The 67,261-nt window shown below is 41.0% G+C and overlaps 1 protein-coding gene across 1 annotated transcript; it reads left to right on the top strand.

Annotated features, from left to right (window-relative positions):
• The first annotated feature begins 43,967 nt into the window (after window positions 1-43,967).
• On the top strand, window positions 43,968-44,360 carry LOC139461641 (germ cell nuclear acidic protein-like). Its single transcript, XM_071243107.1, has one exon. The coding sequence runs from the start codon at window positions 43,968-43,970 to the stop codon at window positions 44,358-44,360; it is 393 nt and encodes a 130-aa protein (XP_071099208.1).
• Window positions 44,361-67,261: the final 22,901 nt, after the last annotated feature.

The raw sequence follows: 67,261 nt of genomic DNA, 5'->3' as shown, positions 1-67,261 counted from the left end.
ATTTCTTGCATCTAAAAATATAGCCAAGACACAGTTAAATGTTTTTAGTCATACTGTATAATTCTGCACGTCCCGATGTGCTTTCAATTGCATCTGAAATATGTATAATACATGGGGAAATATATGTGAACCATTACGCAACGAATTGACAATTGTTTTAGGTATGGCCGTTTGCGCTAAGACGGAACCCGGTCGCAAAATGGCCACGAGAGGGGCACGAGTCGCTATTCAGCTTGTCCCGGAATAACACGAGTTGGTCACGAATGGTCCCACCGGTGGCACCCATCACAAACGGATGCAGAGGCAAGTCACCTTACAAAACACGGAAACACATGATACAAGTCAAAATAGGGAATTGCATCAGACTCATATTCGCCACTGATGCGTTCCTTTTGGAAATGTCAACCACATGTCTACCATAAAACTGTTGGACAGCTTTTCTGAGGTCTTTAGTGTTGTAACCATGATCAAACAAGGTCTGAGCAAGAGTCGTAAGCCGCTCTTTGAAAGACACATGTGTTATATTTAAGACATAAAATTTGTGTAAGGGACGGTGGTACTGGGGGTTACATGAAAACAAAATGCACAATGATCAACAAGATCAGTTGAAGCAATAAAGTATTATGACGCTCTTTGAAATCTTGGTTGAAAGAGCATGCTCGATTGTACCCCCACAGTTGTGACATGTAGCACCAAGGGCTGGAGATGCTGGAGTATTGCGCAAGATGACGTTTGGAAAGTTGAAGTCATCCCTCTTGTCATACAGTCCTATGGAGAGTGTTTTGTCACTCTAAATCTTTGTGCATTGATCTAAATGTGAAACAGATGAGACGGTCTCACTGGTCTTTCTTTCCAGTTCAGGTGGGTAAATCAGTGGAAGGGAATTGGCTATTTGATGGTTATTGAACGATATCAGATCATCGATATAAACTTCTCGGCCAAATTATATTGTTTTGGCTTTGCCAATCCGAGGAGAAATTCTGATTAATATGCATAAAGAAACAGATCAGCAAGAAGGGGGCATAATTCTTGCCCTTGGGGATGCTGACTTCTTGCCGAAATGTCTTACCACCAAATTTTACAAAGATGCTATCAATGAGGAAGACAAACATTACACATATTGTTTTCTCAGTAAACGTCAGATGGCGTTTGAAAGGAGCACTGTCTTCATTTTCAGATACTGCAGTAATCTAGACTTGCCAAACATTATAGACTTGCATGGGCGGTATTGGATATATTTGTTTCAGGGTCTGTATGACAGACTACTATACATATGGTCACCAGGCTTTATAACAAAAGCCCCATGGATCAAGGAATGAAGTTTTTTCCTAAAGTTTGCCATGTGGGATAGTGGTGTACAAAGTTGAAAAATCAATGTTTTGACAGAATTGAACAAAGTTCTTTGTTGAAATTGTAAAAGGTCAAAATCCATTGAGTTTTTGAGAATCAACATATTATTAATTTCACTGGTCTTAAATACGTTCTGTGAATATAAAGAAAGTTCTTCCTTGATTGCATTAAGGCTTATGGTTGATCGTTGAACAAAGGGATTTGGTGGTGCATTTGCTGGACCGAGCAATATATCTCTGTTTGTACGGATTGTTATGGAGCTCTGGAATCCAGTACAAAAGTGGAATAGACATGTCTTCAGGTTTTAGAGTCAAGTCAAATGTTGATAGTACCGATGCATGGTTTGGGAAGATTTCTTGGAAATTTGCTATTTGTTTCCAGGTTAATGGGTACTTAGGTAATGGTGTGCCATATTACGACTCATTATCATTGAAATATTACTTGGCAAAAACATGCATTACAAATAGTTAAAAAATAGAACCAACATCACATGTTTTAATCCGTCATTATTCAAACAGTTTTTCACTAAACAGTAATAATTTGAATGTATTTTGATTGTATATTGAATGTTAGCGTTATAAATAATATTACATTCTTGTCACATATTAAAAACGTCCAAGCATTTAATGAAACACTTAGTCATTTCCTCATATGACTGGAAGTTTTGTTCAAATATGAAATGCCTATTTCATTCATATGTTTTGTAAAATGAATAGGCAGTTCACGTAATATCTGAAAAACATATTAACCTCAACTGCGGCAGGCGACGGAAGATAAGCTGTGAAATAAGGCGACTGACTGTATGCGCTAGAATGACGTCTACGGTGGTAGCGAATGATGGGCTATAGGCTGTCAGACTGAGGAGGAAATCTTTAATTGCGGTTCGCTCAGCATCAGTTGGGGGCGACACGAAAACAACAAAAATGTAGAGTTTCATCGTGCTGTGAAAGAATTGGTGGACGTTTTTCGTATTTAATTGTAATGGAATTTGGACGCGAAGACGTGGGCATGATTGAGAGGTTATTTTATTAAATTATTTAGGATTATAAATCGATTAGAATTGGCCCAAAGCAACCTTTGTAGTAGGAGGTTTGTATGTTTGTTGTTTGACGCCGCACTCAGCAATATTCAAGCAACATGACGGCGGTCTGTAAATAATCAAGTCTGGACCAGACAATCCAGTGATTTACACCATGAGCATCGATCTACACAATTGGGATACGATGATAGTTGATAGCGTGTCATCGTGCCCCGACTGTGTCGTTCGTTGCTCATTATATCAATCACCGACCCAGATTTGAATATTTATACACTATTCAATGCAACCAACGCATTAATTGTTTCGTGGGTGTTCATGATTTCACTAACGATTTAACATGTTTTACACTATTCAAGTAGTATATTTTACACTATTCAAGGTGGCGGCGGTGTGGTAGCCTTGTGATTAAAGCGTTTGCTCGTCACGCCGAAGACGTGGGTTCGATTCCCGACATAGGTACAATGTGTGAAGCCTATTTCTGGTGTCACCCGCCGTGATATTGCTGGAATATTGCTAAAAGCGGCGTAAAACCGTACTGATCCGGGTTAGAACTGATGTTCAGCAATTCATACTTGTCGTAAGAGGTCAGGCTTGGTGACTTGATTGGTGCAAGTAATCGTATCCTAACTGCACAGATTAATGCTCATGATTGTACAGATGATTACAGAGTATGGTTGACAAGTATATGTACCGGATAAGAAGCAGTGTTTATACAGCTGAGTAGGTTTAAGATGCAGTTACACTGCTGGAGTGGAGAAGCCTGTTATGTACACAGAAGGGTAAAACATATTGGCCGGTGAAGCCTGTTATATAAACAAAAGGGAGAAGCCAGTAATATAAACAACAAAATGATTATGACTGATTTGATGTTGATGGCTTCTTGTAGTTTTCTGATCTTGAAGTCTTTGAGGTTGGTGGTGAGGGCTTTGACTTTGTCCCACTGGACATTGTGGCTTGGGCTGTCACGAATATAGTCTGATAGTGCTGATTTAGAGTCATTTTTTGGAAACTTAACTTTGATGTTCTAATTCGGTCTTGAGGGGCCTAGATGTTTCGCCAATACAAGCTTGTCCACAATTGCACAGGGTGTGGTACACTGTCTTGATGGTTCTAGTTTGTTGCTGGATGGTGTTTTTCCCGTGGCTTTAATTGTTTTCTGAATGCTGTGACTTCTATTGAAAACTACATCAATGTTGGCCTGTTTCTTTAAGAGTCTCAGTGTGGATGTTGTGACTAACTGTTCCAAAGTAGGGGAGGTTGATCACAAAGGGTACCGATTGTTGACGGGGAGATTTCTAAGTTTTCTTGGTGATGTTCTGTATTGTCTGTTGTACTAGGTGTTCGGGGTAGTGGTTGTACTGTGTGAACACTTTTTTGAGGTGGCTACGTTCAGTGGTAAGATGTTGCTTCGAAGAACAGATGTTGTGAGCTCGTCTTGTTAGAGTTGGGATGAATCTTTTCTTGACTTGAGGTGGATGGTTGGAGGCATAGTGAAGATATTGATCTATATGGGTTGGTTTCCGGTAAACAGTGGTCTGGAGTTTGTTGTTGTGATCTTTCTGTACAAGTACATCAAGGAAGGGTAGTTGACAATTGGCTTCTTCGTCCATGGTGAACTGCATTCGTGGGTTTTGGGGGGAGTTCAGGTGGTCCAGTGGGGTTCTGGGGTCATTAGTAGGTGTCATCTACTTTGCGGAACCCGCAGAGAGGGATTATGGGGGATGTTTCTAGGGATTTTTCTTCTAGGTGGGTCATAAATATCTCGGTGATCAAGGGTGATAGAGGGGATCCCATGGGGAGGCCATGGGTTTGCTGATACATGTTATCTCTGCGGGTGAAGTATGTAGAGCTGATACAGGAGTGTATGAATTTTGATGTTTGGGGGGTGGGGTGGGGGTGGGGGTGGAGTGTGAGTTTTCTATGGATTTCAATCAGTCATAATCCTTTTGTTGTATATATTACTCGCTTCACTCATTTGTTTATATTACATACATACAGTATTGAATACATTTCTTTTCTTGTTGGTAAGTTCTGCACTGCTTGTGTGTATGTTCCTCCAAAAGAGTCATGGATACGGTTGTTGCATTCACTGACTAACTTCACTCAGACACACAACTCATTACAAATACAACAGTGTAACTGCATCTTAAACCTACTCAGCTGTATAAACACTGCCTCCTATCCGGTACATATACTTGTCGACCATACTCTGTATATCACTTGATTGATAGCGGTGTTAGAACCTACACCGAAACGTCGCTCCTAATTGTAATAAAGAAGTTGTTCATCCATACATCTTGTGTGTATGTGTGTTAGTATATTTGGATTGAGGTGTGTTTGAATGGATATAGGTATGGATGTGTGTTAGTATATTTGGATTGAGATGTGTTTGAACGGATTAGGTATGGATGGACCTGTGTATGTATAATACGGATTGATTTATGTTTGATGGATATAGGTATGTATGTAGGTTGGTATGTTAGTATGTATGCTGGTTATACATGTAGGTGAGTATACACGATTGATGAATTAAGTTGTGTGTATATGGACGCATATGTGTATAGATGTATGACATGTATGAGATTGCCGTGAGTGTTTTGTATGAGATTGCTGCGAGTGTTCTGAATGAGATTGTTGTGAGTGTTCTGTGTGAAATTGTTGTGCGTGTTCTGAATGAGATTGCTGTGAGTATTCTGTATGAGACTGCTGTGAGTGTCCTGTATGAGATTGCTGTGAGCGTCCTGTATGCTTACCTGTTTGTATGCTTACCTGTTTGAATGCTTTGAGCGGGATTTTAATGCGGATGTGTGTGTGGGTGTATCGGTGTGGGTGTGGGTGTGGGTGTGGGTGTGGGTGTGGGTGTAGTAATATACAAAGTTGCAACTAATGTTTCCTTTCTTTTTTTTATATATTTTAAATGTACCATCATGTAATTAGTGTCTCGTAGGCCAACTGGCCGGGTGCTGTTTTTTTAATGAAATGTTTATATGTCCATACATTTAGTACTGCAGCATGTGACACTTTAATAAAATAATTTCCTTCTTCTTCTTATCCCTACTTACTGACCAACGTTCAAACTGCAATCTCATTTAATTACAAACGGTATCACAATTGTTATATCAGTCTCGCGCCCTGTGTTACTGACGGGTAAGTCTTAGATTGAACGGTTGGTTTGCATTTAGTGCGTTGTTTTTACACGTAGTACAATTGATGGACCTCCGCGCGGAGCGTTAATTAACGCTGGAAGCAATTAATTATCAATGGATTCATCCCTAACAGATGACGCCAATAATGGGGTAGTGATCCAAGTCAAATGATCACCTCTCCTTGTGATGCCACGAGATACGTTAAGCCAACAGAGTCAAAAGAAAAACATTCCACCTTTTCAACTATAATTCGTATATCTGACACGTGAACTGACATAATAAGTGAGAATGGTTCTGCGCCGGTTTTAGCACTTTTGCAGCAATGTCAGGACTGGGACACAAGAAATGGGCTTCATCCATTGTACCCACGTGGGGAGGCGAAACTGCGAACGCTTTGATCACAAGACTCCGCATGATGAATAAGTTATAATATGGTTATTGTAGAAGAAATAAATATGCATATCATTAATAAATTCGGAGCTGTATTCTTCATCCCTAAACCTGTTCATTAATACATGTACAGTTAGTTATCTTAAAGCCAAATTACCAAAAAGGGCGGAGCTCGTGATGTTGCGAGAACATGGGAGGAAATGACAGGACAAGATGAATCAATTCTATTACCGAACATTATTCTAATATTTCAAGTTCTCTGTCGCGTCGAGTGCCCCGGGACAGTCGCGGCAATGTATGACGCCCCCTGTGGCGGGAGGAGGGACTGTAGGGGATTAACCACCTTCTATCGCGGAGGAGACGTCTTGGGGCTATGAGGTCAAACAATGATGTTATTTCACGATCATGAAGGAGGAGAGGACGACGTGCCCGGTATTAAACACCTTGCTCAGCAGAACAGTGTCGTAATACATGAGGTGTAATAATATAATGTGTTGCTTGTTTTGTTTCATTCGTCATCTATACGTTGTGATATCAATTGTACACCTTTATTGTCTTAAGTGTCTGGTACCACAGGCGAGAGAAAGAGATAAAGCTACTCATTCAAATTCATTAAAGGTGGCTAATTAGGGGATATTATCCTTGCGTCGTCTGGAGGAAGAACGTGAAGTGAAATGGGGTTTTACGTCTAAGATTATTGCACTTATATTGAGACGTGTGAAAGATATTTATTTCACTTTTCATTAATTAATTATTAATTATTGAGTATGCAATGACTAATGAAAACTATTGCCGTATTATTACATAATGATACAATATAAAATTCTAAATTAAATATAAATGCCAGTGCCTCAAGGATCCTCACAGTCTTATCTTACAACAAAACTGACAGAAACCAAGAGGTGAGGTGAAATTGGGATTAACGTCGCGTCCAAGATTATTGCACTTACATAGCGACGTACATGGACGTGTGTGTGTATGGCTGCTTGTACTAGTCCGGACTGATGTCGATTTATAGTGCTAGCACACTGAGATACCATGCCGCAGATTAACATGGATACCTCACTCGGACACAGTATACTGACTCCGAGTGGACCAGTCCTTGTTTTAGCCCCTTAGTGCCTTAGACATGGTAACAACAAGTACCGTCTTTTGGTATGACGCGGCTGGGGAACGAACCCCGGACCTTCTGCTCTCCGGGCGGACACGCTACCAATAGACCACGGAGGCGGTCTTAGATGAAGAAATGTAATAGACTAACAAGATCTTCTATTGGTCAAAACCAAAAAAAGTTTTGCCACTTCTGTACCTCGACTTAACAAGTGATTGAACGTTTACGTTTTTTTCATTGCATGTACATTATATATGAAACAACTTTAATGAGACCGGATGAGGAAACCTGGTTTGAGGATATATGTAATGGTAAAAAATATTGTCAACGGCAATACGTTGAAAACTTATATAAGCTATTTAAACAGAATCGACACATTGACCTACAACAGTTAGCAGAAACAACTACGTTATTGGTGATACGTAAGATAATGTTATACTTTCGACGTCAACGATACTGAAAAGTTTGGCTCTGAAATCAAGAGTGAATGAGTATTGTTTTAGCAATATTCCAGCAATATCGCGGCGGATGAAATCAAGAGGTCTTTCAGAGGAGATGCATCAGACCGTGGCACAGCTGTTTGGAAATCATCAACAGTAGCATTTATGATACACCATGTTTTCTTGGTTCTGGTTCGAGGTTCTGTTCACACTTTACAGATCGTAGACAACGAATGTGGAGAGTGGTACTATCGGACAGCAGTACAAGAGCACGATAGGTACGATGGGGGCAGCACCATTGTCTGGCCTATAATCACATACGAAAACAGGACGGATCTGAGTGAGTGAGTGAGTTGAGTTTAATGCTGCTTTTAACAGTATTCCATATATATCGCGGCGTGTCAGCTTAATGTGGGAGGAAAGCCCGAAGTGATGCAGGTCTCAGACATTTACCACTTCGGTGAAACCGACGAGCACGGGTATGGTGCTGACAAACCTAGAAACATAATCTGGGCGAACCGGGTTTCGAACCCACAATCATAGGCTTCTGGCGTGCCCAAGGGACGCGACTCTGCACAGCGAATCGCGGCGCCTTAGACGACTGGGCCACCCGTGGCCCCGGACGGACGGATCTGAAGGTCGAGCAAGGGAATGACCGGTCAACGTTATGTGGACGTCCTGTAGTCATCCCAATTGCCCAGCGTGTGGCCAGAACCCGGACTTTCAGGTTGACAACGCACGCTCTCACAGAGCTGGTGTTGCAGTCGACTGCCTGAGACTGCAAGGTCACACCTTTGCCCTGGCCAGCCAATTGTCCAGACATTTCACCGATTGAACACTATTATAAAGGATGTTCTGGGACGAAGGGTTCACAACCGACATCAGCGTTCCCAGAACTTTTGCAACAGCGTGGGCAGGTCTTACAGGAAGAATGGCTAAGGATATTGACTTTACTATGGAGATAGAATTCCATAACGTCATTTCTTTACATATAATTTCTGAATAATATTTTTGGTTCCCTGAAATATTGTTTCCAGTATATATACAAAGAAACATTTTACGAACACCATTTTTGTGTGTTTAAACGTTGAATCTGCGCACCCAATACCATGTACCATACGTACCCCATTGCTGTGTCCCAATACCCTCTAAATAGACCCCGAATTCCGCGTACGACAAGGTATTGGTCGCCTCAACAATTTTTACTCTTTTAGCCAACGGGTGGCTGCCAAAAATGTGGTCTCATCAGTTCGAAATCTGGTGTGCATGGATAGCTTCCTTAACTACGAACGTAATTAAACATGGAGACATTTCTAAGCATCGAAAGTTTAAAATTAAACTATAATACTACTATCCTCATGTTGACATTTGCCACATCAGTTTGTCCCCCCCCCCCCGGAAATAGGAGAATATTGTGCCCTGTTGAAATGGCTGTTCAGCCTGTGCCAATTCGTTTAGGGTGATTTGTTTTATCCTGAGATAAGACATTGTATATGTTGCGATTACTATTTCCACGATTTGTACATGATATTGACGCCAGCTTCCCATGATTTGACCCCAAGTTCAAGGCCGTTGTGACTTCCGGTTTGGAACTTCCGGTGTCCATTTCTGACAGGCAGATGCTTTACGGTTTCAGTGACAAGTGGCAGGTTGGTCAGCATGCAAACAAGAGAACAACCTTCGACCGATATTAATTATGGTCGGCTATCATGTCACTGTAGATAGCAAAGAAGGAAAATAAATAATAGTGGTCTGTGGCCACCTGTCCACTTATTAAGGAAGACAGGAGCCCAGGCAAGCCTAGTAAACGAGTTCACTCAATAATGAACGTTATTCCCGGCCATGGTGCACATGCCATGTAAGGGAAGGTTATACTGGAAAACATGTGTTTATATCACATCGGTAAATGTTGTGTTTGTTCCCTGATGTTAAAGGTGAGCTTCACTATGTGTGTGAATGTCCATGTCCATCTTCCCGAGGCAAGATAGTTAACTGACTTTAAAAACTTTTATAGTCAGTTAACTCACTTGCCTCGGGAAGATGGTCCATGTCTTGCCACAGCTTCAGTTTATCCATGAACTATTCTCGAATGTCTCCAACAGAGTTTCCATTGGGCGCCAAAGGCAAAAACAGCGGTGACAAACCAATATGAATGGACCAACGAAAAGGGGCAAGTACCCCCCCCCCCCCCCCCCCCCCAGAAAAAAAAATATATACAGCGGTAGCACCGCCACTCACACAATTTTCATTCATAAGAAAAGCAAATTCTGCTGCCTCACGCCGCACGGCAATAGCCCTTCCATGCGACGTCGGCCTGTAAAGCAAACCAGTCTAGACTAGATAACCTAACATTACACGTGGCCTAAACACGCCCAGATGGACATTCCTTTGTGCACAAACTTACAGAATTATCCGTCATGAAACGTTTGGCCTACTCGTCAAACATAATGATTATGTCATGGGCGTTCAGGTCATGTCAGCTGACTTGACGAGTATGGTGATCACGTGTTATACTTCATGATTGACCACTGTTCGACCACTTTTTGCTGCATGACTGACATTCTGTAAATAAAGCGACAAAACCCTTTCCATATCCAATAGAAATCTTTGCATAAAGCAGAGTCGACTGTACAATTCCGACTATATCATGAGCATGTGTTTATGAATCACTAACAAATAGAAATGACCCCAAGTGTTCGCGAAAAGGTGAGCGTATCCTGCCCCAACGATGACACCCGTCACAAACACATGCAAAGGCAAGTCAATTGTTTACGTGAAAAACAATCACGAAAATATATGGTACATGTCAAAATAGGGAATTGCATCATTTTTGCCACTGACGCGTCAAATTTGGAAATGTCCTCCACATTTTTCAACTTTTTGAAAGCTTTACTGAGGCCTTGAATGTTGTAACCCTGATCAAATAACTTCTGAGCAAGAGTCGTATGGCGCTCTTTGAAATTATGGTAGAAAAGCATGCTCGATTGGGTCTCAAAAGTTGTGTAATGTTGTGTAGTTTAATATGTGGGTATGAGGTATTGCTATAAGGTGTCCGTTTACACATTACACATTATACAAAACCAGAGACTGGTGTGGCATAAGAAGTATTTCTGCCAGTGAGCTTGTCGCAAATAATACACCATGATAATATTGACTGTGCATATGATGTTGGCGAGAACAACACCAAGAACAACAACAACAACAACAACAACAACAACAACCAACAACTCACTCACTCAATCACAAGCATGGGATACTGGGGACCTATCCGACTTCGTATGTTTTAAAATGATAGGGCGAACGATTGCATGGACGGGCGAATGAATGAATGTAAGAGCCAACGAACGAACGGATAAAGAAATGGTATGTCAGTGAATCTTACAAGTTACAAATATGTTTAGTCTCTGAAAATCAAGGGTCCCTGGGCTCCTTTTTATTATATTATATTAAGATGATTTAACATGTTGAACGTTTTTTTCTGTAAACTATTTCATTTCAGAGACTAGATGTTAGTATTGCCAGCACACCTTTCTTCTCGGAAATGCTTTCTAGTTTTGCACTGTCTGTAATAGACCTGACCAGTCACAGTACTTCTCTGTGTTGGAAAAGGTACGTTATCCGTGTTATCAAATCGCTAAGTTTGATTCTTACTTGTAAACGTTCTCCGACATGAAAGGGATGATTATTTTATTTTTTTCGAAAACCATATAATACAGAATGTGTTTTCAATTATAACTAAAATAATTAAAATATATACTTCACAATGCTAAGGCGTAAATCGGCACATGTCATTTCCAATTCATGAATGAAGTAAAGACTCATAGGCCCCCAAAAGAAGAAGAAATATATGTATGCATGAAAGAAAGAGCGAGAGGACTCATGAAGAATAGGTAGAACAGGTCTTCAGCAACCCATGCTTGCCGTAAAGGGCGAATATGCTTGTGGTAAGAGGCGACTAACGGGATCGAGTAGTCAGGCTCGCTGACTTGGTTGATGCATGTCATCGTATACCAATGGCGTTAATCGGTGCTCATGATGTCAATCACTGGATGGTGTGGTCCAGACTCGATTATTTACAGACCGCCTTCATATAGGTGGAATATTGCTGGATGCGGCGTTAAACAACAAACAAACAAGAGCGAGCGAACGAACGAATGACTAGAGGCTCATGTTTGAATGGCGAACGAACGACCGAACTAACGAACGAATGATGCATGCAAGGTTCAATAAATTATTTGAACTATAGTTCACATGAAGCATATCTCTACAGCACCGACTTCTGGATCAGGCTATATATGAACTCTGAGCGACGATAAGCTTTCAGTTAATTTACTGTTAAAGGTAATTTATAACAACGATGAGTGTAGTGAATTATATAACCTACTTAGGTTTATAGAACAGCTGACCGATATATCCCAATCACTGATATTATGAACCTGTCCAAGGACACAGGAGGCCAACTTGTTTACATCGCCGTCATTTGCTCTTCCGAATTACATCCCTTACTCGTGCCAGGATCCGGTTTAAGCATCATACCCGCGCTCGTGGGTTTGACAAAAGCGGTAAACGTCAACGACGTACACAGCAATACAATATATTCACCGACGCACACTCAACGAACACTACCTTCATGCTGAAATATTTATTGTCCAGTTTCAAATGAGTTGGCGAGATCTACATCGAAACAGAAACATATACAGCAAACTATACAGGAAACAAACTTAGCACTACTTACTAAGTATATATGTATAAATTTCCAAATATAATGACCACTTTTAAAAATCGTGTCCTGCATTAATGTTGTGACGAAATAGATGTTTTTATTTGAAATACTCATGTTAAAACACTTAAACCAAAATCGAGTTTCCAATGACGTGTTTTGCAAGGGGCCCATGGCAATGGTTACTTGACTATCCATTTCCCCCTTTTTTCATGTAGACCCTAGAAAATAAATGAAAAAAATAATCCTACTCAAGTCTAGAATGATTTGGCAAGTATAGATTACCTCGGCTCTGAGCATTGTTTTGGGCTTGTATTCTGTTTTTTTTTAAGATATATGTGTTTTTTGTATATAAGATAACTTTATTTCTGGGACTAAATGTTAGTCTATGTTATATACTGTGCCCTGTCTTGCTGGTTATTGGTGCAGTGGTAAGACAAGGTTATGTGCTGTTTCTTCGTGTCTTGTCTGAAATTCAGCATTGTTTCGGGCTCCTGAAAGTTATTTTTTGTTTTGTTGATATATTTTTAAAAATAAAATAACTTTCTTTCTGGGACTAAATGTGAGCTCATATTGCATCATGTGGTATGACTTAGTACTTGTGAGCATCTGGCGAGCCATACAGTGTTCTTTTACAAACCGTTCAGCTGACACAGATGGTATATTAGACATTTGTCAAAATGAGTCCAATATCATAAGAAGATATTCCCAAAAGGTACATGTAAGATTGGGACATATGAAAATGAAAAGTGGGTGGAGTTTAAAACAAGTTCAAAGTGTGTGTGTGTGTGTGTGTGTATGTGTGTGTGTGTGTGTGTGTGTGTGTGTGTGTGTGTGTGTGTGTGTGTGTGTGTGTGTGTGTGTGTGGTGTGTGTGTGTGTGTGTGTGTGTGTGTGTGTGTGTGTGAAGATATATACACTCGATATTCCATCTCATTTTTTACGTTACTCAGCAGTGATTTACAATCATTCGTACCAGAAAGGGGCCCGGTACCCATTGTATTTCACTGTATGCAAGTAGCGCTGTCCCATCAACATGATCGATGCCCTTCTAAAGAAATATAATCGCTATTATTGTCCTTAGAAGTGTTTTTCACATAAAAGACATACCATAAGTTCTTCCCACCCCGACCCGCCTGAGAGTCCAATACACCTGCGCGTCACGTGCACACTACATTTTCACTGATGGATGTGTTTGTGGCAAGTATGTTGTTAGAACTGCTATTATGGTTTATTTTGTTTGTTTGTTGTTTAACGCCTCACCCAGCAACATTCCAGCCATGTGACGACGATCTGCAAATAATCGAATCTGGACCAGACAATCAAGTGATTGACATCATGAGCACCGATCCATGCAATTGGGATACGATGACTTGCATCAACCAAGTCAGCGAGCCTTACCATCCGATCCCGTTAGTCGCCTTTAACGACAAGCATAGTCGCCTCTTACGGCAATCCTGGGTTGCTGAAGATCTATTCTCTACCTGGATCTTCACGGGTCTGTTTTGTTAAAGGCTGTATCGGATGGTCTAGTGTACAGAGTGTCTGTCCGGAGAGCGGAAGGTCCGGTTCCTATCCCCGGTCGCGTCATACCGGAAGACGTTTACATATTGTATTTCTTGTTACCCTGCCTGGTGCGCGGCATTAATGGGACAAAACATGGACTGGTCGACGAGTCAATCTACTGTTTCTGAGTGGGGTATCCATGTTAAACTGCGGGGTTCAAGCCAACACTAAATGCGTATTTGGAGCAGGTTTGATTCTTATCTATCCGATATATTGGTAGCAAGGCAGTACACAATAGTTGGCCTTTGTTACGAATGGCGGAGAATATATACAACACAAAACAAGTTAAAGAACACCTGCATGTGTAGAAGATACGACAGTCGCAGGGCTAATTTCGCTTTGTGCAAGTGGTACTGTTATCAATCTAACGTCCGCATATACTTACCAGAGCACCAGATAACTTTTTGAGCAATTGAGTTTTTACTCTTGGGTTTCTATTTTAATTGGGTTATCACATTTTTCATTGGGTAACAATATTTTGTCACTCATCAATCCATCACTCTATTGGGTTTCTCCCAACATAAGTGAACATTTTAAGATTTAAAAAAATGAAATAATGTTTTAGATGTGTATTACGGTTCTAAATATATATAGGCTTGACTCAGGAATTAAATTAGCTCATAATTGTGTTTCGGAAATCAGCTCCGTTGTACGCATGCTGAAAAAAAACTTCACTGGGTATTTAAGCGAGCTGTTTTTATACATTTGAGTTTTTCGTTATGCATGGGTTTTTGTACGCAAGATAATTGAAAGTAATAGGGTTTTGAATATTTTTGGGGAGTATTTTACGCAAATAAGCAGCTTATCTGTAGCCCTGCTTACCATCGTGGGGAATGCAAATAATTAATTTGCCACATTTGCATAAACTTTACTTTAGCAAGGCTCAAGGCTTATTAAGTACTCAAGTGCCCTTAGAAATGGAACCGCTATGTTGGGGGAGACGCACTCTTCGGGTCACTTACCTCACACCATAGCCATAACATGGTCACACCGTTTCAACTGAGAGGCATCTTCTCAAACTGAAAATTACGTATCTTCGTAATTGCTGTGTGAACATGGGGTAATTTCAAGGTTTAGCTTAGTCGCTGTACATTGAGTAGCGTTTGAGCGGACTGGTCTATATGACTCTTTAAACAAAGGTTTCACTATAACAATGGCCACTCAACTTGCTACATTTCCAGCAATATGCTGGAGCAGAACGCACAAACTCACATATCAAATGAAGCCGAACAATAGAGCATGGAGTTCTTAAAATATGAATTTACCACTTATTATGGGAGGGCGTGGTTTGATTAACGTGGAGTTTTTTCATGATAGAATTGTATTAAGCACTTTTGTACACATTTATCTGTCTGTTATATGTCTCATGAAGCATGTCAAGAATCATGATGAAAACAAGGCATTCCACGGTTTTCTGAAACGAGCCAAGGATGTGGGACATAATCTCAATGTAATTGTTGATTTTGTTGATGGTTCTGTACTGCTGGGCGGTACGGTGATGAGTGTCAACCAAGCTAAGTGCGATATCAAATAAAGGTTCGGTACGACCTCTGAACGACCACTGCATCGAGTGTATGTGCAGTGTATTCAGGGGTGCTGCAACCCTGCAGAGTCTTTCGCTTGGAGAAAGTCGGCTGGATTGAAAAGTGAAACAGAAGGCATTCTGTTTGCTGCGCAGGACCAGTCACTTCCCGCTCGAAACCGCCAATGTGTAATGTTGCATCCTTTTGCGTCCTTTTATTACCGTCATCGCCATGCTTGTGGTTTTGACACAGAGGTCAATCCATGCTACGACCCAGAATATGTGGAGGGCGTCATGGAAAATGATGAATACAAAATTCTTTTGGATAGGACCGTATACAGCCTCAGATCTACCCAGGCCAACTAACCTGATCATGTCCTTTTTGATAAATCCAATGAAATCATTTATATCATTGAATTTTCTGTCCCCTTTGACATTAATGTGATTGACAAGATTCAGGAGAAACATGGCAAATATTCGGACCTCGCTTTCGAAATGTCACGCTTGCATCCCAAGTTGTCCGACTCCCCATTATTCTCGGTGTCTTCGATTTTTTTCTGCCAGGCATACAGCCCTTCTGACAATCTGGGTAATGCAGCAGGCTGCAGGGAAGTCTTCAATTCTTCGAACAGTTCTTGCTGGGTTTGACTAGGCAGCGCTTCCTGGTAGAAGTCCCATTCGCTGTCTGGGCTTCGTGTGGAGGGGGCAAGGGCCCTGAGCTGATGATGCGCCTAACCAGCCTGACTGTGCCAGGATCACCCAAAACTGCATTTATTTATTTTAATCTGTACATGATGATGATGATGATGACGACGACGACGACAACAACAACAACAATGATGATACCAGGTGTTGGCGAACAGGTGAGGGTGTCCTGCGCCATCGGTTGGCACCCGTCACTCCACAAAGCCATACAATGGTACTCTGATTAATTTTAAGACATACTCGATGGCCCCGACACTTAATCTGAATTAATATCTGACGAGGTGTCATTACTCGGCGGATTGTGAAAGACCCCAAGAGTTCGAAGCTGGAGTCAGAGGTCATAGGAATATGGAATATTTATTCCTCATTTGTGGTTAAATTAAGGGAAATATTAACCGTGTCCCATTAATCGAACATACTACTCGGATAAAATAAAGAACGCTAAATCACTATCGACTGAATCAGTGTCTAAATGCCTCGAAACGTTCTGATGAAATCCCTTATAACCCTGTTGTTTTAAGTTTATCAAGTATACTGAAGGAAAAATCACTGTATACAAGTGCTTCAAATATCTTCCGAATTTCTCAGATTTTATTTACTCTTTAATTGTTGGACTGAAGTCGGTACATGAGTGCACTAATTTTGAACGTGGCGATGAACCCCATTTCACCACCTTACCCCTGATGAAAGTGATGTTAAAAGTCCTTTAATTTCTAACGCCGCTGATTAAAGTAAATCAAGTACACTGGAAGAAAAATCACTGTGAACATGTGTTTCAAATGTTTTCCAAATTTCGTAGATTTATTTTTAGTCTTGGACAGAAAATCGTTACATGAGTGGAATAAGTTTGAACGTGACATAAAACTCCATTTCACTTTACCCCACTTTGCCTCTGATGAAAGTGGTTTTAAAAGCCCTTTCTAACGCCGTTGTTTAAAGTGTATCAAACAAAATTGAGGAAAATTCAGTGTGCACGTTTAGTTTTTCATATATTTTTGTATCAGTGGACTAAAGTCGTTATATATATGCAATTATCTCGAACGCAACGTTAAGCCCCATTTCACCTCACCTTACCTGGTTTGACTGAAGACTTGTGTTTTATAAAGTTCCTGTGTCTTAAATGTCCCTTAAGCAGCGTACAACAGTTTTAGGGCATGACCTTATTTTGTAATCTCAGTCAAACAACAGAAGGTGTGTGTTATAGACAACAATAAAAGTATTGATCAAATTGTAAACTATGTAATCTATTACACTACTGCCTAAAAGTTCATTCCCCTAACACGCGTTGAGAACGCGTGTAACACGCATGTGACACGGGTGCTCAACGGGTTGCACACGGGGTGAGCACCCGTTGCACACGGGTGTGCAACGGGTGTGCATCGCGTGTGCAACCCGTTGCACACGCGTGTACCACGCGTGTAACACGGGACCGGGTTCCAGTTGAAGTTGACAAAATTATCAAATGAATAGTGAGATAAAACAAAACAGTGAGATGTGAAATTTGAGTTAATGAGCGGCCATTGAGCTGTGTTCACCAGACCGTAAATACAAGGTCGGCCCGTCTTAATTAGTGTTCGGTTGTTAGACTTTTATGGCATGAACCATTCCACTAGGGTCCCGTCATTGTGGCTAGCCGACAGTAGAACAGTAGTGAATTTAGATGCGAGTTTATTGCTAGGGGAACCACCGCGTTGACACGATTGTCGCGGGTTGGTAAATGTTCGCCATTACTAAAATGATGGTTTGTGGATTACGAACATATTCATTTGCCCACACGGGTCATTTCATTTGATTGCAAATATAACGTTTTTCGTTCGGCAAATTTATGCTTTAGACAGTACAATTATGATATAGCCGTCACCACTACTAATGTCTCATTATTTCACGTAGGAATATGTCCTATTTCCCCACACCCCACTTTCTGTTTTGTATTTTGAAAGAATAAATAAAAGAAGGTTTTGTGTGGGACACTTTTATACTAATTATAAGAGGATGTTGTAAATGAATATGAACAGCCATGCTGTCTGACTGTTGATAGAATTTGAGATCTTCACAATCACCGGGTGTGACCATGTAGACATAATCTCGTTAGGGTTTGTGATTTTTACATTTGCCCAATGTCAAAACTGACCTCCCTGAATATGTTTTATAGGTTTGACAGCAACTATGCTTGTGGATTTCAGAGATAGACATGATTTGTTAGCTAGATGTTATTACAATAAGCGAAAATGTCTTAAAAGTCCACAGTTTGCTTAATAGTACAAAAAGTGTGTTATAGATCTATCAACGTTTTCTTTTATTGAACATAATATTTGCACTATATTGCTGTTAGCTGTAAATAATCTAGCCTCCCCATGTACGTAACTTACATATATTTATGTATGACCAGAACAACAAATAAAGTTCTGGTAGATAAGTACCTCGGAGATTTAACGTGCGCTTTCCGACTTAAGCCTATCTCGCACACGGGGAAGCACTTATACTATTAGGGTAAAAAAACGTAATGATTAAATGCACCCCCGCCCCCCCCCCCCCCAAAAAAAAAATAAATAAATATAAGTTTGCAGCCTATTCCATTAAAGTTAAGGGGGTTGGGGTTTGGCTGGGTGGGAGTGGGTGATAAAAGAATATTCAATAATATGGTAAAGGTAAAGTTTGGGCGGGGGGTGGGGGTGGGGGGGGGGGGGACAAGCGTGGGAAGGCACGGCGTCGGCTGGCGAGCATGTGTGGCTAGAAGTCTAACGGCGGTATCCTTCTAGTAGTCTTAGTAGTCTCTTGGTCAGCTTCTCATCCTGGGGGTTGGGATTCTGGTAGAGACTCTTGACAAGGAGGGCGGCGGTATTGGCGACGAAGTGGTTTGAGGTCGGTACGCCACTACTCTGGAAGAAGTGGTTCAAGTCTGTGTAGTTTGTGATGTCGTACTCGATGTCCTGTCCCCCCTTCTTGTGCACCATGACGAGAGGGACTCCTTGTTTGACGTAGAGATGTTCCTTTGGGGTGTTGATCTGGTGAACCTTGAGATCCGGCCGGGCCTTGTAGTGGTTGATCGGAATGTCTGACTTTTCCACTAGTAATTAAAGTTCTTTGGTATGACCTCTTTTATCCCTGCTGACGTTATCCTAATGTTCAATTTCAGTCTGCCTCACCAAGCGTAAGCATTGTACATGTTCTGATAAACCACACTGATGCAATTAAGCAAATGAATATTTGCTGTGGGCAAATATCTATTTTCTATATATATATTTGTGGATATGAAGCATTCTAGTTAATTGTGGATACACTGGGCAGACAGAATTGTGTTTATTTCCAGGCCATCCTGATCGTCGTTTACTACTATAAGGTGTATGTTTTGAGGCAAGATCAAAGGCGCACAGCATTTGTTAGATAACAGACGGGGGGGTCCGTTTCGCTTTAAACAACCACCCCACCCTGTCTGTAGGAGTTATATAATCGGTGCGCAAATAACTGTGTCAAGTCCACTGCCGGGCTGATGCGGTGTCAGTGTCAGCGATGAACATGAATGCTCAAATTATAGACCTGTAGCACTCACAAGTTGCTCAGCCAAAATATTTGAAAAGTGTATATTCAATTCTCTGATAACAGCAAATATAACCTTAGAAATAGATTCAACATACCAACAATCAAATGTAGAACACAGACCTATGCTTAATAATAATTTCTTCTGGATATGATCAACCTGCGGAACCCTCTATCCGATAAAGTAACTAATGCTCTCTCATTAAAAGAAATCAAATCATTAATTAATCGTTCTGATGCAATTACTAATAAAAATTTTGACTTCAAATATTTTCATAGATAATTCCAAATTGTCCACTGTCGCCTTAGGCTCGGATGCAGTGACTTAAACGCTGATAAGTTTAGACGACATGTATCAGACATACCAGACTGCACTCGTGGATATCACCTTGAAGATGCAATTCACTTTTTCTATAACTGTTAAAAAATACGATAATATCAGAAACACTGTGTATTTCTACACACATGGGTATGGTCTAAAAATGATATTACGTGGCAGTAGTTAATCAGTTCTACAAACATGACTCTTCTTAAATCAGTTCACGACATCATTGTCAAAAGCAAAAGGTTTGAGTAGCTTAATGTTATGCATATAGTAAAGGAAAACTGCATTACCTTATTTCACAGACACCATTTGCTTCAGTGTATTGGCTTCGTGTATTTCATTTGTGCATTTTGTATGTTTATGTTCATCACTCTCTTATATATATCCAGCTGTTGTTAAGTTGTTACCTGGAGAGGTATTACATAAGCAAGTTTTGCTTGTTTACCGATCCAGATTTCTTTTGAAATAAAAATACGTTTAAGGCAACACGGCTAACCCTAAAACACATGATTGTAAACTATTCAAAAAGGGGCACTAATCTCTGGCTTCTTCTCGGGTGTCGGACTCAAACTCAAACTCATTTATTCTTAGAATAACATGACATACAATTATCTACAATTTTTATTATGTACAATTTAACAAAAATAATAAAAATAGGATACGTGGATACTAATACAATTTACCAATTTTATTGTACCCATTGTTAAGGAATTTAGATAGGCCTTTTAGATTTCTTACACTGTTAGTGGTCATAATTTTCTTAAATGTTTGGAAACTTAAGATATTGCTTATTTAAGATGTGCATATCGCCATTGGTGAAAACTTCACATTGAAATAAATAATGCAATTCATCTCCCACAGCGATAGATTCACAGAGTGGACACTGGCTGTCTTCCCTGGGAATGTTCAGGCACCGACCTGTTTCAACTGGTAATCATTGGTTAGAAAGTTATGACTTTAATTTTGAGAGCAGTAGATATTTCGCAAATGAAGGTTGATTCTTCGGGTAATACGACCTTTGGATTGCCGCTTGGGCTTTCTAGCTGCCGTGAGTCAATTTGCTCGTTAACGCAACCGAGCGTGACAAGAGACTGGGCTACCAGTCTGCAAGGACAGCTAAATAAGCTTAACCATTTTTGAAAACTGATTGGTTACCCATGATCTATGAAGATTTCAACAAAGGGCGCATGGTAATTAATTTCTTCAGCCTAAACAAACAGACAAATAACGGCGAAAGCTCATCGGGTGTCGTTATTTTGAAATACCCCTGATGGTTACAGTTTAATAATAAAAAAGTATCCATGAGTGAAAGCATTTGCGGATTTCGGATTGCGTGGATGATATAATTACTACTCCCTTGTTGTCATCTACATTTTCTGGTATAACCCTACACTTGTGTATTTGTCGTAATTCACTTGCTGCTCAGTTAATGAATTTATAACATGTATACTTAGTTGTAGCACCACTCAGATTATAAAGGTTCAAATTTGGTCTTTCTTGTACCTGGGGTAATTATTCAATCTAAATCAAGGTTTGAAGTGAGGTGGAATGTGAGTTATGTGATATGCACGCGGCAGCCCAGCAAGAGATGTATGGTCAATTGCTTTACTTTTTTTGTAAATCAACTGATCATTCCCAGACATCAAAGGATCAACAGGAAATACGTTGATTGATTAATTACTGTTATCTTGCAGAGTGGATATGTCAAAAGTAAGTGTTTACATGTGAAGGTAGGTTTACTAAACCTAGGCAATACACTCATATCATGGCGTGAAGTACAGATGTAAAAACAACATACTTTGTTCAAAGGGTAACCGATAATACACTGACTGGTTGTTCATTGTTATCTAACTCAATGTATGTTTTAAAGAACCGTGGACATTATAAAAATAGTTGTCACGTGAGCTTTCTCAGCTAACTTGGCACCTATGTGAAACAATTGAAACAAACTAGGTGATCAGTTAAGAAACAAACACGGGTTATAATATTCGATACATTTAAATAACGTTTAAAAACGATATATTTAAATATTTTAATATATTTCATATATATTCCAAATATTGTTTCCAAATAATTATTATTAAAGTATTTGATTCTCACATAGACATTTGACATCGAATAAGTATTTTTGTACAGCTGCAGATGCAATGGATATTGTTCCTTTATGTTGATATTCCCGGATACATTATAACTTTGTTAGGTTGTAATAATGATATTTGCATTTTGTTTTCATTCATTCGCTGCAGCTTTGAACAGAATCATTCTTGTTCCTTTCCGTTTGGTTGGGAAGTTTTTCGATGCGCGATAGACGTTGTTTTCGCAAGTGTTTTCTTTTGTAAGCGTGTATATGTTACAGTCAATGTGTAAAATATGATTCACTCAGGCAATTTATTAAATATCTAAATATTTCAGTCATTTTACAAATTGACTGAATAGTCCATTCATATATTTAACCGACTGACTAAAAATGATAAAGACGAGCAAAAAGAGCTTATACATATCACAATATATTAATTATGCTAAGAAAAGAAGCCAAACAATACAGAACTGTACTTGGTGATGATATTAAACATAAACAAATATTTGGAATTCGTTATCATATTAATAAAGATGGACATATTTTTCAGTTAATTTGTAAAATGAACTGAATATTTAGGCGTTTAATAAATTTCCTTAGTGAAATCTGTTTACATTTTGAATGTAAACATATACACACGGTAAAATAAGCAATGTTCAGATGAAATATTTACTTTGTGTTGCAAGTAAAAATAGTGTACACAAAGATCGCACAATTACCATGCAAGTGACTTACAAAAACTGCATCACTATTACCGATGCTCCCCACAAATATACCTACATTTCCAAAACTGTATTTCATTTTTGTTGATCAATGTGACCATACGTCCTTCTACTTTCAATAAAAATGCGCTTACGAATGGCGAGCACAGGTCGCGAACAAGTCTAGATTTCTGCTCTATCATCCGGGTGCTCACTGGGAAAATACAGTAATGCACAGGTAACAACTACTCCCGCGGAATTGCTTTAGAACAGTGCTCTTTTGTACGTTGAAATACTATATATTGTGAATGCCAAAATGATGTATCAAGGATCAAGTAGAAGATACATTGACCGCAGCGCTGGGAGTTTATTCAACAGGCCCGTGAAAATAACACTGCTGTATCTTATTATTTATTTTAGATGACGCAGTCAAAGCTCACTTCTCCTGGCGGCCATTATCGAACGGCCAGCTAAAACACAACCCCGCGCTTACGTCTACAGGTCTCTTCCTGTAGTACGGTAATTAGTATTCTCTCCCTCAAGTGTATCCTCAATTATATAACCCACCCTCATTAATTACCTGCTTCTCTTTTCCAGCCTCACGGCTATGGAGCTGAGATAAAGAGTCCAAGTTATCATAAAGTAATTAGGGTCCAATAAAAACAATGCGCCGCCAAACCTCATACATATTATCACTGAAAGTCGTACTACAGACGGTTAATGTCAAATCACAATAAAATCATTTCAATTGCAATAACATGTTCCAGGACCATGTATTCTCTTAACACAATCGGATTTAGAAGCAATGGTCGTATAAAACAAGACAGATCTATTTAAACACAACAGTATTCATGTTATTCCCCCAAAATCATATAAAAGAAAGGAGACATTAGCAAATTCATGTGTATTATCATTTTTCGTCAGGAGAACAATTTTTTCTCTCCTTGTTACCACCTCCAGGTTCAGCTTAAGACGGGTCCTCCTTTGGTCAAAAGTTTGTTCCCCCTCTAATGAGTGTGTCACGCGTTGCACACGAGTGGCGGACGGGGTGCACACCCGTGTGCAACGCGTTGCACACGGGTATCACACGCGTGACCAACCCGATGCACACTGGTTGCGTAACGCGTTGCCCATGCGTGTAAGGGGAATGAACTTCTAGGCAGTAGTGTACTTCAAAATTGCTTTTAATATTCTGTTATCAATACATTTGAATGAGAACAGTTATCTCAATAAATAAATAGGTTACCTTAATTGTCGAGTTTTGGATGTGTCGACGATGTTGTTTCGGAATTGTCGATGATGTTTTTTCGGATGTCGCCAGGTGAATAGCAGTCCGCGTCATAAACAATATCCCTCTTCACAAATAATTCACTCGCTTGTTGGTTGTTGAGAACTTATTAAACTAAACATGTGTTGTTCACGTAATTCACCATGTTAATCACGTAATTCACGACCAACTTGCATTTCAAGCCTCGCCAATCTTCAACTGTAGGTATGAAATACTACTACCCCTATCAATAAAGATATACATGCTATAGGAGGAAGTGCTTTGAACTCGAAAGACAATATTTTTATGACTGGCATTAGAGAAAATATCATATTTTTGAAAACAGTATTCATATATTCATAAACAAAGAAGATCCTATGAAGTTGTGGTCAGTTATAATATAAACGTGATGTTACCGCATGCTGTTGGATTATTGTGGTTTCCTGTGTTCCTTGTGGTTTTCAGTTTATCGTACAACATGAATAAGTCTGTGGTTACCCCCCGTGGCGACCTTCGTCGCCAGCAGTCAGGGAATTAGGTTGTGTCGGGCGTTTCCGGATAACGAGCACTGACGTAAAGGATTTCCTGTGAAACTTTAGGAAGTAACAAATGTAATAGTACATATACGATATAAGAATGTTCTTATTGATGATATATAAACAATTGATGTTATGCGATAGTCAGAACGTTTAATTTTAATTTCCGTGCTGGGTGTTATCTGAAGGTTCCTCTTGAATATATATTTATGACATATTTTTTAAACATAACAGTTGATGTTTCCAGGAATAGCAACCCGTTACCATGGTCACATTTTAAAGACGAAAAGTTTAACAAATTTAAAAAAGAAGTATAACAACTTCACTCTAAGGGTCTTTACAAAAGGCATGTTAAGTCAATATTAAGTCATAAGTATAGTCATTGCTTTATTTATATTTAGTCTGACTTCCGAGTTCATTACATACAGTTTAAGCCAAAATGGATAGAATTATCATTCAACCGCCCGCATGTTATCATGTTATTGTAACTTGATAATGCCCTCATCTTGCTTGACGACGGGCCATTATCACGCCCGTTTTTAGGTGACCTCATAGGGAGTCATCTTTTGACGTCATCTGGTTTGTTCTATGATGTTTCCATGTTTGTACATGTTTGGCAGTGACATTCGTTGTGTGTTGATTGCATTACATATATCAAAACCGATATTGTTGTTTAGTTGTATTTGATAACCAACTCTATCCATTTTAGCTATAATAACGGTAACGCTATTTTCAGGGCATTATCATGTTCAGAAGCCATATCTCTTTTCAATGGAAGGCCTCGAACTTTTGCAAATGACAATGCCCTGAAAAATACCCTTATATTGAGTGAGTGAGTTGGGTTTAACGCCGCTTTCCACAGTATTTCAGTTATATCAAGTGATGCAGGTCTCAGACGTTTACCACTTCGGTGAAACCCACGAGCAGGGGTATGGTGCTGACAAACCTAGAAACATAATCGGGGTGAACCGGGATTCGAACCCACAATCATAGGTTTCTGGCGTGTCCAGGGGACGCAACTCTGCACAGCGAATCGCGGCGCCTTAGACGACTGGGCCACCCGTGCCCCCTAGATAACAAAGAAGGTCAGCAAACAGGAATTACTTTTAATGAGCTTCGTAAATCTATGCAATGCCTACCTTCTCGATAATTATTTTGCAGAACCCTTCCAAAACGTTTAGATAGAGGTTTCTGCGAAGAAGTGCTGCGGATTTGTCCCTATGACGTACATGGGACGTTTTGCTCAGGCATTGGATTCATACACGGTTCGTAAAGATACTTTTGTGGAAAAAATTAAGTCTTAAAAATATATTATGTTCAAATTTGATCAAGAGGTTTTTACCCTCGTTAAAAAGACTCGGATAATAATGTTCCTTATGAAAAATAATACATAAGCACACTCGGGTAATAAGTCCTGTGTATATCACAACCAATAACCAATTGTCACTATTAGACTGTTTTACGTGATACCCGCACAGTTATTGTATGGTATGGTTTAAGTCCACGGGACTTTATGGCCCCGACAGAATCTTATTCTATTATATCGTGTTTAGCTTGTCTCGAACTATTTTTACCTCGACTTAAATTCGATACAACCGGGACCTTAGGTTAACGGCGGCTCGGTAGCTGTATAACTTTCATTACCAGCGGATTTGACGTGAGTGAGTGAGTGTGCGAGCGAGAATGTTCAGAATGTATAACGACCTCTGGAAACGTGCTTTGAACAATCATCTAGTTATATACATATGTAATTGGCTGTAGTTTCTGCTTACTTGTTTAAGTTAATGTGACACATTATCTACACCCATGCTTGCCGTAAGAGGCGACTAACGGGATCGGGTGGTCAGGCTCGCTGACTTGTTTGATGCATGTCATTGTTCCCAATTACGTGGATTGATGCTCATGATATCAATCACTGGATTGTCTGGTTCAGGCTCGATGAAATACCGTCATATAGCTGGAATATTGCTGAGTGCGGCTTTAAACAACCAACAAACAAAACCATTATCTACATTTAATTATATTGAAATGGAGACTTCTCCAGTCTAGGTTTACACTGTTCAGCCATTTGTCTGCCGGCATCCAGGAACCATGGGTCTCGTAAATTGAGAAACGAACTCGGGTCTCGGCTTGACACGCTCACAACTGAGCCAACCCACATTCCTGTAAGTGATCATTGGAAACAGTTCTGAGGCAACGAATATCATTTATCAAGAATGCCATTGAATTGTGATTTATATGCACACACAACTATGTGGCATTCTGATTATTAGAGAACGAATCATGAGTAAGTGAGTATTGTTTTACGCCGCTTTTAGCAATATTCCAGCAATATCACGGAGGGGGAAAGCAGAGTGATTGAGTGAGTTTGGTTTTACGCCCCTTTTAGCAATATTCCAGCAATTTCACGGCAGGGGACACCAGAAATGGGCTTCACACATTGTACCCATGTCGGAAATCGAACCCGGATCTTCGGCGTGACGAGCGAACGCTTTAACCACTAGGCTACCCGCCTGCCCCGGGTAAAGCAGAAATGGGCTTCACACAATGTACCCATGTCGGGAATCGAACCCGGATCTTCGGCGTGACGAGCGAACCCTCAACCACTAGGCTACCCGACCGCCCCTCGACGAATGAAAAACATGAACTAGTGTTCAGAGCGATATATTTAGAGGACATGTTTACCCTTTTCGCGAACACTTGGTGTCATCACTGATTTTCAGCGACCCATTCATGTTATTTTGGCGTTTACGTCTAATGGAATTTGTTTCGGCAGATAATCGAGACTGGTTATTTTCTGGCGTTGACGTTTGATGGTCAACAACGCAAAAGTAATACAGGAGTAATACTTTAAAAGTCATCGTGCTCAGACGGTACCTGATTGAACATCTCTGCAGTTACACAATTTGCAATGTAAGATAATAATGACTTTGACAAATGTTTGACAACGTTCGTGACCACTCGTGCGTTTCCGTGACGAGCCGAATGCATCCATATTCGGTTACGGAAAGGGGCGTGTGGTCACGAGTGACGCGTATATACACACGAGCCAACAAGACTAAAACTTTTATCGGTTAATTATCAGATGTGATCATACGTTTTGTACGCCAAACCTACGTGGCCTAATTCCCTACGTAATATATGTTTTATTCTTTTAGCCAGGGGCTGTATACCCTTGCTGACCTTGTCCGGGTCAATGACCACAAGTTGTCGGACCACGAACGTGTCATGGCTTCGTGTTTAGCAAGTTCAGTGACTACATGTCATATGATATTCTGATATTCTGTATACGTCACAACGTTGACAAGCGCTCATACAAACATAACATGAGGTTGAATAATGGCCCTTTTTGTCCAACTGGTATTATATAGAGAACCTCACCCGAGTGTCTTTTGATATCAAATATGTCAACACAAGTTGATATATTTGATACCAAAAGACACGAGGGTGAGATTTTATTTATCATCCAACATCATTCTTCCAACTTTTTCAGTTTGTAGCTAGTAATAAGCAGTGTCTTAAGTGTAAAAACTACTGCTTACAGCTTCAGTAGCAGAGCCATTAGTGATGTCATTTGATTGTGACGTCATGGTAACAATGTGATGCAATTTCATTGCAGCGATAGATAGTGTAGATATCGCTTGATCTCACCCAAGCCCGGAGAGCGGAAGGTCCGGGGTTCGATCCCCGGCCGCGTCATACCAAAAGACGTTAAAAGATGGTACTTGTTGTTACCCTGTCTGGCGCTTGGCATTAAGGGGCTAAAACAAGGACTGGTCGGCTCGGAGTCAGTATACTGTGTCTGAGTGGGGTATTCATGTTAAACTGCGGCATGGTATCTCAGTGGGCTAGCAGTATAAATCGGCATCAGTCCGGACTAGTACAAGCAGCCACACACACCCATGCATGCACGACGCTATATAAGTGCTATAATCTTGGACGCGACGTTAAACCCCATTTCACCTCACCAATAAAACTGACAAATTCTGAAATATTGTTATGCAATTTTTCAAGTGATTGACAACTTGTATATTTTTAATAATACACGTTTACCGTTTTTGACACATAACATTATAACATTATTTTATAACGCATAAGAGGGGACATTTGTCAAGGACCTGGAGAAATATTTGCTGCGATTCGAACCAACGACCAGCAGATCTTGCTTCAGAGACAAATACGACACAAAACACCACTAATCTAACGTAGGGTTGGATTTAATCCAATGGGATGGGCTACCATTGCATGTCAGTATGTGTCAGTGCATAAAGCTGTAGCAGAGTAGACCCCACCCCACCCTCAATTCGACCACCCCAACCCTCAACCCCCCTTACGCTTTTCTCAAAATCCTTGATCCGCCTTCACTCTCACAACGCCAGAGGGATCTGTCAAACCACACGATCGTGCACGTGATCTCGAAGGTCTATAAACATAAATTACTCCTCTCAGCGTGTGGCACCATATTGCAAGTTGCGTCCGCTGAGGACATAGTAAGTGCACTGAAGTGTTTCTTTATGTATTTGATAGTCGTCTTAGTGGCTCTTTCATCCTTTTATTATAGCATCCCCTTTTTCGATTTATTGCGCGTAATCTTTGACCTATCCTTGACCTTTTCTTGGCCTGTCCTTGAACGAGCGACAACATTAGAGAGGCGGGGTGTATAACAATGTCATACGTCACTGTTTCTGCAGTATGTTCCGGGTGTGTGGTGTGGGGGTGGAGCAGAATAGGTGTACCCCGTGCTGGTTGGACGTCTCGGTCAAAGTGGAGATCTACTGACCACTATGGACACAGGTGGCCCAGTCGTCTAAGATGTCCCAATTCAGAGCAGAGTTACGCCCCTTAGGCGTGCCAGGGACTTGTGATCGTGGGTTTTAATCCCAGATTCGCCCTCATTATGTCGGTTTGTGACGTGAAGAAGGGGGGAATGGGGTTTTACGTCGCGTTCAAGATTATTGCACTTATATAAGGGTGGGCATGTGTGTGTGTGCGTGTGTCTGTCTCTGTATATATATGTGTGTGTGCTTGTACAAGTATGGATTAATACCGGATTTAAAGGACCATCCCTCTGAGATTGACCGAGCCAACCGTTCCTTGTCCGACCAGTCCTCGTATTATCCCCTGAATACCAAACTCCAGGCAGGGTAACAACAAGTACCATCTTTTAACTCATTTTAGTATGACGCGGCCCGGGGATCGAACCAATGACCTTCCACTCTCCGGACAGATGTTCTATCCACTACACCACTGAGTCGATCTCTTGGTTTGTCAAGTGACAGACTGACCATATAAGATTCTTGGGCATGGCGTTTTGTTTGAGACCTTTTTGTCAGTCAGTCTGGACCAGATAATTCAGTGATTGATATAATGAGCATGGCTCAACGCAATCCGGGACTATCGTAGGTAAAAAGGCAAGGACGATCATATATCCAAATCATCCCAGACTCAGGGAGAGGTTTTCTGAACGACCACTGCATCGAGTTCATGTGCAGTGTGTAGAGAAAATCAGCAACCCTGCAGAGTCCTTTGATTGGATGAAGTCGGCTGGCCTGAAAGGTGAAACAGAAGGCTTTCTGTTTGATCCCCATGGCCTGTCACTTCCAACACATTCTCAGTGAATGCCCAGCTTTGGCACAATAACAGTATCTTAAACGACATGGTGGAGTGGCTCGATCATTTTATTACCGTTATCGCCATGCTTGTGGTTTTGACACAGAGGTCCACCCATAGTACGACCCAGAATATGTGGAGGGCGTCATGGAAGATGATAGAAACAAAATTCTTTGTAATAGGTCCGTATACAGCCTCAGATGCATCCAGGCCAACAAACCTGATCTTGTCTTTTTTTATAAATCCAATGAAATCATTAATAGTATTGAATTTCTTGTCCCTTTTGACAAGATTCAGGAAAAACATGTCAGATATGCATACCTCACTTTCGAAATGTCACGCCTGCATCCCAAGTACGAAGTTGTCCGACTCCTCATTGTTATGGGTGCCTTAAGTTTGGTACCTCCCAATCTGTTGACTGGCATTGGGAGAGAACCCAGGTTTCCTACCAGGAATACAGCCCTTCTGACAATCTTGGTAATGCAGAAGGCTGCAGTGTTGGGGAGTCTTCACATTCTCGGTGGATTTGACTAGACAGCGCTTCCATTCGCTGTCTGGGCTGCGTGTAGAAGGGGCAAGGGTCCTGAGCTGATGATGAGCCTAACCAGCCTGACTGTGTCAGGATCACCAAAACCCTCTTTGCTGCATTTTTCAAATTTTAATCTATACATCATTATCATCATCATCCTACTACTACTACTACTACTACTATACTACTACTACAACTACTACTACTACTAAACCTCTACTACTACTACTACTACTACTACTACTACTACTACTACTACTACTAATTAAAATAATATTATACAAAATACAAATAATATATAATATTATAACTAATATATATATGTGTATATGTGACCAGTTGGAAATATGAACTCACCGACTGTGCGGAGGAGGATGTCTTTAAGTTTTAGCTTCACATGTTGGAAAGTGTTATCAAGGCGTGACGAAGGTTCTGGTAAGTAATGTCTCCAGATACTTCATTTCAACAGCTGTGTGTCATAATCTTGTAAATCCTTACATACGAACATATATTACATATGAAGTCCGCAATATATTTTGACTACCATTAATCACAAAACACGACTCCAAGTTGACAGGTCTTTTCTCACAAAAAGATAATAAATCCTGCAGAACGCCGAGCAATGTAAAATGTACAGTTATACGGTATAAACCACGAATAAATCGAGTGACCTTCCTTAAAATAAACCCATTATGGGCTTGTTATGTTGTAACAAAAGAACACATGGCCATCATATGAATATTTCATCAGAATTATGGCAAGTTTGCTTTGAAATGTCACGTATGTATTTTAACACTATGCTGCAGAAATATCTTTACACTATGTTTATGAAAAATATCGTAGACCTCGGTTGTAATCTAGCGCTAATTATTATGCAGGTAAACTGTTTCTCGGACATTTATTGCTCAATTTCCTGTGCCATTTGTAACATAATCTGTGATCCATGCTTGACAACTGACGATGCCTAAAACAATGTGTGCCCAGTTGTATTGTTGGTGTGCTTGGTGGGGGAAAGGGTTACTCTTCATCAATTGGGTTTCAAGAAAATAACCTGAAAAATCTAACCGTCTCATCACTTTGGAGAGAAATAGGCCCGAGTAACAAATAATGTTTTATGCCGCCCAACATATAAACCACATTGGCTGATGTATTCAGTAAAACATTTTCCGCATGAAATACGGTAACAATATGCGTCAACTTTGGGACGATTGACTCACGTTAAGATGGGGACCTGTTCCACAAAGTTAAAATCTGTCAATAATTATCATTTAATCTACGTATATATTACTCTGTCATTTGCCAAACCCATGCATTTCCGCCGTCAGGATATTCCTTTAATAATATATATAAGCGATATTTAACCATACTCATTCACTCACCTGAAATGACCGGTGAAGATTCGGGGTAGAATAGGTCTTCAGCAACCGTGCTTGCCGTAAACGGCGGCTATGCTTGTCGTAAAAGGCGACTAACGGGATCGTTGACGAATACTGGATGGGCTCATGATGAAACCCCAGAAGAACTAGAATTTGTATTTTACTGAGGAACCGTTATCCCAAATATAACATGTGTTGCATCTGAGCCTTCACTAATAAACTTGGCCCAGTAGCTCCCCTGGATAATACAGAAATAATGGCAACCATGTTTAAAGTGAAATTCCGTGCATGTCTTAGAGACACCATTGCTGGGATCATTCCTACACAGGTTTAACTTTAAATGCCTTGAAGTTCCCAGATGTCGAAACTGCAGTAACACAGAAAACGGGTGTGTATGAAGGTAAAAGGTCGAAGCTTTAAAAAAAATATCAAAATATGCCACGAATCGTATCATATGTTATACCGCAAACCATCTAATTGCTGTTTATCAAATTTCATAATGAAATGCAGAAATAGCACATTGTAGAGAGATCTGTTATAATTCATTCAGCTCCGTGCGCCTTTAGGTTTCAGATGATGGACAACAGGACGACGGACAGGTGCTTTCAGCCAGGTGAGCTAAAATCTGATATAAAGCAATGCTTGAATGAATGTCACTAATTCAAACTTGGTATCACGATCCGCTTAATATGAGGTCAACTGTTTTAATCTGCTCAATGCATCGAAGCAGTACCGATTTGCTCAAGACCCGTGAAGATCCGGGTAAAATAGGTCTTCAGCATCCCATGCTTGCCGTAAATGGCGACTATGCTTGTGGTAAGTCGCGACGGATCGGGTGGTCAGGCTCGCTGACTTTGTTGATGCATAAGATCGTATCCCAATTGCGTGGATCGATGCTCATGTTATCACTCACTAGATTATCTGGTCCATTATTTACAGACCGTCGTCATATAATTGGAATATGGCTGAGTGCGGCGTTAAACAACAAACAAACAAATTAAACATAAAAATAGCAATACTTGATAAAAACATTAATACCCGTAGGTTAGCATAATGTACGTTTTATTCTGAACATGTGATATTTACATTACGAAAACACAATTATGATGACAATGCACTTTGTTGCGGGGTGGGGTGTTACTGGAGTCTTGCAGTAGAATCAGTGTTAGAACAGACGTTTCATTTTTTCAAAGGCTTAATTCTGATTTGTGTCAAACATTTCCGTTAGTAATTGTCATTATTCGTCGTCCATCCACCGAAAAGTTCCTGTTGACATGTCATCCTCTTTTTGCTTTATGTCGTTAATAAACAGCCAGCTGGCTTTTCGCTAATCTGACTGACGTCATCAAGAAACACCGAGTGACCTTTGCCCTGTCATCCTACTTGGCGTCCCCGTCATCAGGTGCGAGGTAACGTCGGGACGTCATTGCGAGAGTCTTAAAAAATAATGGTGACATGTTTATACATTTGTACTGGAGCATTTACATTAATTATCATATTTATGTTTTATAACCGAAGAAACGGAGAGCTTGGATTGCCTTTGTGTGGAGTGGCGTTAAAACAATCACCTGTCGATATCTATAGTGAGTTACATCTCGATATCTGTAGTGCGTTACATCTCGATATCTGTAGTGAGTGAGTACCATCTCGATATCTGTAGTGAGTGAGTTACATCTCGATATCTATAGTGAGTGAGTTACATCTCTATATCTGTAGTGAGTAAGTTACATCTCTATATCTGTAGTGAGTAAGTTACATCTCGATATCTGTAGTGAGTGAGTAACATCTCGATATCTGTAGTGAGTGAGTAACATCTCGATATCTGTAGTGAGTGAGTTACATCTCGATATCTGTAGTGAGTGAGTTACATCTCGATATCTGTAGTGAGTGAGTTACATCTCGATATCTGTAGTGAGTGAGTTACATCGGGATATCTGTAGTGAGTGAGTTTCATCGGGATATCTGTAGTGAGTGAGTTTCATCGGGATATCTGTAGTGAGTGAGTTACATCTCGATATCTGTAGTGAGTGAGTTACCTCTTGATATCTGTAGTGAGTGAGTTACCTCTCGATATCTGTAGTGAGTGAGTTACATCTTGATATCTGTAGTGAGTGAGTTACCTCTCGATATCTGTAGTGAGTGAGTTACCTCTTGATATCTGTAGTGAGTGAGTTACATCTCGATATCTGTAGTGAGTGAGTTACATCTCGATATCTGTAGTGAGTAAGTTACATCGGGATATCTGTAGTGAGTGAGTTACCTCTCGATATCTGTAGTGAGTGAGTTACATTTCGATATCTGTAGTGAGTAAGTTACATCGGGATATCTGTAGTGAGTGAGTTACATCGGGATATCTGAAGTGAGTGAGTTACATCGGGATATCTGTAGTGAGTGAGTAACATCGGGATATCTGTAGTGAGTGAGTTACATTTCGATATCTGTAGTGAGTGAGTTACCTCTCGATATCTGTAGTGAGTGAGTTACCTCTCGATATCTGTAGTGAGTGAGTTACATTTCGATATCTGTAGTGAGTGAGTTACCTCTCGATATCTGTAGTGAGTGAGTTACATCGGGATATCTGTAGTGAGTGAGTTACATCTCGATATCTGTAGTGAGTGAGTTACATCTCGATATCTGTAGTGAGTGAGTTACATCTCGATATTTGTAGTGAGTGAGTTACATCTCGATATCTGTAGTGAGTGAGTTACATCTCGATATCTGTAGTGAGTGAGTTACATCTCGATATCTGTAGTGAGTGAGTTACATCTCGATATCTGTAGTGAGTGAGTTACATCTCGATATCTGTAGTGAGTGAGTTACATCTCGATATCTGTAGTGAGTGAGTTACATCTCGATATCTGTAGTGAGTGAGTAACATCTCGATATCTGTAGTGAGTGAGTTACATCTCGATATATGAAGTGAGTGAGTTACATCTCGATATCTGTAGTGAGTGAGTTACATCGGGATATCTGAAGTGAGTGAGTTACATCGGGATATCTGTAGTGAGTGAGTTACATTTCGATATCTGAACTGTGTAATTTACATCTCGATATCTGAAGTGAATGAGTTACATCGCGATATTCGAAGTGAGTCAGTGATACATCGATATCTATAGTGGGTGAGTGATATCTCTTTTTCTGGAGTGAGTGAGTGAATGACATCTCGATATTCTGATTTGGATAATGGGTGAGTGACATCACGAGGTCTGGAGTGAATGAGGTTTAACAATATTCTACAAACTAAACTCCAGCGGATATCGAGAATAAACTTTTTAAACTCCTACCAAATTTGAGGAATTTTGTCCCCACCTTTTATGCCGGGATACAATTTGGATTTTGTTCTACAAAAAATGTCCTTTGGTTTTACCAAAGGTTGTCACGATATGGCTGAAATATTGCCGATGTGACGTAAAGCATGAACTCACTCACCTTTTACAAAAAGAATAAATTGGGAAAACATTTGCGCGTTTACAAGCAGTACCGAAAACATATCCCGTCTCTGAACAAAACTCCCATTTCCCCGCATCGCCCAGAGTATTAAATAGTGGGTCCCTTATTGTCCAGTTAATAACAGTAATACTTCATCACAGATGAGCCTTGTTGGTTGTCTTTGTTTTGAAATGAGGCTACTTGACCTGACATGGGCGAGAGTGTACTGCCCCTGACAGGCCATTACCACGTGACAAACGTGGATACATCCCCACTCGTGTTGAGTTGTTTGTTGTTTGTTGTTTAACGCCGCACTCAGCAATATTCCAGCTATATGACGGCGGTCTGTAAATAATCGAGTCTGGACCAGACACTCCAGTCATTGACATCATGAGCATCGATCCACGCAATTGGGATCGCTGACATGCATCAACCAAGTCAGTGAGCCTGACCACCCGATCCCGTAAGTTGCCTCTTACGACAAGCATAGTCGCCTTTAGGCAAACATGGGTTGCTGAAGACCTATTCTACCCTGGATTTTCACGGGTTTCATCATCAGAAACATAGAAAAATAGATGGTGTATTCACAAACTTAGCATGACATAATGAAAATATATATTGTGAATAAAATCGATCATATCATAAAAAACTAATGGAATCGTTGACTTTTACACTATATTTTGGACTGCAACAATTCATTGGCTGAAGACCTATTCTACTCCGGATCTTCACGGGCCCACGGACAGCATTCACAGCGAGACCACGTCGTAGCCTTTAACCATAAAACGACCTGACTTCCCGTTGTACTAAGAAAGCAGAATTCCTAATTCATTCCCTCCGGATTAGAATTGGTCCCCAGCAACCTTGACTTTACGTACGAAGCACCCTAAAGGATCGGACGGTCAGGCTCGGTGACTTGGGTGATTGCATATAATCACATCCAGCGGCGTGGGTCGTTACTCGTAATATCAACCACTGATTAGTCTGGTCCAAACTCGATTATTTACCGATCACCGTCATATAGCTGGAATATTGCTGAGGGAGTGAGTGAGTGAGTGGCCGGTCCGTCGGGCGAGCGACCAATGTAGTTCTGCGCCGGTTTCAGAAATATTCCAGCAACATCACGGCTGAGGACACATAAAATAAGCTTCACACGTTCAACCGATGCGGGAGATCAAACTCGGGTTGGCGTGACGACAGGGTGATCCAACCACAAGACAACCCCGCCGCCACACCCTACACTTGAAATGCGGACCCAAGTCATAACCCGACTCGTTTTATTATTATTTCGTTTTACGAAGCTTTTGACAAATATTTGGCCATTCATAAAATTAAAAACATGTCAGTTGTATTTTAATTTGAATATTTTGTCCTGGTTCCAAAAGCTGTCTGATTCTTAAACCCTCGTGTCTTGCCGAATGGTTACGGAAAGACGCGAGAGGTGACGAAGAGTGTCGTGCAACTTTTCTGTGAAATATATTTCCTCGCCTACACGGATGAAGTTTCCGACAATTTAATTTCCCTATCACGAGGTCCACATCAACAATGTGTCTTACCTCCTGTCTGACAGAGAAAAGGAACGAGCACTGGAAATCCGGGCGGATCAATCAAACTAGAAATATTGTTTTCTTTAACGAGAACACCCTGGGGCAGTCAGAGAACTACACCCAGGTCACGTGACATAACCAGCATGTATACCACTCGATCAACCGGCCTTGGGAATATGTTAATGAAACAAAGATTTATTGGTCGTTCGCCATCTCTGACGTGTAGAGTCTTTTCTTCTTAGAGGATCAACATCAACTCATCTGACCTGGGCGTGCTTTTTTCCGAATGTTAATTTGTGACTGTTGGTAATAGTCCAATTATTATTGGAAGATATAATCAGTAGTATCCTCCCTTTGTGCTACCGCCTCCGTGGTCTAGTGGATAGAGCGTTCGCCCGGAGAGCGGAAGGTCGGCGGTTCGATCCCCGGCCGCGGCATATCAAAAGAAGTTAAAAGATGGTACTTATTGTTACCCAGCCTGGTGTTTGACATTAAGGGGATAAAGCTAGGACTGGTCGCATTATAATCTGTTCAAGTGCGACTTGTTATCTCAGTCATTATCAACCGTCATTAGTCCGGACATGTACATGTAAAAGCAAACGCACACACACACACACACACACACACACGCACGCACACACACTGCACCTCGCTCTGTAATTGCAATAATCTTAAACGCGACGTAAAGCCCGCGACGTTATCATTGTACAAGGGATTTTGGATCATTTTCTTATATACTGAAACATTATAGAAACGCAACACTAACAAGCTTGGAAAGTAATACGATGGGAATCGAACGTATGAACAAACAACTATTGAGTACTGGGAGCAAATGATAAACAAATAACCTTAATCCATCTGGTATATCAACAAAATAAATACGTTAATTTGATGTCATGTACATCCAGTTTTACTGAGTGAGTGAATTGGGTTTAACGCTGCTTTTAACAGTATTCCAGTTATATCACGGCGTGTCAGCTTAATGTGGGAGGAAAGCCCGAAGTGATGCAGGTCTCAGACGTTTACCACTTCGGTGAAACCCACGAGCACGGGTATGGTGCCGACAAACCTAGAAACATAATCGGGGCGAACCGGGATTCGAACCCACAATCATAGGTTTCATGGGGACGCAACTCTGCACAGCGAATCGCGGCGCCTAAGACGACTGGGCCCCCTGTGCTTCCCCGGATATATACTACTATTCATAAAAACGTTCTCACAATCGCGACCGATGACAATATCGTCATCCAATGACCAGATTGTCTCCGACTGTTCAGAGAAGGGTGTCAGGCATGTCACAACACTTGATGAACGACTTCCACTAACCCAGTGCCTATAACCTGGGGCTATACGCCCTAGCAAGGTGTTGGTCTGTGTGCCCAGCCAATCTCCATGACAGTAGCCTATGACTACTATTCATTATGCCCAAGTCGTCTTAAGAGTCAGATTAAAATGACACGTATATTTGAATGATCATGTGTGTTTATCATATATGTCACTTGTAGATACATACAGTAAACTGCTGTTATAACGAACTTAAAGGGACTGCTAATTTTAGTTCGTTATAACCGTAGTTCGTTATATACATATATACAGCATAACTACAGCAAATAGTCGGGACCAAAAAAGTAAGTTCGTTATATCCGTCAGTTCGTTATAAGCGTGTTCGTTATAACCGTAGTTTACTGTATTTAAACTTTTGCCTCGTAAGTCCGGAAACTCCTTCTGTCGGACGATATTTTTGGGAAGGCAATCTAGAAATAAAGTGATTTTCTCCAGACCAAGATTCGTTAATCCGGAAATTCGAGAGATCGCACGATTTCAGCTGAATAAGAACAAAAACTTGCGTAGTTCATATCGTTTATGAAACATGTTTGCGTAGTCCCTGTCACACTCACTGAATTTTTTTAATTTCTTTTGAAATCGAACTTCAGTTTTAACTTTATGGTGTTTAAGTACTTGCAAGATCATATTTTCACTTGTTTTACGGATGTACTCACTATTTTCTTAAAGATACGCCCTTCCGTATTCTTCGTATTGTATACTCCCCAGGGAGCTGAGAATTGAATTCGAGAGCAGGCTGATTCATTGGCCGGGGTCATAATGATGTAGCTCCACGAGAACTCACTTCGTTAATTGAATATGGATATATTCCATGGAATATGGACATATTGTTATAATTATTTGAACCACTTTGGGACGTTTTAACTTTAACATGTAATCACAGACACATTTTGATAAGATAAGTAGGTGTAATATCAACAAGTATATACACTTTTAGATACTAGGCCCCTTGGTTTAGACATACATATATAATATAATTTATTTCATACAATCTTTCTCTATTAAAACACTGACGTAAGTATATAACTTGCCTTTGGCATTTGCGGGCGGACTTGACAAGCTTGTTATTTATTGTTTGTAATAAAACATATTATCGTGTAACATGACGAAACATCGCGTGACATCATTTGTAGTGTAAATGCCATACAGTAAAAAACTATGTTCGGCTAAGCATTGTTAAATAAACCGGATTAATTCAATAGGGATGAACACGAACTATAGGAATGTTCGTGACCACTCGTGTCGTTCCGGGAGAAGCCGAATGGCCTTCTTGCAGGTGACGGAAAGGGACGAGCAAGGACTTATGCCTCGGAATACTCTGAGTTATTTCCCTTTTCATCTGTACAGACGTGCCCAGCTGCGACAGCCAGGAAGGCGTGGATTATGGATTAACGGGTTTTATGCGCAAGAATGCGGGTTGACAAACACATATCAGCAAGCTGGCAGATGACTGGGCTGAATGAATCACTCATTCTTCCGAGACTAGGGATGGTAGGTGGCTGGAAAAGAGTACCGGATTTTCGTGACTCAATTGGAGGTATATCTATAAGCCAGGTCTCAAACGGACGCCAGGTCCTAAAGAGACTCGGGCCACAATCACAAAACCACGAAACATTGCTGACCAAAACACAAGAATTGCATACCGAAGCTCCACCCGGCGGATCTACATATAGCGTCTCCATTAAAACATGTTTATTGCATCTTACACGTAGTCTGTTGTTAAGGTGTTCCTTGAATGTGAGTGAGTGAGTGAGTTGGGTTTAACGCAGCTTTTAACAGTATTCCAGTTATATCACGGCGTGTCAGCTTAATGTGGGAGAAAAGCCCGAAGTGATGCAAGTCTCAGACGTTTTCCACTTCGGTGAAACCCACGAGCACAGGTATGGTGCTGACAAACCTAGAAACATAATCGGGGTGAACGGGGATTCGAACCCACAATCATAGGTTTCTGGCGTGTCCAGGGGACGCATCTCTTCACAGCGAACCGCGGCGCCTTAGACGACTAGGCCACCCGTGCCCCCTTTCGTTGAATGGAAACCCCGAACCCAAAGGGCCGCAAAAATACTGATGTGCATACACTACGTTTATCAAAAGTGTACAATCTAGAGCTAAACTTCAAATTCAATTTGGCACTTAATGTGTCATGTGAGCTGAATATATCCGTACAAACAGTTTCAAGCTTAAACGGATATTCCACTCCAAGACTAACTCACCATCTTTTCTTAAGTAATAAAAAATACACATGATTCTAATTTAAGAGAAAAAAAGTGACTAAATATGTCAATGTGACGCTCTTCGGTCATTCCTTGGAGGCGGCCACGTTTTGGTCTCGCGAGGCAACGTTAAATCGCGAGATTTTAATGTAAAGGACACACAACCGAAAGCGCTTAAATGACGTCACGAGTCCATCCAGGGAATAGGAAATTGTGACGATATACACACACATATGGAAGATGTCTTAATGAATAATAATGTTTTTAGTGTGGTTGCTTTTCATATACTTAATGTTATTTTTCAGTGGAATATCCCTTTAAGCCACCCTCACTGCGTGTGACAGGTTTCTAAAGCTGATTGACACATATGTCGATCTTTGGACCCATAAAACTACTGGACCCCCTGCATTCACGGTTGAAGGTGATGTCAGAGACGGAAAAGCTTGTTGAGCCTCATCTTCCCGAGGCAAGGGCGTTAACTGTTAATAAAAGTCTAGTTTCCAACCTTGCCGAAATAGACTGGAATTTCCAGGCTCGATCGTAGCGCTACCAGTGGCTATTATGTGTTATGTCCCGTCTTTGTCCCTGCTATTGACCAATCAGATTCCATCTCTCATATGACATGCATCTGCTTTAAACAATATGGCGGCGCCAAGCCAAAAAGATCTGGTGGATGATCAAGATCTATACTGTAATAAAACGGATCCCCGCGGTGTGCATCAACTCACTTGAGCACCCTGATTAAAAACATGAAATCATATGCAAAATAGCTGTCGATGCCCAGTTGACAGTACACATGCTTTTCAAATCCTGCAGTCGACCGAAATCTGCACGTTGAAATCTACGTTGTTTACGAACCGGATGTCTATTTCTTTACGCTATTTTGATTGGCCTACGAATAGACTCCTTGGTCCAGCCAAACTGTAACTCTGATATTCCAGCCTTGTTCGCCAAGGGTGAAAACTAGAATTTTAGAGATGGTTGGACATTGACACGAGAGAGTTTTACCAGTCATTAGACCCGTGTGTGTTCCGGGGCAGAACGTATCACCAGGCTCATTGGACAGGTCCGATTGGATGGCATGGTGCCGACAGGGTGGAGGATCGTTATGTGCTGTCGACCACTGGTTTTGCAGGTGCAAATGTGCAGATGCAGATGCTGGCCGCTTTGATCTTTTTGAGTTTGGCGTAAACGACATTCAGTCACTCACGGCGTGAATGATTGTCTGGTCCAGACTCGATTATTTACTGACCGCCGTCACATAGCTGAGTGAGGCGCGAAATGTAGGTTGATTCAAGGCACGAGGCGAGGCGAGGCGAGGCAAGGCGAGGCGAGGCGATCACGGTTATTGCACAATATCATGACGATGTGTGTGTGTGTGTGTGTGTGTGTGTGTGTGTGTGTGTGTGTGTGTGTGTGTGTGTGTGTGTGTGTGTCTGTGTGTGTGTGTCTGTGTGTGTCTACTTGTACATGTCGGGACTGATTTCCGTTGTATAGAGCTAATCCACTGATATACCATGCGGCAGTTAAACATGGATACCCCACTCAGACCCAGTAAACTGACTCCGGGAAAGATGCTCTGTCCACTACACCTCTGAGGCTTCCGTATACAGAAAGGATACCACTGATCATATGTTACAATAACTGGACTATAATCTACAGTCAAGGCTTTCTTCAATAACTTACCGCCTTCGTGGTCTGGTGGTAGAACGTCCACTCGTCATACCAAAAGACGTTAAAAGATCGTACTTGTTGTTACCCTGCCTTGCGCTCGGCATTAAGGGGCCTAAGACAAGGACAGGTCGGCTTGGAGTATGGGGTATTCATGTTAAACTGTGATATGGTATCTCACTATGAAATCATCATTAGTCCGGACTAGTACAAGCAACCACACACTCACGTACGTCGATATAAAAGTGCAATAATTTTGGACGCGACGTTAAACCCCATTTCGCCTCACCTAACCTTCTTCTATAATTAGAATATTGGCTGAAATGAGAAATTGACATGGTCCACACCTGCTACCCAGCAGTGCCCGAAAGATATTTACATTCGCATGTGTGAAATATTTCTTTTTCACATTACTAATTCAAGTTCAAAATCATTTCATTGCAGTCTCATTAAAACAGATCCTTTACTCTGATACGAGACCTTAGCGAGATCTGAGGACACCTTTAGAGACAGTCGCGTCAGGCGAACTTCTCCTAAGTCTCACCAGTACAGGATACATATGTTTTATAGTGTCATGTGACCTAGACTTCTTGTTATCTGCTAGCGCTTGCAGATTTCATATTAAAATGAAACAGGGGGCACGGGTGGCCCAGTCGTCTAAGGCGCCGCGATTCGCTGTGCAGAGTTGCGTCCCTTGGTCACGCCAGAAACCTATGATTGTGGGTTCGAATCCCGGTTCGCCCCGATTATGTTTCTAGGTTTGTCAGCACCATACCCGTGCTCGTGGGTTTCACCGAAGTGGTAAACGTCTGAGACCTGCATCACTTCGGGCTTTCCTCCCACATTAAGCTGACACGCCGTGATATAACTGGAATACTGTTAAAAGCGGCGTTAAACCCAACTCACTCACTCACTAAAATGAAACATATTTTTTTCCGTTTTATTAATCAAAACAACCGTCACATGTATTTTTAGAGCATTCTTCAACCACATTCCATGTGGACTTGACGCACTGTATTTTGTGTTATAAGAAACAGACCAGAAGCACATACTTGTTCATCAACCGCCACGTTTAATCATGTAACTCACACCTCGTGTTTAAGTGATGTATTGAAGCCACGAAATAACAAAATGAAATAAGATTTATCTGATTAAGAGCAATGGTTTTGTTGATTTAATAAAATGAAAAGCTTCTGTTTTCCAATTGTTACATTGTGATTTCATTTACCCCCCCCCCCCCCCCAACACCCACACACACATACAAAAGTAAAATAATAATAATAATAATAAAATAGTACGAATTAAATGGGCAATTGATTCCATAGGCGTGTTAAATATTTGACCTTTATTGAACGATATCAGATCATCGATATTCCTGAAGCTTAAATTTAACTTCTAAGCCAAATTCCCTTGTCTTGATTTGGGTAATTCGGGAAGAAATTCTGAATCGCATGCATAAAGAAACTGATCAGAAGGTGGAGAGCACAACTGGTACCCATGGGGATGTCGTGGTTGGGTGTGTATGGGTATTGGTCTGCGTGGATGTGAGGGTGAGGGTGAGGGTGATAGTGGCGGTAAGGCTGAGGTTGAGGTTGAGGTTGAGGTTGAGGTTGAGAGTGAGAGTAAGGGTGAGAGTGAGGTTGAGGGTGAGAGTGAGGGTGAGATGGAGATTGAGGGTGAGATTGAGGGTGAGACTGAGCGTGAGGGTGAGGTGAGATGGAGAGTGAGGTTGAGGGTGAGGGTGAGTGTAAGGGTGAGGGTGAGTGTGAGATGGAGAGTGAGGGTGAGTGTGAGACCGAGCGTGAGGGTGAGGTGAGATGGAGAGTGAGGTTGAGGGTGAGTGTAAGGGTGAGGGTGAGGGTGAGATGGAGAGTGAGGTTGAGGTTGAGGGTAAGGGTGAGGGTGAGGGTGAGATGGAGAGTGAGGTTGAGGGTGAGGGTAAGGGTGAGGGTGAGATGGAGAGTGAGGTTGAGGTTGAGGGTAAGGGTGAGGGTGAGGGTGAGATGGAGAGTGAGGTTGAGGGTGAGGGTAAGGGTGAGATGGAGAGTGAGGTTGAGGTTGAGGGTGATTGTAAGGGTGAGGGTGAGTGTGAGGGTGAGATGGAGAGTGAGGGTGAGGGTGAGTGTAAGGGTGAGTGTGAGTGTGAGACTGAGGGTGAGGGTGAGAGTGAGGGTGAGGGTGAGGGTGAGGGTGACGGTACGGTTGACTGAGTGTGAGTGAGTTGGGTTTAACGCCGCTTTTAACAGTATTCCAGTTATATCACGGCTTGTCAGCTTAATGTGGGAGGAAAGCCTGTAGTGATGCAGGTCTCAGACGTTTACCACTTCGCTGAAACCCACGAGCACGGGTATGGTGCTGATAAACCTAGAAACATAATCGGGGCGAACCTGGATTCGAACCCACAATCATAGGTTTCTGGCGTGTCCAAGTGGCGCAACTCTGCACAGCGAATGGCGGTGCCTTAGACGACTGGGCCACCCGTGCCCCCCCCGGTACGGTTGAGGTTGAGGGTGAGAGTGAGGGTGAGGGTGAGTGTGAGTGTGAGACTGAGGGTGAGGGGGAGAGTGAGGGTGAGGGTGACGGCACGGTTGAGGTTGAGGGTGAGGGTGAGGGTGAGGGTGAGGGTGAGTGTGAGTGTGATTGTGAGTGTGAGACTGAAGGTGAGGGTGAGATGGAGAGTGAGGTTGAGGTTGAGGTTGAGGTTGAGGGTGAGTGTAAGGGTGAGGTTGAGGGTGAGGTGAGACTGAGGGTGAGGGTGAGGGTGAGGATGAGGGTGATGTGGGGTGTTATTTACTGTATATGTTCGCGATCGTTAAGCATTGCTAACTTACATTCAGCTCCATTTCACAAGATGTTAATTGATAGTTTTAGTACAAATGAATACTTCGAAAATAATAGTTAATGCAAACTCTTCAAGATCTCTTTTAGCAATAGTTTATTAACTGTGTTCACATTCATTCACGATATCAGTAATATTTGAAAAGATTTTCAAATAAACGAATCTATAATAGGCACGCTTAATGTCTATGCTATGTAAATTGCATTTGACACATTTAAGGTAATATTCAAAGATACGTTCTGGTCGGAACACATCCATTTTGTTATCAAGAAAAAATATTTACGATTAATAGAGCATATCAAGAATAACGACATTTTTTTACTGGTTTCAGTAGACAATGCTCAATTTGTCACGAGTGTCATGTCAACAGAAACATGTATAGAAGACAACAGCCAGTTGTATAACGTTACTTCTACATCCTCCAAAATAAACTTCAAAGGCATCAATAATGACATTATGCAATGATGTATATGTATATTGTCACACCGTGAATCGATCTGTGTCATTGCACGTGACAAGTGATTGGCAGGCTGTCAAATTACCGCCCGTGGCATACAGCTCCATAGCATACGGCTGCCTTGTTTGCTATATTGTTAAGCCTTGTCAATATCAAGTGAAATGTTTGTTTATTTACGTAGCAAATCGTGCCACAAATTTAACTTGTTAGTTTCATTTATTAAGCAGAGCGTCATTAAATATTACACGTTTATACATTAAACAGGTCGCAATTACTTGAGTATTGTTGGTTGAAGTTTTGGGATCAAAAGTTAGAAGCTGACGGCGATATTACAATTTATGAAGCAATCCGAAATCTCTCATCTTCCCGAGGTAAGGGAATTAACTGCCTATAAAAGTCCAGTTACCACCCTTGCCAAAATAAGCTTTTTTTTCTGATGTATGTTTTGGCTGGGCTAACGATGTAACAACGCCCGCGGCCGGTTCGTAAATTACTGTGCAGATTTAGGTCGATTGCAGTATTTGCAAAGCATTTGTACGGTCACCATTTCATGTTTTTAATCAAGGTGCTCAAGCAGTTTGATGCATTACGTGCATTACAATGTGTTTGATGCATTACATGCATTACAATGTAGATCTTTATTATCGATCAGACCGACTTGACTTGGCGCCGCCATTTTGTTTGAATCAAATGCAAGTAATATGATAGGTGGAATCTGATTGGTCAGTAAGAGGGACATAAGAAGGGACATAACTCGTAATAGCAAATGGTGGCGCTACAATCGAGCCATGGAATTCTTGCGAAGTTCGGCTTCGGGGGAAAGTGGACTTTTAAAGTTAGTAAATCCCTTGCCTCGGGAAGATGATTAGGTTCCCGATTGCACAGATCCTAAGGGAGAAGTCTCCAGAAGCAAAGGAAAGCGAATCAGCTTTATGTGGGAGGAAAGTCCCAAGTGATTAGAACACACCGGGATTCGATCCAACAATCAGATGTTTCTGCCGTGCCCAAATATGCACTACGAATTGCGGCACCTAAGACGACTGGGCCACCCGTGCCCCCAAGGAGATGAAGGGGGACAACCACGTCCTGGATATCAATTGAAAGCTCACGACCAATTGATAATATCTCTTTTCTTGAGGGGGCGGTCGGGTTGCCAAGGGGATAAAGCTTAGCTTGTCACGCCGAAGACCCGGGTTCGATTCCTGACATGGGTACAATATGTGAAGCCCATTTCTGGTGTCCCCCGCCGTGACATTGCTGGAAAATTGCTAAAAGCGGCGTAAAACCATGCTCACTCACTCTTTTCTCGACAATCAGACTTCGACCAGTTCTCGAAGACGTCGCACCCTAGGCTTGCATGGATCCGCTTCGATTGCCGGATTCGTGGCATGTCTGCCCCATATCCGTGTTACGGGAATTACCAACGTTCCAAACGTCTACAATCTGCCTCCCACATTAAGCAAAAACACCCAGCTTAGGTATTGAGCAGATGTTGTTTTACGCCTCAGTCTGCAATAATCCAACAATATCACGCCAACCTATAAATGATCAACATGGTCATAACGTGAACAGTTTCCACACCGTCGGGGTAGTGAGTGAGTATGGTTTTACGCCGCGTTTAGCAATATTCCAGCAATATCATGGCGGGGGACACCAGACATGGGCTTCACATACCTCCACCCACGCGGGGAATCGAACCCAGGCCTTCGGCGTGACGAGCGAACGCTTAAACCATTAAACCACTAGGTTACCCCCCAACCATTATACCCCCCCAACCATTATACCCCCCCCCCCCCCCCACACACACACACACACACACCACACACACCACCCTCCCGCCTCCCGCCTCCCCGCCGGGGCAGGATGACACACACTGAACACAATAAGTGAGTATGATTTTACTGTTGATGTTCGTAAATATAACGGCGGGGACACACATTGTACCCATGAAGGGAATCGAACCCGGGCTTTCTGCATGACGAGCGAACGCGTTTTACCACTCACCCTACGGCCCCGTTTAAATTTGTACCACCTAATCAAATTGGCTCTTACACAAACACGAGGCCATCGGGGTATATCCTTCCCGAAAACTTCCGTTTGGTCACAGCCGATCCTTTTTTGTCGAGCGGCCATCAATTCACATATACCTATCTTAATACAGCCATTATATCCATCCGATCCCCATAATAGTCTGCCTTTAGAAGAAGCAACACCATAATTCAAACTTATCGGTAGGTACGCAACTTCATAAGAAACACACTACAGCTTTGTTAGACTTTTAACACTACACATCTTGAGGAAAGCATATCTTCCGCACTCCCCGCTAGGTGGCTCTGCATGACGTTAATGAGCTGACGGAAATGCGCGAGTATTTCGTAAAAGTTCACTGTAAGAGTGACAGTCTGTCTGCACAAACATCAAGCAATGTACACGTTCAACTCACAACCCATCTATCACACTATAAAAACGTATATGTTAATCTTCAATGTCTTATTGTTTTCGTGACCTGGAATGACTGTACTGCGAGCGTCAGGGGAGTCCTGTCTACACGCGTAACCAGCCCGAACATCACACAGCCAACGCACTAGGATATACGGGAATCAATTATATTCAATCATTTGTTACAGCGTCAATTGATCAGCTATTAACATCTGTCAAGGGAAAACATATCTAAAACGTTCAATCTTCGAGAACAACACAATCTTGCTCTCTGCAGGGACACTGGCTTAAGAGATACTGAGCATTACTTAATGACTAAAGGCAAACTGAGCATCACTTAATGACTTGAGAGATATTGAGCATTGCTTCATGACTTTAGATACACTGAGCAATACTTAATGACTTAAGAGATATTGAGCATTACTTCATGACTTAAGAGACACTGAGCATTACTTAATGTCTTAAAAGATACTGAGCATTACTTAATGACTTAAGAGACACTGAGCATTACGTAATGACTTAAGAGATACTGAGCATTACTTCATGACTTAAGAGATACTGAGCAATACTTAATGTCTTAAGAAATACTGAGCATTACTTAATGGCTTTAGAGATACTGAGCATTACTTAATGACTTAAGAAATATTGAGCATTACTTCATGACTTAACAGATACTGAACATTACTTAATGACTTAGAATATACGTGAGCGTTGTCTGGATGACTTAAAGAATAGCGAACGCTGTCTTCATGGCGCAAGGGCTATTGAGCATTGCCTTCACGAAGAAAGAGCTTTTAAGCATTTTCATTATGACACAGGCACATGTTGGGTTTTATTTCAAATAATCGGAGATGTTCAGCATTACATCTGTACAGTAATGGGTGTTTAGCAACTTCAATGGGAAGGCTTTTCAGCACTATAGTAACTATATCAAGGACTTTGAGCGGTATCTTAATCAAGCAAGTATTATATAACCAAACTAGGATGTTTAGCGTGATATTAACAATGTTGTGGATTATCTTAATGAAGCAGTGATGCATATGTTTAGCATTGTCTTAATTAAAAAAGGAATGTCAAGCATTACATTAATGAAGCAATAATGGTATGTAGTATATTAATAACGGCGTTTAGCATTATCTTAATGAAGGAAAGGGTGATAACCATTATCTTACGTGAGAAGAGATGTTCAGCTTTATAGTAACAGAGCATGTTTTGACGTGTATTCGAGTGTACGTTCCCTTTTATTTCTCCATCATAATATATCAGATCGTGTTAGTTATAACAGTGCAAAACGCAGTTTCGCCACATCTGGCAATAAAATCCGTCAACGAGTCGAAAATATCCGCCAGCAGCATGGGATACATCCATCAGCAAACATCTGTACCACGACACATCCATCTGTTGGGGCACTTGACCCTAATCGTTTCACAGTCAACACTCCAATCCGACCATCTTGTCCTTTCATCTTCACCTCTCGTGTCATCCGGGAACGAGGCATTCGTCACCACTCGCCCCTTTCCGTAACCTGCAAGAAGTTGTTATTCGGCTTGTCCTGAAATAACATGAGTTGGTCACGAATGGGGACGAGGAGCTTCAACTGTTCACGGGACAGTGGACGATGGCCGAGGTGACTTTCACTGAAGTATACACTTAGACTCTCCTTGTATGAGGGGGCACGGATGGCCCAGTCGTCGCAAACGACCCGATTCGCTGTGCGGAGTGGCGTCCCTTTGGCACGCCATAAACCTATGATTGTGGGTTCGAATCCCGATTTGCTCCGATTATGTTTCTAGGTTTGTCAGCACCAGACCCGTGCTCGTGGGTCATAGGTTTCTGGCGTGCCCAAGGGATGCAACTCTGAACAGCGAATCGCGGCGCCTTAAACGACAGGGCCACCCGTGCCCCCGAACTATGAATGAAAATGAGAACACTTTTTTCTAGAAATGCAAAGGCAATTGATAGAAAAACGCGCAAAGAAAGTTCTTGCGAAAATGGTAAATGATTGCCCTGAGGCTTTGACGTTTTAACGTCGTGGCTTAGAATACATTGCTGCAGTCACTGTCCGTTCATCGTTACATATTCGTTTTCTTACGAAAATGGGTAATGTCGCTTACAGCATTCCACGATCGCCTGAGGCGTTAACGTTTTAACGTCATGGCTCAGAATACATTGCCGCGGTCACCGTATTCCTCAATCCGTTCATCATTATATATTTTCTGTCACCACTGAGGGATACGGATCGACTCGTTAAAAATGCCCCGGGCTTAAACGAAAACCAGTAGCTGTTTCGTGGGCTCCGCTCTCTTGTATTCCTAAACCCGTTTTTGTTTTCTATCTCGAATCCGTAGTCTAAACTACCCTTCATTTCAAAAGAATAGCTCTCACAGCCTTGACACAACCCATTCAAGCTCTCAATATGAAATTAAGAGATTTGAGAGTCCCCCTTCAGAATTATTTTTATTTAACCTTATATATAACTATGCAAACAATATGTTAGTTTAACATGGGCCCACTCCACAATGTACATGAATGTAAATGAGTGAGTATGGTTTAACGCCGCTTTTAGCAATATTCCAGCAATATCACGGTGGGGGACACCAGAATGGGCTTCACACATAGTATCCATGTGGGGTATCGAACCCAGGCGTTCGGCGTGACGAGCGAACGCGTTAGCCACTAGACTACCCCACCGCCCCTTAATGATTTGAAACCAATCTGAGGTGGAGAAATGCACTATAAACTCTCCATCGCACATTGGCATACTTTTTAAATTTATTCAGTAGCACCGAGTTGTGAGTGAGCAGGGTTTTACGCCTCTATTAGCAATAATCCAGCAATACCACATCAGTGACAGCAGCAACTGATTTCACAATTTGTACCAATGTGGGAAATCGAACTCGGACCTTTGGTGGGACCAGCGAACGCTTTAACCACTGGGATACCCTCTTAGTAGTGACATCCGGGAATACATCGACCTCGGCTACGAATTCATATAGCTGTAGTTATCTGACGATGGAAACAAATTTTAGTTGTTTTTTCCACGTCTTATGCTTGCCAAAATGCACTATATTTCGTATGTTTATTTCTGACGATTGCTAGTGGCAGCAGATTGACGCGCACGTACGTACATTAGAGTGACTTTTCTTATTTCTTACCCAGGCGAATTCTTCAATTAAAATATCAAAATTCTGCGGTAAAGTTACCAAAATTCTGCTGCTGAAATAACAAAATTTCTGTGGTGAAAACAAGACCACACATGGTTTAACATGTCAATTTTATGTAGTCATAATGCTACAAGAACGGTTAAAAGTGAGAATGTTAAATTTCGTTTTATTGTAGGATTCATATTTTGAATGTTTTAATTACATGTCAAATGTTTGAGCATCATTCGAGTCCAAAATTTAATAAAAAAAAGTTTGTGTATTCATTGATGACAAACGGCAGATTCCGCGATTTGTCTGCAGTTTAGCAGTGAATCCCATTTTCTGCAAATCTTTCGGCAATAGCGGAATCACAGATTTCCATCTTTCCGAGGCAAAGGATTTTTAACTGACTTTAAAAGTCCAGTTTCCACCCTTGCCGAACTAGCCTATAATTACTGGGCTCGATCGTTGCGCCACCATAGGCTATAGCTATTACCAATTATGTCCCTTCTAAGCCTCTCCTATGGACCAATCAGATTCCACCTCTCGTATCATTTGCATTTGCTTCACACAAAATGGTGGCGCCCAGTCAGGACGATCTGATCGATAATCAAGATCAATATTGTGATAAAACGGGTCGTACATCGCGAAATGCATCAAATGACGTGAGCACCGTGATTAAAAACATGAAAGGATTTGGAAAATATCTGCTGACAACGAATTGGCGATGCACATGCTTTGCAAATCCTGCAATCGATCGAAATCTGCACGACAGTTCACGAACCGGATTTCGATTTCTGTGCGCGATTTTGATTGGACTTTGCATAGACTCGTTAGTCCAGACAAAACGTAACTCCATATTACCAGCCAAGTTCGGCAAGGGTGGAAACTGGACTTTTATGGTCAGTTAACTCCTTTGCCTCGGGAAGATGGCGATATCGGGTGTTCTGAATTTTGGTTTCTATTACTCTTATTGAGGAATTTCCAGAATTCATAAGTGATATTTCGCTTTTTTTCTTATCATTGTACTAAATTAAGTGTTGTACTTATTAATATGTTGATTTAGGCACCTCTTATATTCTTTGAGGTTTGTCGATAATTAAGTTAATAAATTGCTGATTTTTTTTTTATAGTATCGGCGTTTTGATTTATTAAATGTTATTTAACATTTATTTCGACATTTTGTCTCTTGACTTTTTCTCGGTCCGGGGCGAACTGCACGCCTTTCCCCAAACGTTGCACGTGCTGCATATGTGAGCAGACGCGCGATCTTCCCAGCAAATTCATTGATAGCACGTGCTGGGTCGTCATGACCTTTTGTTGATTTCAAAACACGTCTCGGGACAGCTTCTGTTTTAATGTTATTTACAAATACATTTGCTGTATCCTTGTTATAAAGTTTTAATTTTGTATCGTGATCTTTTATGGGGAAAACTTGAAAACGTATTGACTAGTGCGCTACAATTTGTCTCATTGACCTAAACGTGGATCGATGCTCATGATATCAATCACTGGATTGTCTTGTCCAGACTCGATTATTTACAGACCGCCGTCATATAGCTGGAATATTGCTGAGTGCGGCGTTTAACAACCAACCGACCAACTAACATTAACCTAAATATCATGTGAGCTTTTTTGCCCAGTATGCGTACCTACATATTTCACAAATAATTACCCATTAAAGTCGTTTTAAGAGGGATTCATTGCTACTGCAAACGTGAGAGGCCGCACATGTCAGTTTAAGTAACTTATATTGTTAATACGCCCATCCACTTTTCTCATCTATGGTTAACATTCACAAGGTCGAGATATATCTGGTGGGTATGCACAGAAACAGCTCTTTGAAACGCATAATGTGTCAATTACTTGTTGAAATATATAAGTACCTCAACATAGCCAGTGTGCTTCAAAACGGGTCAGGGGCTGCAATTTGCTGGCCCCACCTCTCAGGTTCTGAGTATGATAGGAAGCATCTTAAACTAGACTAGGTGACTGACTGGCTAAATGAATGCGCAACTGACTGAGTGACTGACTGGCTAAATGAATGCGCAACTGACTGAGTGACTGACTGGCTAAATGAATGAGCGACTGACTGAGTGACTGACTGGCTAAATGAATGAGCGACTGACTGACTGACTGGTAAATGAATGAACCACTGACTGAGTGACTGAATGACTGGCTGGCTGGCTAAATGAATGAGCGACCGACTGATTGACTGACTGGCTAAATGAATGAGCGTCCGACTGATTGACTGACTAACTGACTGACTGACTGGCTAAATGAATGAGCGACTGAATGATTGACTGACTGACTGAGTGGCTAAATGAATCAGCGACTGACTGACTGACTGACTAAATGAATCAGCGACTGACTGACCACATTTACGACTGTTACTTTGCATCGCTTTACTGAATTTGGATTTACTTGACATATGCAGAATTTCTGCATTCAGATCCCCTTTACTGCCAGAATCAATGTATCCGTACACCTATGATAACATGGTACCCAAGAGATGACAATATATACATGTTTATGCATGTTGGATTCAAAGCCAGCGAACTCATAATTCTCTAAAAATAACATCTCTGTATCCGGGTGTCACTCAGACCTACTCGGTTAATTCCGCTGCCCTGTCACATGACACATTCTCCCAGAATGTGCCGACTGTAGCTCGCACACAGTTCTCTAAAAATAATTCCAAGGCGTCCGCGTGTCACTCAGACCTTCTCGGTTAATTCCGCCGTACTGTCACACGACAGCTCTTAAAAATGGCGCCAACAGTCCCGCATCGTGCTCTAAACGCTGATGGACGCTTCTGCGCGGTAGATTTGTTAATGGGAGTACCTTATATAGACTTCTGTGAGGGCAGATCTCGTAAAAGAGACATAATAAGGTCGTCATGTCAAACTTCTTTTACATTTGTACTTTATCCGCGAGCTATTTTGGAACTTTGAGACAGGCGTGGCTATAAAGAGACCAAATGTGTCACCTAAGACAAGCCTTTGGCATTTATGGAAATAATAAATGGAAATGGTATAACTTCACTGAAATGTATGCAGTATACCACAGAGCATAATACAAGTTGAATTTATGCTTTGGAATTAAACGAATTAATTATATCACATGCTATTGCAAATCAAATATACTTGAAAACAGGGTCAGGGAATTAAATTCATGGCATATCCGTTTTTTATGGAGTTTTTTGTGACGAGACATAATTATATTACGGGACAGGTTTATGTCCAAACGTAAGGAGAGAGAGAGAGAGAGAGAGAGAGAGAGAGAGAGAGAGAGAGAGAGAGAGAGAGAGAGAGAGAGCGTTTCCTACATTTGTACAGTATATTTCTCTGAACTGATTGTTGTTAACAAGCTCAAGAGCAAGGAAATATTTGTTCTACGTTGAGGATGGAGAATGTGACGTCACTTCCGAAAGGAAACTTTGGTGGCGAATGGTTCCAGGGTATATGTCGTGATAGAATGGAGATATGATACCCAATACAATCGAGGATGATGCAGGGCTTCCAGTTTTCATACAACATACACACGTGCATGGAGAGGTGACCTTAGGTTTATCGTAAAATTGAAGGGAAAAAGAAGGAATTAATTCCATGCAGGTCAGAACAGAATGACCGAGTCAGGTTCAAATATTTTCAAGTGTCTCCGTTTCGTTACAAGCCGGCGAGAGGAAAGCGTTGCAGGTCCCCTTTGATAGGTGGCCATAACAATGCTTGAAGTTGAATTCGCAACCGACTGACCGTTATGTTTGCCAAAAAAGTGATGAAAAATCTTACCCCTACTATATTATTTTCTTTGTCAATTTGACTATCATGCAATCTCATTAAAATCAGATCTTAGTTCTCGCTACCGCTAAACAAAGATCTTAGGACATCCCATTAGGGGTCACGTCAGAACGACCTTTCATCCGACCAATCAGAGCATCCCTTACCAGATTATGAAAGTGACGGTCGGAATGTGATTTCTAATCATGTAACCTCGAAGACTTTAACTCCGAACGTTACGGGTTTAACGACAGAATCTATACAATCTAGACCATCTATTAGCCATTCCAGAATGTTCTTTTGTTCAGGTTTCAAATTTTTAATCGAGAATTTGTCAAAATATGTTTCGAAGCGTAGTCGTCAATTTGAAATTAGTGGCGTAAAGCATGAGAAAGCTGCCTTCTGATTGGTCATTTCATTGGTCGGTCACAGTTCGCGCAAGGTCGATCTGACGTGACCCGTAAATGGATGTCCTCAGATCTTTGTTCAGCGGTAGCGAGAACTGAGGTCTGATTTTAATGAGATTGACTATTATGCAATTAGTACAGTGTAAGGAGGAAGTTGGGTGATTTTCCGTTAGTCTGTAATCTGGAACCAATCTGGGCATCTCCCGATCCGTAGGACTCCGTAACGAGCGTATACGACTGCGTTCAGACAATGATAGGACATTCCAGATCATTGGGGATATATAGTAATCCGACTTTTTCACTTTCCGTGTCGTAGCGCTGTCTGATCTTAAACGGGAGCCGGTATCGCCACTGTGTGTCACGCGCTGGGAAGGAGCTTGTGTGAACCTGGCCTAAGGGACGTAACTCTTCTCAGCGAATTGCAGCTGTTGTCCAATACGTCAATACGAACTTGTCAACTAACCCAGTATACATCGAGTGCACAAAACAATGTGGGTAGCCATGAATTAATGCGTTCATTCTGCCTATGCATTTCAACCTCGCGGTAACCAGAAACCCGTTTATGCACTTGTCACCATCGGTGCATGTCATTTATCAGTGTCATTGTTGTAATTCCCATAACTTTTATGAAATATATTTCCGTCTCTGAGCCAACTAGCAGGTCGGGCATTGAAATATTGAGCAGGATGCGACCATCCCAAAGACTGCGTAATTTTATTAATTACAGTATTTCCTTTGAAACAATAATTCATAACCTCCCTAGGACCATCCTCAAATGACATATACATTCAACCGTTACCCAGAATACGTGACAAGTTTTTATTACATAAAAAACATCCCCTCGTTGGTTACTGATAAATGTGGTGGGGTGGAGTGGCGGGGGTTGGTGGTTTTTTGGGGGCCGTGGCTGAAATTTTATCGAAAATACATATTGTCCCCCAAAGTTCTTGAAAATATAATAATGCTTCAGACTGTTGAAACAGGAAATTGCCTGCCCCTCTAATTACATCATTGCAAGGTGTACGTCTTAAAACAAATTCAGGCTCATGAGCTGGATTAAAGACATCCAAATTATGACCAAACTTCATATATGTTGCTAATCACAACACCCATGGATATAAGCTGTCATCATTAGGCTGCACTCATTCCAGCTTCAGAACCGTGTAAGAGTCGACACCGAAATACAATGTTAATGTACAAAAACAGAAGTTGTTATCATCTGCGCATGCGTGAAGAAAATGCTAACTCCGCGTAATATCTATTTTCCCTGGCCACAAATGGACTTTGTAAGTCATTATTCAGATTTCTTCTGACAACTGTTAATTATGAACCACAACGGGCCAAAGTTCTGTGGTGGCTTCTTCCACAAAGACATAATACAACACAGGGGCGTGTTTCATTTAGACGCGTACACCATGCAGCTCATGTGAATATCCCAGATGAAATATTTCAACAATGTCTCCCTGAGGACTATTTATCATAAGACATACATGTTCATAAAACACACAACAGAGTCTAAAATATTCAGACACGAAAAGGATATTTAATTTCTTTTCCTGACAATTAAGATATCAAAATGCCAGTTTCTTTGTCGGGGCAATTTTCTTGGGGTGACTGGAAGGTTATTAGCATACATTCCAACATTTCTATTAAAAGCTAATGCTTTACGTGTTCACACTGGGGGCACGGGTGGCCTAGTCGTCTGAGGCGCCGCAATACTCTGGGTGGATGGGTTTTAGTAAGTGAGTGAGTGCGTGCGTGCGTTCGTGCGTGTGTGCGTGAGTGAGTGAAATTAATATGGCCCAGACTCAGTTTTTAAAGGAGAGACTATCTGAACGACCACTGCATCGAGTTTATGTGCAGTGTGTTGAGAAGATCAGCAATCCTGCAGAGTTCTTCGCTTGGATGAAGTCGTCTGGCCTGAAAAGTGAAACAGAATGCTTTCTGTTTGCTGCTCAGGACCAGTCACTTCCCACTCGAAACCATCAATGTGTGATTTTGCATCAAAATGTAAATATGAAATGTAGATTATGTAATGAATGCAATGAGACTGTCCAAAACATTGTCAGTGGATGCCCAGCTCTGGCATAAACGCAGTATCATAAACGACATTATGGGGTGGCTCGATCATTTTATTACCGTCTTCGCCATGCTTGTGGTTTTGAGACAGAGGTCCACCCTTGGAACGACCCGGAATATGTAGAGGGCGTTATGGAAAATAATAGATACAAAATTCTTTGGAATAGGCCCATTTACAGCCTCAGACGTATTCAGACCAACAAACCCGATCTTGTTCTTTTTGATAAATCCAATGAAATCATTTATATCATTGAATTTTCTGTCCCCTTTGACACTAATGTGATTGACAAGATTGAGGAAAAACATGGCAAATATGCGGACCTCGCTTTCGAAATGTCACGCTTGCATCCCAAGTACCAATTTGTCCGACTCCCCATTGTTCTTGGTGCCTAAGTTTGGTACCTCTCAATCTGTTGACTGACATTGGGAGAGTACCCGGGTTTGCTACTAGGAATACGGCCTGGGTAATGCAGATGGCAGCAGTGTTGGGGAGTCTTCACATTCTCCGAAAACCTCTAACCGTATAAACCAGAACAGCTTAGGGACTGTTCCAAAACAGCTTATTTTCCCCGAAACAATTACTTTTTTAACCCAGATCACAATTTTTCAGACTACACCCATCACGATTACTTTTGTGGGCAGAAACTGTACAAGTAAATTGCCGGGCAAAATAAAGTATACACTTGAAAACTGGATTTGCCCCAAAATTGACAAACGTTATCGAAACGTTACTAGCCCGAAATAGTCGCCGAAACACTGCAAACTTAAGGTCCCAAACACAACTATGATATCCGTATCAAATACATCACCGTCGAATAACTATTTCTTGTTTGTTTCATTTAACCCACCATCAAACATGGGTGTACACATTCTTTTGTCCGGCAGTGTATTTCTACATTATTTCTAAAATTTATATTTGCTCTATCATTTACATGCAGCGTGGCGAAGGTTGACATGCAGATTCATTTTTAATGTAATAGAAGAGTTGTGTCCCTTAGGTTTTACATGATCCAATGATTGTCGGTTCGTTACTGGGGGCGTTGATTATGACCCTTGGTTTGTCAGCTCCAATTCCGTTTCAGTTTAGCACCGTCAAATCTGCAGGGGACATGGCACTACGTCGGAAACACGGTCTGCTTATCTTGATTACGTTATACGGGCCGAAAACACTGCAACCTTAAGGTTCAAAACACAACTATGATACCCGTATCAAATACATTACCATCGAATACGAATTACTTTTTTTGTTTCATATTTGGCCACCATGAAACATGGGTGTATACTTTCTATTGTCCAACAGTCTATACAAATTTATATACGTTTGTCACTTTGACCTGCCAAATACTTCTGCCTTTTATGTGCGCTTCAAACACTTTTTCCTCGACTATTTCCTCGTCCAGGATGTCACGACAATCTGACACACCCATCTCTCACAGGTGTCCACAGCTATTCATAACAATAAATAATTTATTCCATACCCTTGTAACCAGGTCCTGTTTACTAGTGAACTAATTTAGAAAAAAACACATGTTACAATGTGAACACATATACGATGTCTCTCATTATCAACTACTTGAAAGAAATTGATCTGTATAATAAATTTTAAATAAGTATTTGAATAATTAAAAGCTTGTTTTTAGATTTGGTGGGATGTTATTATCAACTGACATTATTGAAGGCTCTGTTCAGGAGGTTAAAGTATCGTAAAATTATTGTCCTCCTGTGTGATACGTAATCCTATCATCATCATGTAACTATCATCAACCAGTGTTTTAAAGCCAACTCATTGATGAGTAATTTTTGATATTGGCTAGTATTGTGCACATACACCAGTGGCTAAAGTGATGACGTAAATCCTGCTGGGGTATCATGCAGGACGCCGAGGTACTGTAAGTCCCCATGATCCCCAGCGAGGTGGCCTAGCTTTCGTTACTGGTGGCCTATAGCCCGTGTTTTAAAACTGTATACATTATATTGTTATGCTCAAATATGTGTCATAAATTGTTTTTAAATACAACTTCTCATAAATGATTCAATTGTGAATATATTAACTTGTTCTCGTCGCTATATGGATGAAATAATTCCGATGCGGCATTAAATTTTAACTCACTCTCTCATTCACTCACTCACTCTTAGTAAACTGTATGTTAGAAAAAGCACATGTTCCATATACATATATTATGAAATGTTGAATATTTATATATTTCAATATACTAATTGTTACGAATGATGGAAATACATCCATTGAGGATGGCTGAAAATAATCTCAATGAAATAATCTCAGTAAATAATGGTTTGGATTATGCATTACGAATCGTTAAAAACACGTGTTGCTAAAATATGTTTACAAAAGGTCGCAAAAGATGTATTTACAAAAGGTTCAACATGCAGTTGTATTATCGCCAAAAAACGTCATTATTTTATTGTGTATATATCAACATTTTGTTTGTTTGTTTGCTATTTAACGCCGCACTCATCAATATTCTAGAATGTTAACCATAGATGAGAAGAGTGGAGGGGCGTATTGGCGATATAAGTTTCAACTGACATGTTCGCCCTCTTACGTTTGCAGTAGCAATGAATCCCTCTTAAAACGACTTTAATGGGTTATTACTTGTGAAATATGTAGGTACGCACTTTTTTTATATCCTACTGAACAAAAAAGCTAACATGATATTTAGGTTAATGTTGTTGGTTGGTTTGTTGTTTAACGCCACACTCAGCAATATTCCAGCTATATGACGGCGGTCTGTAAGTAATCGAGTATGGACCAGACAATCCAGTCATTGACATTTCAAGCATCGATCTACGCAATTGGGACACGATGACATGCATCAATCAAGTCAGCGGTTTAGTAGTGACGGGTGTGTGTGTTTGTCAGTGTAATGACATTAGGCTGTGTCTATAACGTACCGAAGTCAAATAAACCCTGCTCCGTGCATGAACATTGTGCATTGATACAATGTGTGGAGCAGATACCTCAAGGCCGGCCACATGTTGCACACGATATCAAGCGAGAAACATCGCTGTTTGTACAGTGCAGATGAGAGCTCATTGGTCAGGGAACTCGCTCGTTTCCCTCCCGCGTGAACAAGGCCTCGGTTTGATTGGTTGTATAAAAATAGCTCCTAAACCGGAAAGCGGCCGCGGAAATGCGCTGTTGTCGGAGGACGCACATTCGTGACCAACTTGTGTTATTCCGGGACAAGCCGAATAGCGGTTACGGAAAGGGGCGATTGGTGACGAATGGGGAACGCAGTGTATCCGTACTGACCAGTGAAGACTGCACAATATATCGTTGCTTAAATGATGCCAACGCGCTACTGCGACTGTTAAGCGCGTCTTTTGTTTGTTTGTTTAACTCCGCACTCAGCAATATTCCAGCCATATGACGGCGGTATGTAAATAATAGAGTCTAATTCAGTGATTGACATCATGCGAATCTATATATACTTTTCGGATACAATGATGTGCTTCAACCAAGTCTGCGGGCCTGACCAACTGATCCTTTCAGTCGCCTCTTACGACAAGAGCGGTCGCCTCCTAACGACCATTTATAACTCAGCTTATGACAGAGGAACGCACCAAGTGATCTAGATAAAAAACGTTTAGCATTTCGCCCAAACCCAAGAGCTCTGGTAAAGGACTGGTCCTGAGGACCTATATATTCTGACGCGCAATCTCAATCAACACATTCTAATAATGATAATAATTTTGGGTTTCGGTGTATTAAAATCCGATTGATAGATTCGAGGAAAGCAGTAGTCTCAGTCACGTCATCCAAAAAACTCGCTCTCTCAGCAACACAATACATGTCAAGGACATGATCACCGAAGATCAACATACGCCACGGTAACAACTGGTGTGGGTTAGGGAGCAGTTCACAAGTCCATTATATCATATAGGATAAAAACATTTGTAAAAAAATGAAACAGACCCTGACAACACACACACTCACTAAAACATTGTGTAAATGTTGACATCATCAGTGAGATACTTTTGCCAAGCGAATCTAACTTCATAAGATTTCAAACTTTCAAGAACGTTAAGGTGACTGTTATTTCACTCAATCTCATTAAAATCAGATCTGAGTTCTCGCTGCCGCTAAACAAAGATCTGGGGACATCCCCTTGCGGGTCACGCCAGAACGACCTTTCGCGAACTTTGACCGACCACTGAAACGAATAACAAGAAGTCGATATCAGCCAATGAGAAAGCAGCCTTCTCGAGCTTTACGGCTCTCGTTTCAACCTTGCGACTTCCATTTCAGGCTACGCTTGAAATATAAGTTGACATAGTTCGATTAAAATTTTGAAAACTGAACAAACAAACATTCCGGAATGTCTAATATATGGTTGCGATTGTATGGCAGTGCTTCCCACGTACTGTGCAACGCCTCCTCCGTTTAAATCTTTATCCCACGGAAGCGAGAAGCACTTGACGGAATCAGTCGTACGGGCCGTAACTGTCGTTCGAGATACCCCGTGTTAACGTTTTCGAGGTTGTATGATCAGAAAAAACATTCCGACTGTCACTTTCATGATCTGGTAAGCGACGCTTTGATAGGTCGGATGAAAGGTCGTTCTGACGTGGGATGTCCTCAGATCTTTGTTTACCGACAGCGAGAACTAAGATCTGATTTTAATGAGAGTGTTATTCACTCAACACGTACTCTACCTAAAGTGGGGATGTCATTAATTTCCTGGGTGAAATTCGACGAGTAGAGTTATTTTGTGTTTACTTGAATCTTAAATCACACAAAATCTATTCAAATTACCTTGCAGATACTCCACGTCTAAACTCCGGGAATTGAGCCTTTTATCCTACATCGAACTTTTGAAATGCTCCCTAAAATACCTTAAGGTATTGGGTGAAGTGCGGGACTCGATGTCGCGTGACAAGGCGTAACAACATGGCGTGTTCTGCGTGACTAGGAAACCTGGTCATCTAAAGCTTCGTTGTCTCGAACTATCGCATGTCTCAAAGTGTCAAATCATCGTTTTCAGAAAATGGAGCCCCACTGCCGTTTTCTCGTATTCATCTGAGTAAGTTCTTCGTTCAAAGACTGTTGATTTGTTTTGTTTGTTTGAACGCCACAGTCAACAATACACCGGCTACATCTACGCGGGCTGTAAACAATCGAATCTGGGACAGACAAACCAGTGATTGATGGCACGATAAACATCCTTCATTCCAGCATAAACGTTAAACTGTGTTCTTTCTTCAGATATTGAGAAAGCAACCATTTCAAAAGAATATTTTAAACCTACATTATATCTGAGGCCACACTTTTTTTATTTCTGGTCGGCAGATGCATGGGAAAAATTAAAGACATGTCGGATTTCTTTGTACTGTTATTTTGTCATGTATACGGGGGCACGGGTGGCCAAGTCGTCTAAGCCGCGATTCGCTGTGCAGAGTTGCGTCCCTTGGGCACGCCAGAAACCTATGATTGTGGATTCGAATCCCGGTTCGCCCCGATTATGTTTCTAGGTTTGTCAGCACCATACCCGTGCTCGTGGGTTTCATCGAAGTGGTAAACGTCTTAGACCTGCATCACTTCGGGCTTTCGTCCCACATTAAGCTGATATATATGGTGACGTGATATAACTGGGATAATGTTAAAAGCATCGTTAAACCCAACTCACTCACTCACTCACTCATTGTCATGTATACAGTCCACGGTGGTACCATGGTTTTGGTAATTGTCTGTACACGTTTTAGTGGTATATATGTAGGTCCGTAGTCGTCCGAATTACAAAAAAATGTGTTTTTCTTTTTCAGAATGATATGATTAGGATCGGCAGAATCATGATCAGTAAACCAAAATTGTTTAAGACCCGTGAAGTTTCGGGTTAGAACAGGTCTTCAGCAACCCATGCTTGCCGTAAGAGGCGACTATGCTTGTCGTAAGGGGCGACTAACGCGATCGGGTGGTCAGGCTCGCTGACTTGGTTGATGTCATTTCAGTTTGAAAAATGATATGGAAAAATAGTCCCACCTGCTTGCTGTTTGAATAACAAGAGATGGCATACAAGAGGGTTTTTTAACCTCGAGGTGACTGAGCCTCTGGGTTAGAAATAAGAAGATATCATTAAGATAACAAATACCAGCAGTTTTTGTGTCGAGTACGTTGTATATCTTTTAATATAACACAAATGTCACTCACTCATCGTGTATTTGCGTGCTAAAAACACGTGTGACGTTTGAAGGACAATTTTTTCATCATTCCCTGTATATTTAAGTGTTTACGTCATTTGAAGTCGTGAAAAACGCATGAACGTCAAAATGTATCGTTCATACGCTCATGAACGTCATTTTTGCGGTCAAGTGACCGACCGCATATCATGTAAACTTCACATTAAAAACATATAATCAAATCAACCCTGTCTAATCTTTGTCCATCAGTCACGTAAGCAGTCAGAATCAGGGATGTGACAATATAGTGCATATTTGTTTGTATTAACAAAATTAACTACAACTCACACATTAGAGTGAGTAGGTTTGATAAAAAAAACCCCGTTTTTTTTCGATGTAGTGCTATGTTACCTGCAGATTCGACGGTGCTCAATTGAATTTGTAAACGAAATCGGGGGCTGCCAAGCCTAGAATCATAATCAAGTAATCAACGCCCCCGCTAACAAACAACTATATACGAAACCGAGAGGGTAACCAAAATGTACCGGGAAACTACCACTGTTAAACTTAAACACCACTCCTAGTTCAAGAAGGTTTCAAACATTTTGAGTCATATTTTAAAAAAAAAACACACCTCAGATTTAATCAATGTATAGATCTTTCTCCTCAATGTGTTTAAATTTTGAATTTCGGGTTACAGGTTGCGCTCAGTATGTTTAAATTGTCAACTATATTTGGTATAGATCGTCAAAGCCTTGAATAGGTATTCAACACAAAAAACAACACATAAACAAGTAAGACATTACTTGCTATTATAAAAAAATACATAGTGACGTCAGAGTTTTGAACTTAAATTATGTGATATGGGTTTATGCCAAAATGTTTTTGGGTAAATCGGTAACTATATGATATTGACTGCCACAATGATATTCTAAAAGATAGATATTTTTTTAAACAAGGCATCAGACATGATCCTAATAGACGTACATAAATATCGAAGAAAAAATCAAGATAGCAGCAAACACGAGACGTTTACATAAACTTCGTTGAAAGGCGGTGTATTGTGAAAGCGGAATGCCTTGCAGCACAGCGCCATCAATGCAGTTAATGGCCTAAGGGAGATAATCGTGTTGTGATATACTAATATTAAATGAGAGTACGGTCCCTTGTACAAGCCATACAGTGTATAAACTTAAACTTACCACATCGTGTTGTTATTTCCGAGTTCTATAGGGAAATTTAAGCTCCTCACAGCGATAGCCCATTCACGCCCCTCTCCTACCCAGAGTTTCATGCGGCCTCTCGCCGCACATACAAGCCGTTACATGGATAGGGTGCCAGCCTAAGAATAGTTTCTTAACACAGTTCCTTCCCTTTGATAAATTACCATGAGTGACATCGCATCGACATTATTTCAGCCAAATAGCCACGAGATAAAGTATAACGCAGTATCTGAAGTTTGCATGTAGACCATGACGAGAGTTTGTACAAGAGACGTAACTCCTTTTGAAATTACCAAATAATCTGGTTCCACTGCTCGTACGCATCCCAAGATTAACGCTTTCCCCCAGGCAGGAGCCAATAAATAATTATCCCAGTTATATCACGTCACCATATATATCAGCTTAATGTGCGATTTCCAGGCTGAATTACTTCCCTTTGACCACAAAATTTACTCCAAGCCATTGAATTGTCTCCCTTTGACCATGACAAAAACTGTCTAACATCACTGATTGTTGACGGAGATCAGAATCATCTGCCAATTCTAATTAATAAATATAAAACATATTTAAGAAACTATCTAGGTCTAAACCTGTGTGGAAGGTTTTTCCCTTGTTCGTCAATTTACAATACAGTATACGGTTCCATTTTTCTCGAGACCTCAGAAGATAACACGGTGTCAAAAGATGTATATTTGTTTTGAAATTAAAGTGATTTTAGAAGTGATTCGAAACTGATGTTTATGTTTTATGATGTCGAAAACGTGGTGATAGTTTCTTTTTTTTATCTTCATGCGCTTTGCTTCCCCTATGTATTTTAATTTTGGTTTTCGGATTCAGCCTTCTGTCAATAGTCGACCAAACTTGTATATTTGTCAAATATTTGGTATAGATCGTCGAAGCAATGTATAAGGTGTTCTGCAAAAAGGAACCGTTTATTCTCCTTTAATTTCTTTTTCGGCCCGCCCCTCCTCTGGGAAAACCTTGGAGATGAAAAACACCAAAAATGAAGTAATTGCTCCCTCAGTCGTGGTTACCGTATGCCCCCGTGAAACCCGGTACAGGTTTTGGAAAACAAGATAGCGAACACCGGTTGTATTTTTGATATAGAATCCTTATTCAAAGTTCACTGTCAGTGAAAGTATACGTAATTGAAAGTATTTGGTTAAAGAAGAAATTGAAAAGCAGATTTTATAAATATTTGTAGCCAATCAGAGATTTAGAAGTGCGCTTCAATCCCACAGTGCACATAGCAAACGCTTCTGACGGGACTATTCGTAGCTTCCTGTAGTGACATTTAGGAAAACAACAAGACCCTGATATGAAATTGATGAGGGAATACTGAAACGGTAGTTTTTAAAGTAAAAATAGGTGATGGGCGGTTAGATTGCTGTCTACCTCTTGTCGTGATACCATTAATCATACACGCATACAGCAGGAAGGTAAGCATGACGGGGAAACACCCACGACACAGGTGAAATACGTGGAACAGTGTTGCACAACACTAGGCGCCATGCGGAAACGTTTGTAGTTTTACGCCGAACTCAAGAATATTCCAGAGAATTAAAATTAGTGGTCCCTTTGAGTTCGTTATAACCGTAGTTTGTGTATGTAAATAGTTCATATGTATTCAGAAGTGATATGAGTACAGAATATTAAGTATAGCGTTAACGACATTTTTAGCAGTATTTTCAGTTATATCACGGCGTGTCATCATGATGTTGAAGGGAAGCTCGATGAGATGCAGGTCTAAGACGGGTTGCCACTTTGGTGAAACACACAAACATGGTAGGTTGCTGATAAACCTAGAAACATAACTTAAGAATCGAACCCATGATTATAGGTTTCTGGTACACCGACATATAGGAAGATAAGAATGTGCAAACAACAATCTAATAATTTTCATATTTTTCATACTTAGAGATTATTAAACGAGCATGTGTGTCATACTGAATTTACGTAACGAGTGTCAGAATTCTTGTATTCCCCGAGCGAGAGGAGGGTAATATATACATGAATTTTTACACGAGTTTCGTAAAATCAGTGTGACACACATGTGAGTGTCATGATTCCTTTATTACCCATTATTTCTTCATCGTTTTGAGCTCTCTTTCAGATAAATGCACTGACCAACACTGCTGTCCTTGAAAATCACAATTTTGTAGAATGATGTCAACAATCCTCAGCTTTGACGTCAATTTATTTTTCTCACGAAACCAGTGTTATTTCAACCACTCGAACATAATGATTTAATCCGATTGATTTAGGATTACGCAGCTCTTTGAATGATCGCTCGATGACTGCCTTCTAGATGATTCACGGTGATATATCAACTGAAATTGTGTTTTAAGTGGTGTCACACCTAATTCACTCGGTAAACTAGGCCGGTGAGAGATAAGGAATGTCCTTGAACAGATATAGGATAGTTTTATACCACTGTTTTTTCCTATGATATGATTCATAAGGTCTTCATGAATTGGTTTGATATAAATTGTACACATATGAGGAAACGAACTCGGGTCTTGGGAGTTACGCTAAAAGAGTCCACAAGCAACCTATGCTTGTCATCATACCCCCGACGATGTGGATATCGTTATTTGTAATGTCAAT

This window comes from Haliotis cracherodii, unplaced genomic scaffold (assembly GCF_022045235.1).
Source record: "Haliotis cracherodii isolate W230 unplaced genomic scaffold, xgHalCrac1.p SCAF_15, whole genome shotgun sequence".
Lineage (NCBI taxonomy): Eukaryota > Metazoa > Mollusca > Gastropoda > Lepetellida > Haliotidae > Haliotis > Haliotis cracherodii.
Note: the sequence above shows the minus strand (reverse complement) of the source record. Positions and strands in the feature narration are given on the sequence as shown.

What these genes read in the sequence shown, in the direction of transcription:
- LOC139461641 (XM_071243107.1), top strand. Translation starts at nt 43,968, where the DNA reads ATGGAGAGTGAGGTTGAGGGTGAGTGTAAGGGTGAGGGTGAGGGTGAG.